Source organism: Hibiscus syriacus, unplaced genomic scaffold (assembly GCF_006381635.1).
Source record: "Hibiscus syriacus cultivar Baekdansim isolate YM2019G1 unplaced genomic scaffold, ASM638163v2 tig00110348_pilon, whole genome shotgun sequence".
In the NCBI taxonomy this organism is placed as follows: Eukaryota; Viridiplantae; Streptophyta; class Magnoliopsida; order Malvales; family Malvaceae; genus Hibiscus; species Hibiscus syriacus.
In genome coordinates this window covers 1686910-1758998 of record NW_024062699.1, presented here as the reverse complement: position 1 = coordinate 1758998, position 72089 = coordinate 1686910, and the positions used below count along the sequence as shown (strand labels likewise).

The 72089-nt window shown below is 34.7% G+C and overlaps 1 protein-coding gene, 1 long non-coding RNA gene and 2 pseudogenes across 5 annotated transcripts; 2 read left to right on the top strand and 2 right to left on the bottom strand.

Annotated features, from left to right (window-relative positions):
• Positions 1-23183: 23183 nt before the first annotated feature.
• On the bottom strand, positions 23184-44069 carry LOC120120912 (annotated as a pseudogene).
• Positions 44070-47213: 3144 nt separating this feature from the next.
• On the top strand, positions 47214-51445 carry LOC120120806 (BEL1-like homeodomain protein 6). Of its 4 annotated transcripts, none has more exons than XM_039140343.1 (6): positions 47214-47325; positions 47777-47914; positions 48395-49347; positions 49482-49861; positions 49942-50002; positions 50464-51445. In XM_039140343.1, the coding sequence occupies exons 3-6, from the start codon at positions 48460-48462 to the stop codon at positions 51151-51153; spliced, it is 2019 nt and encodes a 672-aa protein (XP_038996274.1). In that variant the 5' UTR covers positions 47214-47325; positions 47777-47914; positions 48395-48459; the 3' UTR covers positions 51154-51445. The 4 variants fall into 4 exon arrangements, with proteins under 4 accessions (XP_038996274.1, XP_038996270.1, XP_038996273.1 ...); XM_039140339.1 differs by lacking the exons at positions 47214-47325; positions 47777-47914 and adding exons at positions 47423-47428; positions 47522-47623 and having other exon boundaries at positions 48424-49347; XM_039140342.1 differs by lacking the exon at positions 47214-47325 and having other exon boundaries at positions 47435-47914; positions 48424-49347.
• A 6934-nt stretch (positions 51446-58379) lies between these two features.
• Positions 58380-63841, top strand: LOC120120872. The gene is made up of 4 exons (XR_005515944.1): positions 58380-58758; positions 58882-58958; positions 62870-63020; positions 63332-63841. It is a non-coding gene; the product is annotated as an uncharacterized LOC120120872 (long non-coding RNA).
• A 2739-nt stretch (positions 63842-66580) lies between these two features.
• LOC120120911 lies at positions 66581-68194 on the bottom strand (annotated as a pseudogene).
• Positions 68195-72089: the final 3895 nt, after the last annotated feature.

The following is a 72089-nucleotide window of genomic DNA, read 5'->3' as shown; positions in this document are numbered from 1 at the left end:
TGCATCGATGCATAAGGAGTGCATTGATGCATCCCTTTAAAATGAAAACATCGAAGGTAATTTGTGTATCGATGCATGGGTAGTGCATCGATGCACATGTTAAAGAATGCATCGATGCACTGTAGAATGCATCGATGCACTTCAAGGTGAAATTGAAATAGACATTTCTTTTGGTCTAAGAAATGATAGATTATAATATATCAATTGGATACTGATATGTGTCAATATATGATTATATAGATAATGAGCATGAACAAGTTCCGGAATGATTATCAAGTCAAGATTCGATCGAAAGAAAGGAAATCATAAAAGTGGATTGGAACTTAGTGAGACTCAGGTGAGAGCATATGATTATAGTATATGATTATATGGAAATTTGACTTGCGATGAGTCTATTTCCATGTTCTGATTTTATGAATGCATGAAAATAAGTATAGTTGGCAGCCGTTAGTATGTTAATATGTATTGTTATGTTCTTTTCTATGATATGATTTATGTGATGATGTGACTCCGTGATATAAGTTATATGAACATAAACTATGTAAATAATAATGACTTATGTAATGACAAGAGAAAGTGATATAACCTATATGGTATAGATATAAATGATTATATGAACATGTAATATAAGTTATGTGATGAGGATTTATGTTTTTATATGTCTATGAGAAGTATGTGCTATGTGATCCTATGAGAATATGAAAAGAGATATATGAACATGCGAATTATATGAAAAGTGATATGAATTACATGAAAAGAAGCTATGAGCTTATATGAACATGTGATATGAAAGTGTATATGTGAAATGATATAAATGAAAATGCCCATGTTATGTGTATTGAGAGCTAGAGGTATAGTTGACATGCCAAGAGTCGAGGGTCTACGCGGTCCTTCGGGACATAGTGGTCCTTTGGGACATATGTGTTATATGTAGTCCTTTGGGACATCTATATGGTCCTTCGGGACAAATTCTACGCGCCTCTAGTGGGAATTATACGAGCTGTGGTAACAGCATAGTGCACAACCTCAATAGACTCACATATCCACAGTTCTCAAATGTGTACATGGGTTAATAAGAGATAATATTGAATACAATGTATGTTTTGGGATATGAATTATATGACATGATATATGTGTGTTAGTGATTATTGTATATGTTATAAGATATATGATTGTACAAATGGTAATTCTAAGATCATATGATAAAAGGAATCAATGATAATGATAAGAATGAAGATGATGATACAGTTGTTTCTGTGTATGTGTTTTATAATAGGATATATGCTTTACATGACAGGATATATATATATATATGTTATATTGCATACGCGAGTACATGTTAAATTATATGTGAATGAGTATAATTGATTGACATGATGATATAATAAGTCTATCAGATATATAATATGGACATAAAAGATCATAGGAACAGGAGATAAGAGATATGAATGATAATGACATATATGTATGTATGTATTTGTTACATATAAAAGTATATGAGTTGTAAGAAATGATAATAGTAATTGTTTATGCATGATTACTAGTAAATGTTTACATTATATTTTTATTGCCTCACTAAGTCATAGACTTAGCGTGTAAGTGATTTACACGTAGGTTTCGAGAAGAGTAAAGAGCAATGTGGAGCAAGACATGTCAGTTCATCTTACCAAAGGTCAGATCAGAAGAAAGGTGAATAATATGTATTTTAATGTATGAAGTTCTAGTTGGCATATATTCAAAATGATATATTATATAAGCTCTGAATAAGTTATATGGATAAAAATTTGAAATCACTCACTATTTTATACAAGTAAATGTTTTGAAAAGGTCAATGTGACACCTCGGATCCGGGTCGTATACGGGTTGGGGTGTTACATTTAATGGTATCAGAGCTATGGTTTAGCCGTTTCTAGGCTAAAAACGAAGTCAAAAGTGTTTTAAAACGTATACATGCCAAAACAAAGTGGAAAATTTTCTGATCTGATAGGGTAAGGAGTGTGATGTCTTGTTAATAGAGTTAAATTGTTATGTTATATAAGATAAGTGGATACCTGAGAATAATTTATGAGATATATATGTTTATATGATATGATAGATGATATGTGAATATATGCAAATGACATATGTTATATGATATGAATTGGGTGATTATATGCACACGTGATATGTGATAGAAGAAATGATATGAGTACATGAATATATGAGAGCTTCTAAAGTGAAGCACAAGACAATAAACCTGAAGGTAATAGCATTTCCCTGCCCTGACCAGGCAGGGAGAAGAGCGAAAACCTCAGGAAATGCCTGTATAAGATTAGAGAATGTTTCATGATATAGAATGAATGCGTATAAATAGTTAAAAGAGTTAAGAACACCTGAGTTCAAGGGTGAATTTGAGAAAGGTTTTGTTACAGACCTTTGAATAAATGATATGAAGATAATGTTAGATGATTATTATTTCTCCAAAGTGGAGAAGTTAAATTGAGAAGTTTCGTTATTATGAGAGAAAGCTAGAGTATGGTGGACAAATGTCACCATAAGAACGTCAAAAGGTCAAATGATATGGTTAGAATTGTTGAAGAGTTCAATAATAAGTGCATCAGTGATACATTTATAAAAGGAATGAAGTCAGAGTTATGGATTTGAAACAAAAAAATAGTAGGGTGTATAAGCAAGAGTGTGGATATGATAAGGGTTTGTACTATAGAAGGAAAGAGTTAGCGTGAGCTAACAAGATGTCGTGATGAAAATGTATTAGATATAGTTGTATATTTGGATCATAGTAAAGGTGATGAAGTTGTAAAATTTGGAAAAGATATAAGGTTAAGTTAATTAAGTATGATGAATCTGGATTTGGTTGTGTATTCTGATCATATAGATATGATGTAGACAAATGAATAAGTGGTTGTATAAGATTAAGGAAGAAATTTTCAGTACAAGAGATGGTCAAGGAAGAGGATATGTAGAAATGGAATGAATTATCAAAGTTACGAAGATATGATAAAGATCGGTAATCAGATATAAGTCTAAGTGATATGAAAAGCGTATGAGAGACTGAAGAAAAGATATAATCTATATTACAAGGATATTTCGAATTGTGAAAGAGTAAAAGGAAATACAAAATTAAAGGAGAGAAAAGAGATGAATGGATTGAGGTTATTGGTTACTGTGTATATGATAAGTGGCAGTAGATGAATGTATAAAGGAAAAAGGAATTTGAAGAACTACAGGAAGGAAATATTAAGTAAAGGAGACAACATGAGAACATTAGAAGGTATGTTCTTATTGGTATGTGCAATGAAAATTCGAGGATGAATTTTCTTTAAAGGAGGGGAGATTTGTAATATCCCAAACTTGGGGTTAGTGACTAAATTGTAAAGTTTCATAATTTGGTGACTAAAGTAGAAGTATTGAATAGTTCAATGATTTATCTATAAATATTTCCTGAAATTTGCTAGTAATTATTAAAGGAATTAAAGGGCAAATGGTCATTTGACAAGGAAGATTTTTATTTATCTTTATAAGATAAGGGAACCACGTGGGAAGGAAAGATTTCTCCAGAACTCTTCTCCCTTCTTGTTCCTCCTCCACGTGAGAGCTCAAGCAAAGGTAAGATTTCTTGTTGTTGATTATTAGCTTAAATTTAAGGATGAGTTTTGATTATTAGGTGCTAATTAAGCATAAGAAGAGCTTAAATTATCTTGAAACAATAAGATGAAGAGAATAGAGGGAATTAAAGAAAAGAGAGGAATAAGTGAAATCTTGAAAGAGGGTTTTTTAATGAGGTTTTAGAGTGAATTTGACTTGTCATCAATCTAATTAACATGTATGAAGTGTTAGAATTGGATTTATAACATGTTAAAATTTGGGTATGATTCTTGAATTTCTTAAGGAGAATAAAATATAGAGGTTAAAGAAGTGATTATTGAGTAGAAATGAGTGCAAATATGTATATGTAAGTTAGGAATATGAAAGGGGATGAAATATGAAGCATTTGAGTTGAATTAAATGGATTTTCGGGCTTAAAATGCAAATGGTGCATCAATGCATAAGGAGTGCATCGATGCATCCCTTTAAAATGAAAACATCGAAGGTAATTTGTGTATCGATGCATGGGTAGTGCATCGATGCACATGTTAAAGAATGCATCGATGCACTGTAGAATGCATCGATGCACTTCAAGGGGAAATTGAAATAGACATTTCTTTTGGTCTAAGAAATGATAGATTAGAATATATCAATTGGATACTGATATGTGTCAATGTATGATTATATAGATATCGAGCACGAACAAGTTCCAGAACGATTATCAAGTCAAGATTCGATCGAAAGAAAGGAAATCATAAAAGTGGATTGGAACTTAGTGAGACTCAGGTGAGTGCATATGATAATAGTATATGATTATATGGAAATTTGACTTGCGATGAGTCTATTTCCATGTTCTGATTTTATGAATGCATGAAAATAAATATAGTTGGCAGCCGTTAGTATGTGAATATGTATTGTTATGTTCTTTTCTATGATATGATTTATGTGATGATGTGACTCCGTGATATAAGTTATATGAACATAAACTATGTAAATAATAATGACTTATGTAATGACAAGAGAAAGTGATATAAGCTATGTGGTATAGATATAAATGATTATATGAACATGTAATATAAGTTATGTGATGAGGATTTATGTTTTTATATGTCTATGAGAAGTATGTGCTATGTGATGAATATATGAGCTATGTGATCCTATGAGAATATGAAAAGAGATATGTGAACATGTGAATTATATGAAAAGTGATATGATTTACATGAAAAGAAGCTATGAGCTTATATGAACATGTGATATGAAAGTGTATATGTGAAATGATATAAATGAAAATGCCCATGTTATGTGTATTGAGAGCTAGAGGTATAGTTGGCATGCCAAGAGTCGAGGGTCTACGCGGTCCTTCGGGACATAGTGGTCATTTGGGACATATGTGTTATATGTAGTCCTTTGGGACATCTACATGGTCATTCGAGACAAATTCTACGCGCCCCTAGTGGGAATTATATGAGTTGTGGTGACAACATAGTGCACAACCTCAATAGACTCACATATCCACAGTTCTCAAATGTGTACATGGGTTAATAAGAGATAATATTGAATACAATGTATGTTTTGGGATATGAATTATATGACATGATATATGTGTGTTAGTGATTATTGTATATGTTATAAGATATATGATTGTACAAATAATAATTCTAAGATCATATGATAAAAGGAATCAATGATAATGATAAGAATGAAGATGATGATACAGTTGTTTCTGTGTATGTGTTTTATAATAGGATATATGCTTTACATGACAGGATATATATATATATATATGTGTGTGTGTGTGTGTGTGTGTGTGTGTGTGTGTGTGTTTTATATTGCATACGCGAGTATATGTTAAATTATATGTGAATGAGTATAATTGATTGACTTGATGATATAATAAATCTATCAGATATATAATATGGACATAAAAGATCATAGGAAAAGGAGATAAGAGATATGAATGATAATGACATATATGTATGTATGTATTTGTTACATATAAAAGTATATGAGTTGTAAGAAATGATAATAGTAATTGTTTACATTATATGTTTATTGCCTCACTAAGTCATAGACTTAGCGTGTAAGTGATTTACACGTAGGTTTCGAGAAGAGTAAAGAGAAATGTGGAGCAAGATATGTCAGTTCATCTTACCAATGGTCAGATCAGAAGAAAGGTGAATAATATGTATTTTAATATATGAAGTTCTAGTTGGCATGTATTCAAAATGATATATTGTATAAGCTCTGAATAAGTTATATGGATAAAATTTTTAAATCACTCATTATTTTATACAAGTTAATGTTTTGAAATGGTCAATGTGACACCTCGGACTCGGATCCGGGTCGGATACGGGTCGGATACGGGTTGGGGTGTTACAATTTTGCTTGTTTTCATCAGTTGCACTCTTTGAACCGTTATCCTTGTGCTCCATTAAATGAGAGTCATCTTGCATCTTTGGATCTTCGTGCACAATCTCTTGATTGGGTTCTCCGAGTGTCTCCCCACCAAATTTAGTATATTTTAGATCTGGATCCCACTCCTTAAGGGGAATGCACTAAATTGCTCTTTGCCATGAGCCTTAGTGACATCATTATCACTAGGTAAACTACCATATGGGCTTGTATGTAATGCTATAACAATTTGACCCACTTGATTTTCCAAGGCTCCCAAAGATGAACTATGACTTTGCAATAATGCTCCTTAACTTTATAATAATGCTCATCGGCTCTTAACAGATGTGGCATTGTATTGCAATAGAGCCTTCGTAGTGACTATAAAGTCTTGGAGAGTAGCTTCCAAATAGCTGACATTTGATGAAGATGTTGACCCCTTATTGGTATTTTGCCATGACATATTTTGTTGAAAATTTGGGGGTTCAGTCATGTTATGCGGCCGATTCGAGTTGATTGCATTGTTTGTGCATTGGTTCCTCCAAGAAAATTTGGATACTGATGTCATCCAGGGTTGTAGGTGTTCGAGTAGGGGTTGTTTTTATTCCTATTGAAGTTTCCCACATAGTTGAAAGACTCGTGGTTGTCAGGGAATTTGCTCACATTATGATTGTCATGGCATAATACACATGCTAAACTTGCCACATTTACTTTTTTCACCTCACTAGGAAGATGAATATTCTTCAACATATTTGTGATTGCTGACAATTAAGCTGACACAGAATCATTAGAATCCAACTCAAAGGTTCTTTGAGTTTTTCTCCATGTTCCTAGCCTTGAAAAAGGGAATTGATAGTAATTGTTTGCTATCCTATCTAGGATATCAAAAGTTTCTTCAAGTGACTTGTCCAACAAAGTGCCATTTACTGAAGCATCTAACATCATCCTTATAGGAGCATTTACACCATTATAGAACATCACCACTTGTGTCCCAATGTGGAATCCGTGTTTGGTACACTTGTGAATCAATCCTTTATATCAATCCCAATATTCATATATTGACTCGTCATCAGCTTGACGAAAAGATGATATGTCTTTTTTTAGTTAAGTGTTCATGTTGGGTGGATTATACCACAATAAAGTTTTTTTCATAAGTTTGTCTATGATTTTCTTGAGCTGAATGAAACTCCTATAAGACACACCATTGCTTGATTTCTCAAGGAATATGGGAATAATTTCAATTTCAGCACATCTTCATGCACACCTTGTTGTCAAAATGAATCACAAACCTCTAAAAAGGCATGAATATGATGTCTTGCATTTTCATGAAGGGAACCACTAAATTGTCCAATCAAATCCAACATGTTAAACATTATCGATTTGAGCTCGAAGTGGACTGCTTGAATCTCGAGAGTTACAATATCAGGGTTGAGATCGTCTAAGATGGGAGCTAGATAATCTCAAATAACATGTTGGCGAGATACAATTCCATCACTGATATTTGATGTAGCATTTCTATTTTTAGGATCCTCAACTTGGTTTTGAACTTTGTACATGGTTCTTTACGGGTCATGCAACAACACAACACTTGAAAAATGCCAACAAAAATAACAAGTAAAACTCTACGAAAAGAAGAAATAAAATAAAACAATGCAAAAATTAAACTTAAAATACCAATTGCAAATCCTCGACAACGTCACCAAAAACTTGTTGTATGTGTGAGGAACTATGCTATGGCACGTAAAATTGTGCAAGTATACACAATTGAACAAGTAATATAGTAGTGAGTGAGTGAGTATCCACAAATATTGGAGGGATTTAGAGTGAAGTTTATGCACTATAATTGTCACTAATAAAGTATATATGGTATGAATAGTTAATTAAATATGTTATGGCAAGATAGAAAGAATAAGGAGTATGAAAATGATGGGGAAATTGTTGAAGTGAAATGCTGAGGCAAATAAGTAAAGAATGCTAAAGCAAAATACAATTAAGTATTGGATTATGGACTAAGTTAACTTGATAACCTCACACAAACAAGCTACAAAAGGGATAAATGGCTAGGTTTACTAAGGAATCATATTCCTTGTCTCTAGAATCGTTCACTTATTCCATGCTTACACTGGTCGACATGATTTACTAAAGTGTTCCTAGGCTATCTCTAGTAATGAACCTGATATTGAAAAGGCTACAACAATACTTGTCAACACATAATATTATCGAATCAGTCGTATCCCTTTTATTCATTGAAACCCTCTCCTTATCTCTAAAGAGGATTTGAGCCTTGCTTCCCATCTTAGCTCCATTGTTCATGTTGATTTAACCTAACTCTCTCGATATTAGGTATTTAATTTAGAAAATGGGCAACTCTCAAAAGCTCTTACAATTCTAAGTAAATAAATACAATGAGCAAAGCAAGTAAAAAACATGAAAATATGAAACCATTCATTTCAACAAACACATAATCATTCAAAATAACCCACACCAAATAAGTTAGTTCATGGTAGGGTACAAGTCATCTAAAGAACAACTTGTTCCATTACAAACCCACAAAAAAGAGTAAATGAAAGCACAAGCAAAGAGGAAACTCCCGAAAACTGTGAGTCTCCGTGAACTTCCTTGAACCACTGTGAACTGCCTAATCAAGCTTATAACGCCTTATACCCAGTACAGGAGTTCGAGCCAGATACTTGAGCGTACATTAGGTTTCAATCGTGTTGGACGGATCAGGATCAACATTATGCACATTTTGCGAAAGCAAACAAATTAAAATCTCTTATAATTCTTCATACACAATGTTCAATGTAACAAACATACAATTGAATATCAATTAAACATGCAAACATTACATTTAAACGTTTAGGGGTATATTGGTCATTTCACATCATATAATAAATCCACAAGTCAAATCACTCAATTAAGGTTACCACGTGTTAAACATTGTCATAAGGAAGAAGAACGAAAAATTTCATATCAATCGGACATCAAAAATCACTTAATCGATCATACAATATTAGGGGCCTAAACATATATACGCAAAACTTATATAGCAAACAACAACATGAAATTGAGGGTTCTATTATGTAATCGATCTAGATAATTACTTTTCATGTGTGATCGATCTGGATCGATCTTTTGCAAAACATAAACTTTGGGATCGATCATTTCTCCTAAGGGATCGATCTTTTTTCTGAAAAAACTGTAGATTTATCAAGAACTTGCATATTTGGTCAACTAATCATCCATATAAAAGTAATCATGGACTAGGAACATTCTTGGACACTATTCAACCACTTCATACATGTCAAAATAAAGGTATATCATGCTTTATAACACAAGTCAACACATTAATCAAGGATTTGACACCAAAAGTCAACAATTGCGTAAAAGTTCATTTCAAGCACAAGTCACCTAATCATTTTTGGAATTTAAGGTCGTTTCATGCAACCTAAGAATCTAACTTGTTTAGTTTACTAAGTTACACTTGCTTACAGACTCCAAACATTTTTAAGGCCTAAATCAACATTTGAGTATTCAAATGCTTTAGTTAAACAAGTTCTTGCATAGCATTCTCAAACCAACACATTATACCATCATCAATATTCAAGTATAAAGCAAGTGTTACAAGTCTAGTACATACATCAAAAGTCATCAATACCACATATATGCCTAAGTCCCAAACGTCACCCACATTTTCACACTTAGCTTTCCAAAAACACATACACTTCATTGAACCTTTGCCTTGCTTGATCAATCCTGATGCCAAGCCTCTTGCCTCAACTTGATTCCTTTACTTTGAAAAGTGTTAATAATAAGTGTGACCCAATAAATCTCAGTGAATGAAAATCATTCAAAGACAATGTAGATAGTCAAGAGAACGCATGACCCTATATGATCATATTTAATATGCCCTTACCTCGTCGCACAAGTAACATCATGACATGCTTAAATGATCAATTACATAATCTAAATGCACAAAATTTCCATAATTTACCAATGTTACATAATTATTTAAGTCATGGCATTCACAACCACTCATGCACAATTACCTTCCTTGGCAAGGCATACACAAAATACACATGTTTTAATTTCAAGATTAATGGCCTTTGTTTGAAACACAACTCACTCATTGGATAAACGGACTCCATACAACTCCCATTTTGTTTACAGACTCACATAGGTCCAAAACCATGAATTACAGAGCAAAGCTCTACGCCCAACCAAACCCCATATCTTCTCGAAAAAAAGCTCAATGTACTGACAAAACCCCGTATAATCTAGAATCAAACACACTTATAAAAAACACATAGAGTACTCTTTCCTAGGAATGCCTTTCATATCCAAAGGTCCCATTAAGAAAAAAATAGCCAATTAATCCGATTCACCATGAGCGGTTGTCAATGATGCATAGTTTTCACATATTGGTTCAAATACATTTTGAAACACACTTACGGATAGTTGTCATGATCACTCACATATATGAACAACGAGAAAATTCAGCTCGTCCAATCAAATATTAATATTATACACTTTCATTTTAAACACACATCGGAATTAATGATCATGTTTAACTCACATATTCAGAATATATATAGATTTTCAGAAATCACTTTCAAAGTCCTATGCATCATTTTCAACACAACACAACACATTCACATTCACATTCCCCAATTATGATATATGGGGAATCGTATACAATTCGACATAACTTCTATTTCATATTCACATTTTCAATATACATATCATCACATACAAATCAGCATAACTCAGATCATCATCAACATCATTATCAAAATCACATAAACATAACATAATTTATCAAATGCATCAACTAGACAAACCTCAACCTTAAATCATATCCATTTCTAAGAATGAGAGTCACTCACCTTGTTGTCCGAAAATCGAAAACGCTCCCAAATGCTAACCAAACATTCACTAAACACCAAGCAAAAAATCTCCCAAACAACTAACACAATAAGGACATTAAAAAGCAAAATAACTCATTAAAATCTATTCTAAAATAGAGAAAAATTCTCTATTTCTAAAATAGAGCAAAAACATCAATATTACTGAAAATCATACCGAAACGACTCTCGACACCTCCGATTTGATTTGCATCACTTCTCATTTACACTTGATAATCAACAACTAAAACAAACATCTAATTCAATTAAAAACACATAAATCAACCTTCGTAAACCTAAATTCCTGAATTCCCCAAAACACCAAAATTCCACGCTATTTTTAAGAAATCAATATCCAAATAATTAACAATTGAAAACTGTTTTAATATGATTATAATCACTCCAAAACAACTCAATTTCATTAAGAAAACCTCAAAATGAACTCAAGTAATCAATACATTAATTAACTCTTAAAATCAATTGAAATCTTTTCAATTAAATCAATAGTTCCATAAAATCATTAACACAAAATCACTCTCCCTAGAAGCCCGAAAGAAAACAAAGGAGAATATCCTTAACTTCTTGAAAATGGATTGAAATTGAGATCAACAATGAAACTCCATTGTGATCAAGCCTTAAAACAATGAAGAGAAGAAAATATAATCTTTGAGAATTGAAAACAAGATTAAGGAGAGTGAATTTAAAAATCAATAAGAAAACAGAAAAAGAATTGATCAGCTAGGTTGAGAGAAAATGAGACAATGAAGAAAGTTAAGAAAAGTTACCAAATCGTGAAAATGAGAGAAAATTAAGAACACATGAATGAAATCAAGTAATTAAGAAAATGTAATTTGGATTAAAATGAATCTAGATGGAATTGTGGTAAAAAGGAGAAGTTAAAATACTTTAAGTTTAGGAGGGAAAACTCTAAACATAAGCCTAGTAAAATTACTTCATAGACTTTGGACATTGTGATAATTTACACAATGGTCACTAAAATTACAAATTTCCAATTCTTTCAATTTAGTCCCCAAACCAATTAATTTAACTTCCAAAATTAAAATCAAATATATAAAACCACTTAAAACTTTCCAAAACATTTATTAAACAAAAATACAAAATTTAATATTTTTCTTTATTTCTTTCTTTTTATAGTAATTCAAATATCGACCTGAAACCAACCCAAACTACCATACCTGATTTTGGGACGTTACAACTCTCACTGCCTAAAAATGATTTCGTCCTCGAAATCAAACCGGAGAATTGATGCAAATATTACGACCACCACACATGATCGGATTTACTAAGGTCTTACCCAAAGTTACGAGAACACCCTAACAACACACCAAAGAGCTTTCCAAAATCCTAGGGATTTCCCTAAGTGAACTAAACCACAACTACTTTCTAGCAACAGGAATTTTGATACAACTTACAATCACATTCACAAAAATAACCACGTAAGCAATCAAAACATTTTCCAATTAACATTGACTCATGGCAACATCACAAAAAGACTAACTCAAAAGATTGACATAACCAACAACCAACAAAACCAAAGTACGCTATAACCACACAAAATACAAAACCTCTTATCCAATCCACTTATAATGAACCACATCTCAACTTTCCTCCACAACAAAAAACCTCTCGAAAGCAACATAACCAATCCAAACAAATCCACATTACCATAACTCTATCACACCAATGCCGACACTGAACCACAACATTAACTAAAGCATCATACCTTCCACTTATCTTTACTCTCACGAACCTAAATTAGTACCAACCACACTTGAAGTAACACAACCCAAACCAAGTCTGCACCTACGTAAAAAACCTCTCCAAAATAATACTCAACCGTTGACATTACAAACTTTTACAATACGAAACAATCAGAGGTGAAATACTAATGAAACTCAAACCTCAAGACATTAACCCTAACTCACATCATCATGCTTTTGCTACGCCACTCTAATAAATCTTACAAACTCCATAATACACCTTAGCAAACAACCATAAGTACTGTAGCTCAATCTCGTATCACATAACTAAACTTTACCCACACATAAAATCCACCATAGAAGCTCAAACCACTAACAACAAATAACGTTCTCATAGACCAATCGCTCTAAAACCTCATACGGACCTATAAACCTCGGACAAAGTTTAGCTTTACATCCAAAACACATCACCTTTTTCCAATGTGAAACTTCCAAGAACACAAGATACCCACGGTAAACTTAACCTCGCAATACTTTAAATCTGCGTAAGACCTCTGCCGATCAAAAGTAACCTTCAAACGTTCTGTAACTATCTTAACCTTATCTTCGGTCTTACAAGCCAAATTTAGGCCAACAACATGCCTCTCACTCAACTATACCCAACACAAAGGAGTACGACACTTACGACCATACAATACCTCTAAAGGAGCCATCTGAATACTAGCATGATAATTGTAATAACACGCAAACTCCACCAACGAAAAATAACTTTTCCAAGAACCAACAAGTCTATAACACAAAGCATAACCTCTAAAACTTGAAGTATCTACCCGACGATCATTTATCCATGAACGATAAAAACACTAAAACTAAACCTTGACCCTGACGCTTACGCAAACCCTTCTAAAATTCTGACACAACTCGAGGATCACAACCCAAAATAATCAGCAAATGAACACTATACAATCTACCATCACCCCAAATGCAACTCAACTACCTCCTAAAACGAACCCATCACACACATAGGTGAAATGCACACTCTTAGAAAACGTTAAAAAATACCCCAAACAAAATTCCTTTCCCGACGACACCAAGAGCAACTTGTCACAATGTCTAACATAACACATTCGTACTTCCATTACTGAATACTAACCTACTAAAGAACACCAATACTCTGACTTTCATAAGATAACAAACCAACATTGTGCAACAAACTTAATAACCACACATTTCAATCTTGACTAGCACTACATCTCTCTTGCCACTCCCAATACATCCTCGTAGCTCACAAACACATCACAATAGCCTGTCGAATGCTCTTCAAGAATTTCATGCCTCAACTTAAATCCTCAACCATATACACACTAGCTTGGAATCATGAAACACCTAGCCATCTAACATCATCATGCATAAATCTGATTTTCAAAGAAAATCTTCGTCGCTAAGCTTTTTAACCCAATCAAAACAACAACAAAATTTCAATTACTTGAATCAAACATTCCAAACTACATATAACCACATCAGTACAATTAAACCAAACTACCACTATCGGTAAAATTTTAACCAAAAGAAAAACCTTGGCAGAACTTTTCGACAACCTCTAACCTACACTAGCTCATAACTCAGTTGGACCCACACAACAACTTGAATTGCAACACCACGATCAGGAATCAACACTTACAATTCACAACTTTGTTTCAAACAACTTTCAAGTCAATCATGAATAACAATCTCAGCAAAGACAACCCAAATGGACCTTAACAAAAGTACACGATTCAACAAATCCCTGAACAACATAAATGACTGTCGAGATGAACAACACCACATAAACTGCCTCATAAACCTATATCTGTCAACAACCCAACCGTAAAACAGTCTTCAATAACACCTCAAATTCCTAAACCAAATCAACTAATTCTCGACCAAGTTACCGATTCACAAACCCGACTTGCTCCGTTCACAACAATCAACACACATGTGCACCAAATTACTTCCCTCCTTAACGAGATACGACCATAATCCTCCACGCATACCAACCCAAGTGACACTTGACCTAATTCATAACCCAATGAAACTTATAACCTGAACTCAAATATTTTCAACTCAAATCTCATGTCAAAGAACAAGAGATACCAGAACCATAACATTGCTCCTTAAACGAAATTCAGCCCCTTGAGCTGAAGAAAACAAACAAACTCTTTCGGAACCATCTACTAAAATCTCTCGACAATCCGAATGCCTCGTACGCGATACTTTTTCATAATCGAACCAATAATCATGAAACCAATATTAATCAGAGACCAACATAATAACCCAAAATTTAAACGTATTAGACGATCACACCTCTGTCCACACACAAAACTATTTCATACCCCAAAAGATTATTCAAACAACCAATCAAAACTTAACACTCAAGAGCGTCTATATACACACCTTATAGTCTTTAACAACTAGAAACCGAAACCAAGACATTGACACGACCATAGTGATGCTACCAAACTCAACTGAACCATTAAAGCAAATAATTAACACTTATATACCATGAATATGGATTAACCCAAACCAATCAATTCAATCCACACATAGAACAAATCATATTAAACTACAATTGCCACCCTCAATCAGAATCTAGAAAGCAGAGAATCACACATTTCAATAGAAGTAATAAGGGATTCACCTCTCATATCACAAATCTAATAACCCATCAGTATTCAATTATAATCAAATTCAATGTACATATTTTCAAATGTGAAAATCATATCATATACATAATCAGAATCTCGAATACGAGGAATTCAGGCTCTCCACATACTAAAAATGTATAAATTCAAGGAAATACCTCAATTAACTCTTTCGAACATGTTTGAAAATGGATTCAAGGTACAATTTATCAAAATTAATAGTCGAAGTGTGCATATAACCAAACCTGGAGTGAGTGGGGCAGAGAGTAATCAAGGCAAAACTTGTAGAAATATTTCAAAATACGTGGCAATGTGGTTCATGTTTAATACCCCAAACACACAATCACATACATATCAATCATCAACACAAAATTTTCATAACTTGGCTCTGATACCAACAAATGTAATACCCCATACCCGATCTAGGAGTCCGAGCTGGATACCTGAGCGTGCATTAGGTTTCAATCGTATTGGACGGATCAAGATCCACATTACCCATATTTCACTGAAGAAAATAAATTAAAATAGTTTACTATTATTTACATAAAATGTTCAATGTAACTAACATGCAATTCAATCTTAATTAAACATGCAAACATTACATTTAAACATTTACATGTATTTTGGTAATTTTACATCATATAATAAATCCACAAGTCAAATCACCCAATTAAGGTTATCACATATTAAAAATTGTCATAAGGAAGTAGCACGCAAAATTTCATACCAATCGGACATCAGACAATCACTCAATCGATTATACAAGATTAGGGACCTAAACGTACTTACACAAAACTTATGTATCAAACAATAACATGAAATTGAGAGTTCTATTATGTAATTAAGTGTGTTTAAGAAGTGATAACTCAAATCTAATCAAATTTCCAATTTAAGAGTTTAAGTAATTAAACAAATCAATTTCTAGGTTAAATAAAAATCACATAATCATTTAGGGGTTGAATTATAATTTAAAGAACACTTCAGACCTTTAATAAATGCAAGTTCACCTTTTTTCCATCGATCAAAACAACAAATGGATCGATCCTATCTTGAAATGGATCAATTTTTTTCACGGGGGATTGATCCGGATTGATCTTTTGCAAAACAGAAACTTTGGAATCGATCATTTCTCCTAAAGGATTGATCATTTTTCTGAAAAACTTTAGATTTATCAAAACATGCATATTTGATCAATTAATCATCCACATAAAAGTAATCATGGACTATGAACACATTACAATCTATTCTAAAATAGATCAGAATTCTATATTTCTAAAATAGACTGAAAACGACAAAATTATCGAAAATCATACCTAAACGACTCTCCGACATCTCCAATCTGATTCGTATCACTTCTCCTTTACGAGAGCTGATAATCAACAACTAAAATCAACATCTAATCCAATTAAAATTCCACAAATCAACCTTCACAAACCTAAATTCCCGGATTCCCAAAAACACTGAAATTCCACAATATTTTCAAGAAATCAATATCCAAATCAATAGCAATTGAAAATTGTTTTAATATTATTATAATCACTCCAAAAATAACTCAATTACATTAAGAAAAGCTCAAAATCAACTCAAGAAATCATCACATTAATTAACTCCAAAAATCAATTGAAATCTTTGGAATCTTTTCAATTAAATCAACAACTCCACAAAATCATTAACACAAAATCACTCGCCCTCAAAGAGTGAAAGAAAACAAAGAAGAAGATCCTTACCTTGATGAAAATGAATTGAAATTGAGATGAACAATGAAACTCCATTGTGATAAAGCCTTAAAACAATGAAGAGAAGAAAAGAGAATCTTTGAGAATTGAAAACAATATTAAGATGAGTGAATTTAGAAATCAAGAAGAGAAAATAAAAGGAATTGATCAGCTAGTTTGAGAGAAAATAGAGGAAGTTAAGAAAAGTTTCCAAATTGTGAAAATGGGAGAAAATGAAAAACACGAGAATGAAAACAAGTAATTAAGAAAATGTAATTTGGATTAAAATGAATCTAGATGGAATTGTGGTAAAAAGTAGAAGTTAAAATACTTTAAGTTTAGGAGGGAAAGCTTTAAACATAAGCCTTGGTAAAATTGCTTCATAGACTTTGGACATTGTGATAATTTACAAAAATGGTCACTAAAATTACAAATTTCCAATTCTTTTTATATAGTCTCCAAACCAATTAATTTAACTTCCAAAATTAAAATCAAATATATAAAACCACTTAAAACCTTTCCAAAACATTTATTAAAAAAATACAAATTTTAATATTTTTTTCTTTCTTTTTTGGAAATCCATAATTTGACCCGAACTACCAGACCTGATTTTGGGACCTTACAAAGCTAGATTCTCTCGAAGGTGTAGCTTGTTATCCCCTTGAAGCTTAGCCATGGAGGACATCATGAAAAGGAAAATGAAATGGGAAAAATGAAAACTTTGTGTACAATCACCTTTCAATCTTGCTTAGGTCACACCTCCCAAAAGCTCCCTTTAAATGTAGGGCATCCTTATCTATTTATACTTAGGGAATTTCGTAGGGTTTTATGCCAAAATTCCCCTTGTACCCTAGGTATCATCCCTTTCATATAAAGGGTATGCTAGGTTGGCATAAGCTCCTTACAAGGACAACTAGGCAGGGCATTCACTTGCAAGCATAGACAACTGGTAGCTCTCATAAAAATATATTCTTCCATTTTGTCCTTTTCTGCCAAAAAAACGTTATCCAAAATGCTATAGCATTTTGTCAAGTATCCTTATCCAAAATGCTATGGTAAATAATTTATTTTCCTTTAGCCCTCTTTACCTACACATTATCACAAGTGTACAACCTTTCCCATCAAGTAACACTAGTTTTCAAAATAAAATGTTACAATAAAACACCACCACCATATGCAACTACATGAGCCTAAATGCACCTAAACAAAATGAAATAGGGTTTTAGATAACCAATAACCTAAGTAAAAAGGCACAAAATATAGCCTTTTTATGGGGTTATCAGTACCCTTACTGGGAGTATCGATAATCAACCATCGGTTTCGGTACTGTCATGAGTATTGATACCAAAATTGGCTACTAAAATCTAATCAAGTCCCTGAGTATCAATACTAGGCTTTCGAGTATCTATACTCCCTGAATAATATCGATACCCCTAAATATATATCGATACCCTATCACATTATCCATTCGAAAAACTCTTCCTTGACGAGGAATATCGGTATTGTTCATAGGGTACCGATACTCTCAACCTAGAAAACTTTGTTTCTCTCTTATAAAGACTCCCAAGTCACTCTCTAGGTATTCCCAAGATCCGTAAATGATGTTTAAAGCTTATTTAGTTTAAGGGTCATAAAAGGTTAATACTTTATGCATGAATAACAACAATATCCATTTTCATGCTATGACCTCAAATGCACCCCAAATGCCTCATACATGCATACAAGCATAAAAAATATACATGTTGTCCTAGAAGCAGTAAGGTAAGGTTAGGTGTGTGTTACCTTACACCTAGAAGCTGAAGAACCAAACCAAGGTTCACCCAAATACCACTTTCTATTTTCCCTTATTTTTGGAGCTTTTCCCAATTTCTTTCATAAATTACAAGCAATGAAATGAGTTACTAACTCATCTAAAGGCTTAAGAAGGTTAGAACATGATTTTAAATATCTAAAAATGGATTGGGAATACTAAAAAACCCTAAAATACACTTTAAAGCTCCACTTATGGTTTTCCATGGCCAAAGCTTACAAGAATGATTTTAAAAGGAAGACAAAATATTGAGGATTTCAATCCTTACCTTAGATTTTTGGATTGGGAAGGAAAGCTTCACAAATGATCACATTTGTTCTCTACAGGAGAGGAGATGAAGAATATAGTTTGAATAGGAATAGGAAGAAGAAAAAGAGTTGTGACAAAGAGATATGAGAAACCTTCAGATGTGACATCACCATTCTTAATTGGAATTCAGATTTGAAATATTTTATGGGTTATTTTTCTCTCCTAATCCTTAACCTTTCATGCTCAATTCAAAAATACCCCTTTTAGGCCTTGATGGGCTCAATCCCAAACTAAAAACAAGCAACTCTTAACCCAACACTTCTAGATAGTCTCTTGGTCTATCTAAAACTCACTCAGGTTTACCTGAAACTACTAACCCAGAAAATGGGGTGTTACAAGTCTCACCTCCTAAAAATAAATTTTGTCCTCAAAATTTACAAAGTAGAAAAGGTGTGGGTAGTGAAGTTGCATATATTCCTCGGTTTCCCATGTTGTCTCTTTAACACCATGGTTCATCTACAAGACCTTCACTAACGTGATTCACTTGTTTCTTAGCTCCTTAACCTCTTAGTCCAAAATCCTTATCATTTCCTATTCGTAGGTCATATCTTGACTTACTTCGATTTTCTCTAATAAAATAATATGGGAAGAGTCAGAACGGTACCTCCTAAGCATCAACACATGGAAAACATTGTCATTATACTCCATCTCTAGTAGCAAGGCTAGTCAGTATGCTACACATCCCACTATCTGAAGGATCTCATAGGGTTTAATGAAACGTGTAGTTAACTTTCCTTTGTATCCAAACCTAAGCACTCTTTTCCAAGGCGATACTTTAAGGAAAACCTTATCGCCCACCTCGAACTCTATGTCCTTATGCTTCAAGTTTGAGTACAATCTTTGCCGATCAAAAGCTTCATTCAAATGACTCTGAATCAATTGAACTTTTTCTTTGGACTCTCTAATTATGTTAGGTCTAACTAATTTCCTTTCACTAAGCTATGTCCAACACAAAAATGTCCTACACTTTCTTCTATAAAAGGCTTAATAGGGGGCATTTGGATGCTTGACTAGTAGTTATTATTGTATGCAAACTTGACTAACATAAGGTGATCCTCCTAATAACCCTCAAGGTTTATCACGTAATATCTAAGCATATCTTCCAAGATCTGAATTACACGTTCAGATTGACCATCGATCTGTGGGTGAAAGGTGGTACTGAAATGCAATCGGATACCTAAGGCCTCGTGAAGTGCTTCCTAAAACATCAACATAAAATGTGGATCCCGATCAAAGATAATTAATGTCGTTACTCTATGAAATCTCACAATCTCCTAAACGTACGGTTTAGCTAACCTCTCAAGGATGAAGTCCATACGAACCGATAGAAAATGGGAAGACTTGGTTAATTTATTGACCACTAACCAGATTACGTCATGCTTTATTTGCGTTATCGGTAACCCAGTCACAAAATCAATTCTCACCCTATCCCATTTTTAGTTTGGAATCTGTATAGGTTGAAACAACCCTGATAGAATCTGATGTTCTGCTTTAACTTGTTGACAAGCCAAGCACCTAGACACAAACTTAGATATTTCATTTTTCATACTTGACCAGCAATACAATTGAAAAAGATCTTGATGCATCTTGTTTCCTCCGGGATGGAATGAAAGCAAACGATAATACACCTTACTAAGGATCTTGATTCACAACTCTTTACTCGACAGAACACACAATTAATCGCAAAAATATAAGACATCACCATCCTTTAGCTCAAATATGGACGTCTCACCTCTACGAGTTTGTTCAGTCCTAGCATCAAGTGGTCAACAGTCATTTGAAGTTCTCTCATTTCTTTAACTAATTTGGGTTCAACTCGCAACTCAGATAACGCAAGTAAAGCTCGAAGATCAGATATTGTCTTTCAACTTAAGGCATCATCCAACACAATCACTTTACCCGTGTGGTAATTGATCACACAATTATAATCCTTAAGCAACTCCACCTAACGTCGTTTCCTTAAATTTAATTATCTTTGCGTGACCAAGTAATTTTGTGGTAAGTGAAGATGTAGTGCTTCTCTACAAAGAGGTAGTGCATCCAAATTTTCAAAGTAAAGATTACAACCACTAATTCTAAGTCATGAGTGGGGTAGTTGCACTCATATGGTTAAATTTTTCAAGATACATATGAAACCACTCAACCCTCTTGCATCAGAACACAACCCAAGACGTTTAGTGAAGCATCATTAAACACGGTATAATCCTTACCCGACTCCGACTGAGTCAATATTGGTGCTTGAGTTAACACCTCCATTAGTTTCTCAAAACTATATTAACGTTTTTCATTCGAAAAAATGGTACCCCTTTTTGCAAAAGCTTAGACATTGGAGTGATAATCATAGAAAACCCCTAAACAAAACGATGATAATATCCAGCTAGCCCTAGAAAACTACATACATCTGACATGTTCCACGGTGGTTCCTACTTAACCAGTGCCCGAATCTTTTAATGGTCAACTCAGATACCCTCTACTGACACCACAACCCAAAATAATACATTTGATAATCAAAATTCGCACTTACTAAACTTATAAATAACTAACGCTTCCTCAAGGTTTGTAGCACAATACGGAGGTGATAGTCATACTCTTTCTTTGAATGCAAATATACCAAGATGTCATCAATGAACACCAAACAAAATTATCTAAATATTGATGGAAGATCATATTCACCAAGTTAATGAATGTAATTGAGGCATTGGTAAGGTTCAAAGGCATTACTAAGAACTCATAATGACCATATCGGGTCCTAAAAGTAGTCTTTACTATGTCGTCTTCCTTAACTATTTAATTAGTATTACTGCGACCTCAAGCCAATCTTAGAGAACACCCTATCTCCCTTAAGTTGGTCAAACAAGTCATCAATTCTTACAAGCGAATATCAGTTCTTCACAGTTAACTTATTCAATTGACAGTAGTCAATACAAAACCTCAGCGATTCATCCTTCTTCTTTACAAATAAAACTGGTGCTCCCTATAGTGACATACTTAGACGGATGAACCCTCACTCTAGAAGTTCTTGAATTTATGCCTCAAGTTCCTTCAGCTCTATTGGTGTCATAGGGTAAAGGACGATGAACACCAAACCTAAACCTGACATAACCTCAATGTCAAACTCTAGTTCTCTATTGGATGGTAATCTTGGTAAATGTTTCGCAAACACATTGGAAAATTCCTTGACTACGTGAATCTCACCAAGTATCAGATTCGAAACATGAGTATCTACCAAGTGAGCTAAAAATGCCTCACAACTTGTACTTATTAACTTATGGGCCTCCAAGGATGAAACCATTCTCGAGGTGAAATTGAGCTCCTCGTTTGCCTTCACAATCTTGGTTCCATCTGGCTTACAAAGTTTGAGTTGCCTAGATCTACACCTCAGACTCGGATCATTCTTGGATAATTAACCATTCCTACAATCACATCAAACTCCCTAAATGGTAGCTCCATTAGATCAACTGGGAAGGTTTACCCTCATATCTCTATCGGGTATCTACGGTGGACCTTGTCCACTTCCACATCTAATCCTAGAGGACTTGAGATTCGAACCTTGATCTCTAAGTCTTCAGTTAGGATATCTCTCTCTTAGATAAGATTGATATAAATTTAGGAGTGGGTTAACCCCATATCTACTAAAGTAGTAACAGACATATCAAAAATTATAAAGATACTTGAGATGATATATGTGACCTTATAGTCCTCCTGAACTCTGACTACGTACTGGCGGGAGGTAACCCTAACCTCAAGATCGACTATGGATCTGGCGGTACCTCTGCTCTACTGTCCAAAAACTAAACTACCACCTCTTTAGAAAGATCCCTAACCAATATAAATAGTTTGAGCCAACCTCTGAACAACTGGCGATGCTAAGCTCTGTGCATCGGAAAAATATCTAATGAGGTTCTCTAACAATCCAAATCTATAACATGATTGAGAGTGTCGATGAAACTCCCCCGAGTGTCTCCTACCATAAAGCCTACAAGTCGGGGACTGCATGGTCCTAGTCGATCCTTCAGTTCTCACCACTGAGGCTAAAGTGAATGGTCTCCTAAGCCTTGTCCCGACCTCTAAGACTGAGAAGATGGGGGTCTCCACGACCCTTGGGAGTCTCTGGACCTCTTGACTAAAGTCTGAGATGATCCGGTGGTATCTAGAGCTCGATGGCCCTGTCCCACAGTGCCACAAGAAATATGAGCTCTCATGCTCTGGACTCGCTCAATAGCCTTAGCCTGATGGGTCAGCACGAAGAAAACTTTAGGTGGGTCAATTTTTAAGTGAGTAAGAATGTCTATATGGAGGCCCTCTTTGAACCTTATGTGACAATGGTCATCTATATCAACTAGCTTTGATACGTACCGACTAAGGCACAAAAACCTACCCTCATATTCATATATAGAGCGATCACCGTGAGTCAAATACAGAAATTGGTCTCTCATATCATTCGTATGGGCCTCAATGATGTATTTTTCTATGAACTCAGACATGAAAAGCTCCCATGTCGGTCACTCTAGCTCCAACACCATCTCTACGGTCTCCCACCAATCTATTGTGTGACCTTTCAGCAAGGCGGTAATGCACTCTAACTTACCCTCAGGGGTAAGATACAGTTTTGTAAGGTGCTTAGGGTCTCACGGAGCCAATGCTCGGTAGCTATCGAGTCGTCATCACTCGATCCAAGAAAATCAATCATGTTATAGCGATGAGGTCTCTTGACAGGGACTCTTGAGGGGTTACTAAAGGTAGAACAGGTGGAATGCGTGTCCTAGGGATAACCCTAACGATGTGCCTCATTATCTCTGTGAGGTCTCTCTAAAGAATGTCACCTCATCTATGTATGCCTCCTCCGGGATGCCCAAATCCTTAAAGTTTGGGAACAATCTCATTTCCCCTGTCCCCTGCTAGAGAGGCACAAATCTCCTCATGACCCTCCTAGCTATAGGCATGATCATCTTTCATTACCTACGAGTTCTAAGAAAAGAGAAGAGTCAACGTCGCCATTTCCAAACATTTAAGTTCATTGACACCTAACGACTCTAACCCGCAGGTCCTAGGAAAGACTGAATCTGATGCTCTGATATCACTAAATGTAACACCTTAATCTGACCTGATCCAAAATTTGGAGGATTAGAATATACACGAAACAACCTAAGTGGTTAACCATTTTATTTTTGAAATCATTTTGTCACACTCATATATTTAAGACATAATAAAATACCAAATAGAATAACTTCACAAAATATAATTTAGGTTTACAACCAGTGGAGAGCTCCTATAAGTATACTCAAAATACATAAGTTCAAATAGCGTTTACAAATCAAATAATAAACAAGGGTCTGTGAAAGTACATGCCTACAACAATGCTCGAGACGTACTCTGAATAGATCAAGTCAAGTCTGAAAATCCTGAAGTCTAGCGACAAGCTCCTCAAACTAGCACCAAAGAACCTACGCATGGAAACACATTCCATACGCTGAGCTCACAAGCTCATGCCAAACAAATAACCCTACTATACTACATGCATCCAACATATAAGCATGTAACCAGTATGTTCATGAACATTGGAATACATTCATCATAAAAACTAAAAGTAAGCATCATGGTGTAGCTCGGGGTCACATAGCATCACAAAACTCACACACCCTATTTGCTTACTACAGAATCTTAGGCTAGATCTGGGTCACATAACATCAGCATATCCCTATCACTTCAGGCTAGGTTCGAGTCACACATCATCGATACCTTTTCCAGCTAGTCTAGTCTCTAGAGTACTTAGGACATGTCCAGGTCACACAACATCGGTGCCTCATCTAACAAGCATTTTAAGTACCCAAGAACTAGATTGGATATTTTTATATAATCTTTATTCTATTACACAATCATCATACAAAGTGACTCGGGTTTCCTGTTGTTATCTAAACATCAACTAATGGTATAAGTCTAATGTAACCTTACCTCATTAAGATCTTATATTATCACACAATTATTAGGGTTTGCACTTGTAAGCTTATTGAGAAGTTTATTTTCTAACAATTCCCCCCTTTTTTGTCTCTCTCACATAAGTTATTCTTATAGCCTAAGTATTCACGATGGTATCGATACTCCGCCCTAGATATTTGTACTTCCCCCTCTTAGGGTATTGATATTTCCCCGGGTATCGGTACCAAAATTACATTCAATATTTTAGAAAATTCCTCGATATAATTACGTCTCTTGAGAGTATCGATTCTTTACCCTCAGTATCGATACTCATATGAATATCGATATCAAAATTGTATTTGATGTTTAGGAAAAAATATCTCAATATCAATACCCCTACTAGGAGTATTGATACTCCCATGAGTACCAATATCAAAATTGGCTACTAGAATTTGATCAAGTCTTCGAGTATCGATACTAAGCTTTTGAGTATCGATACTCCTCGAACAGTATCGAAACCCTCCTCACATTAGCCCTTCAAAAAGCCCTTCCTAGACGAGCAATATATGTATTATTTGTAGGATACCGATACTCTTAACCCATAAAACCCTATTTCTCTCATGTAAAGACTCCCAAATAACTCTCTAGGTATCTCCAAGGCCGCTAAATGATGTTTAAATCTTATTTAGAGTTTAAGGCTCATAAAAGGTCAATACTTTATGCATGAACAACAATAAATATCCATTTTTATGCTATGAACCCAAATGCACCCCAAATGCCTCATACACACATATAAGCATCAAAATTATAAATGCTGGCCTACAATCAGTAAGCATAGGTTAGGTGTGTGCTACCTTACACCTAGAAGCTGAAGAATCAACCCAAGGCTCACCCGAGTACCACTTTCTCTTTTCCCTTGTTTTTGGAGCTTTCCCCCATTTCTTTCACTAATCACTAGCAATGAAAGTTACTAACTCATCTAAAGTCTTAAGAAGGTTAGAAACATGATTCTAAATCTCTAAAAAATGGATTGGGAACACTAAATAATCCTAAAACCCAAAATCCACCTTAAACCCTCACTTATAGTTTTTTTATGGTCAAAGCTTAAAAGAATGAGTTTGGGAGGAAACTAGAGGATTGAGGATTTTAGTCCTTACCTTAGATTTTCGGATAGGGAAGGAAAGTTTCAAACGACGTCGTTTGGAAGGGCTATTTAATGCCCAAGACAGCCGGCCCTTCGGGCCATCTCTTCATTTTTCAATTTTCATTCTCTCTCTAACTGAGAGAGAATGAACAAGCTCTCCCCTCTCTCTAGCTTCCCTCACCGGAGGGAAGCCGGTCACGGACGGCAACCGTCTGCCGCCGTGACCGTCACCGCCGGCCACCGCATCCGGTGGCCGGAAAATTTTATTTTATACATTTGGATAGATCGGACCGTCCTAAGGACGGTCCCGGTGTTCTCTTCCCTTAAAAAGCTCTGAATCGGAGCGAATCTACAAAAATACCTTCGGCGTTTCGAAGGTTCTGGCGAGATCCGGTGGCGGTTGGGGTTCTCCGATGACAGTAAGTTTTCTCTTCTTTCTTTTTTCTTTTCTTTTCTTTTCCTGTTTCTTTTCTTTTCTTTTCTGTTTCTTTGTATCTCTCTCTCTCTGTCTCCTCTTCTTTTCTTGCAGATGGGGTGATGGCTTTATAGCCATCACCGGTGTTCGTCTCAGACCGGTCCGAAGAATCCCTTGGTGAGTCACCGGACTCCCATGGTGACTCACCATTTGGGGGAGACGTGTGCGATTACGGCCGGCCTTCTGGACTCTTTGGTAGACGTGGTGGAGGCTGGAACGTTGGTGTGGCGGTGAAGTCTTCTGGAAGCAGCGGCGGCGGTGGGACGTGGCAGGCGGCCGCGTGTCCCTAGGGTATCAGACCCTAGGGTTTCCATCTGGGGCAATCTGGACCGTTGGATCGTGCCAGATCCAACGGTTGTGAGGCGGCTGGCTAGATTAGGGTTAGGAAACCCTAACTGGAAACCCCAAATGTTTAGGGTTTCTGGTTTGATTTGGACCGGTTTTGGTTTATTTGTAACTGGGCCGGTCCAGTTGTAATTGGTCTGTAATTATTTATTTATATATTTATTTAATATGTATTTAATAATAATAATAATAAAATATAATAATAATAATAAAATAATAATAATAATATAATAATAATAATAATATGGATAAAAAAATTAGTATCTTCACTACCTACGTTGAATCGTTTTGTGGAGGATATTTTTGCAAAGAGCTCTCCGAGTCCATCACCACGCACGTAAACCTTGCTTAGCGAGATGATCTTGCCGTTAGTAGCAGTCGTCGTCTTGATGATTCAATATTCACACAATGGATATAGTTTGTTCTTTTCAGCAGAGGAGTTGTCAAGGATATTACTTGAGCATAGCTAGATCAATTGCATGCACTGCAGAAGTTAGTTACATTGAGGGTCTCAAGAAAATCATGATGCTAAGAAAAAGATAAAATATTAAAAATTGAAAATGAAAGAGATGAAGCTTTGTCAAGAAGTATCCAATGGCAGTAACCGCACTTCATCATATATAGTTATCAGATTTGATAATTTAAACTTTGTCATGGTAAGAATTAAGATGTACCTTTCTTCTTCGACATGATTGGTATGCTTTTCGGCAATGCATTACATCCAACGCCTCAGGCTGGAAATCTAATGATGTCAGCCCTAAAGCATTACACAACCAGGATAAGTACTGCTTCATGCTATTTATCAAAGAAGAATCATATGAGAGCCTGAATTGCAAAACTGTAGAAAGAGGTTAGTTCATGATTTCAGAGAGCATTGTTTATAATAATCAGAGTAATCGGTTGTCACTTAGTTCCACTTCTAATTTCATATCACATTGACGTTCAAAGAAACCTGGACACATCAGACATGAAAGGTTACAACCCCTGGATGAATGCAAATTGTTTCTACGGTTTTAAACCAACAAAAAAGGAATGGATATAACAATTCTTAACATCAAACCAAGCAAATTACTATCGATTCGGTCCTAATGTAAGCTTTATGGCCTCCAAATTTAGTCTAACCATACAAAATGAGATGTAAGAATCTGTCCACTATCAAGATGAAGTAAAATCTATTACAACCTTTACTTGTTGGTGAGAGCTTCCATAGCATCAGATACTATGAGTTCATCATCAACATCGAGCTTTTCAAATTGACTGTGATTCTACTTTCATCAAAGGAATGAATGATCTGGAATAGTGCTTTGGGATACCTGAGACTGTTTTCTTTTCCAATCAACATTTCGGTCGGCTCAGAAGTTTCTTGAATTCCATCATCCTTCTCATCCTCCAAAATCTCCTCTGTTGGCAACGCACTGGATGTACTTTCACCATTTCCGATAGGCTTATTACCGTCCTCATCACAGGAGCTTCAACCCATCCAGTGAGAAGCATTCCATCAGGTTCCTTCCCATCAAATTCCTCCCTGTGAGCATGAATATTTTTTTAAATTGGTCTTCAAATTTGAGGACGAATGTCTTCAACTCAGGAAATAATTAATGCAAATAGACAATACAATCATCATGTAAGCACTAACAAGTCAGCAATATTGCAATTACAGAAAAGAAAGTCTAAATGAAATTTGAGATCAGCATCCATCATAATTTAATAAGGTGTCTAGCCTAATCATATAGTTAGACTGAAACAGATTTAATTTATATAAATAAATGTGCAAAAATATTTTCCATGTTTTAACCATGAGTATGGCACAGATGCCAGGAGCAGAAACAATTATGCACAAAAGAATAAGAATAAATGATAATTAATTTGATGAAACATGTTCAACATTCAACACATATTCTTTAAGAGCTTTCTACAAAAATAATAGAAAAAAAGCTCTTCAAATTTTTGCATTACAGTAATCAACATAGAGACAAACCTATGATTAATATTGATACAGCATTTGAACTCCCGTTGTAGATCCTCCACGGTAAGCACAGTCCCACTGATTACAGGAGAAGGCAGCTCAGATCACATCATCTTCCATGCTAAAGGGTAAAAGAATCAACTCCTGTGAGTTTCAGACTTGAAGAAACGAATAATTAATACAGAAAGGAAAACAAATTCATATTAGAGGATATTTTGTTCAAAAGCAAGGAAAGGGAAGAATTTACTTTCTCAAGGTTTGCAGCAAAAACTGCTACCATATCCTCTTCAAGATCTTCACCAACTTAATAAAGAATAGTTGCACCTAGCTAGCATAAGTAGTGGAAATTCATGCCAAGTCTGGCATTAACAGTCTTTTCAACAAGTCTCTCAATTTAGAGCGATGAGTATTACCTCATAGCGGTGTCTGTTTCAAGATATCATCAAACGTGAGCAGTGTGAGTTGAGACGTTTAAAAATATACTCCAATCTGTTGAGAAATATGGTAAATAGAAGAATATAGACTGGTTTTATTGATACTATGAATGCATATGAGTACAAGATTAGTGCTCCTTATATACTACTGCTCTTAGCTGCTAATACAACCACCTTAACTGAACAACTAACCAAAACTAACTTGCTAACAACCTTAGCTGTTATAACAGCTTCAACTTCAGGAAGCTTCTAAGTGTATTGCTAATGTACATACTGCATTAGCTGATTTAGCACGCTAACATTCCCTCTACTTCTTTTCTCACCTTGAACACACTATTACAACAAGCTCTAAAAATTAATTACAACTAACTTCTAACATTCAACCTTCTGATGAAAATATGAACAATTGAATCGAAAGTGCTTATGCTTCCTCCCATTCACTTGAATCGAAAGTGCCAATGCTTCCTTTCGTTCTTCTTGAATCGAAAGTGCTGATGCTTCCTCCGTTCACTTGAATCAAAAGTGCTGATGCTTCATTCCATTCACTTGAAAGTGTCGATGCTTCTTTTCGTTCTTATTATTCACTTTCATTTCTTTCTTCTTCATCCTCTTATACAAGATTACTAGACATATTTGTTTTTCCCTAAAGGACTATATTATCATACTTATTACAATTTACCCCAAGTAATTATATCCATTTTGCTTTACCAAATTGAAGGGGAAAAAAGTTGATGCAGTAAACCACAAACTCCTTCAGATGAAAATAGGATCACCGCCGGTTTAACACGCCTGCTACGGCTCATCAACTGATCCTGCACATCTGAAGTCCAGAGAGTAATTATATCCCTTAGCAGTTGCATTATGAGAGTGTTGTCCTTGTATGACTCTTCTCCAAGAGTATCCAGCTCTACGATGGCTTCATCGAAAGCCTGTTTCCCAAGAGTGCAAGGACGATCCGGAGAGTTCAAGATCTCATAGTAGAAACAGAAAAGTTCAAAGCCAATCCTAATCGGATATGATGCGTTGGGGCCAGCTCAGCAGTCGCAATGTCCTGAGCAGATTTATAGGCAGTGAGCGTGTTCTCGGCAGTTGCTTTCTGGTCATCACTAGTCTTGAACTCAGCCAAGTACCTATGGTAATCTCCCTTTATCTTCAAATAAAATACCTTGGAATCACCGGCCCCAGCGGCCGGAACGAGCTTATCCTCGAGGAGCTGTAAGATTCCGGCGTAAATCTCGGACAATTCAGCCTCGATCTTAGCCCTGTACTCACGGATGACGGAGACATGGTCGATGTTTCCACCTCCTTCCTCCTTATGCTCGATGGAGAGATGATCCGCCAAGAGGCACAGCGAGCACCGATCACGTTCTTGTAGGTGACGGAGAGGAGGTTCCTTTCCTCGACAGTTAGTTTGCCGGATCCAAGCTCCTTATGGACGTTCTCTTTCATGAGGAAATCACTCTCTTCCGCAATGAAATCAAAACCTTCTCCAAGAACCCAACGGGATTCACTGGATCCAAGATGGCAGTAAACGACGGCGGTTTAGCAGTTGTTCCCGCTACTGAAGATGCCGATGGCATTTTCTCCTCCTCTTTCATGCAGCGGAAGAAAAAACAAAGTCAGGACCGTTTGGCGAATGATACCATGTTGAGAAGTGTGGTAAATAAAAGATATAGATTGGTTTTGATACTATGAATGCATATATGAGTACAAGATTAGTGCTCCTTATATACTGCTGCTCTTAGCTGTTAATACAACCACCTTAACTGAACAACTAACCAAAACTAACTTGCTAACAACCTTAGTTGTTATAACAGCTTCAACTTCAGGAAGCTTCTAAGTGTACTGCTAATGTACACACTGCATTAGCTGATTTAGCTCGCTAACACAATCAAATCGGACATGCATTTTAGATATACCTCTGAACAAACATAGCAAGACTTGTTAGGTTCATAGGGTTCTACAGGCATTAGAAGCAACTTTCTTTATGGATGTTCCAGACAATAGGTCATCCTACATATTCCAACTCAGATTAGAACCACGTAACAAAAAGCAATTTGCATTTGGAAACATGGGAAGACAACTATAATTCCTAGCAAACACAACTGACTGCCATAGATTACATTGAACTAAAACAAACGTAGTGGAAGCATGGGAAGAGACATATAATTCCTAGCAATAACGACTTCTATGGATTACATCATACTAAAATGAACATAAAAATCTGTGCACGATAGTCGATACTTAAGATAAATTGAACCACATAGTTACTTCATATTTAAATATCTAAAATGCTTAATAATGATGAATAAAAACTAAACTAAACCTGTAATTGTTGCTAGCCCTTTTAAAACTTTAATTGCTTCAATCACAATCGACCCAGCTATGATAGCATTTGTTGATGCCACAGAATGCACAATATTACCAACAATTCCTTTAGCTTCAAAAACACTATGTTAAGGAATCCCAAAAGAAGAAGCCCTAATATTTGCAGCAGCAATAACAAACTCCACAGCCAACTGATCATCTTTATCAAAGGTCAGGTTTCTAATTTCCTGTCAAATGGTAAACAATCAGTATATCTTGGTCAGAAGAAACAATAAATCAAATTTTCGAAAGCAACATCACACTGACCTTTCCTCTCTTCAAGAAAAATAATCTCAAAGACTCGAGGAAAACCCTCGAATTTTCTGCAAGGCTCCATACAACCTGAGGATTCTTCAAGCCCAGAGATAACATGGCAGATACATCATCAGTTGCACTAACTTTTTAAGTGTTTCCATTCCTTTTAGTTAGCTTCTCAGACAAGTCATCCTTACTATATATAGGCCTTGGTTTGTTACGGTTTTTCCAAGTTTCCTCATTCGACAGAGCCACTTCTATATTATGACCAAATACATTATCATATATTCCTTCCAAATTGTTCAATTTCTTCATATATTCTGCATTTAAATACATCTTCAGAATGTTCTGACGAGTTTGAAGCATCACTAGAGCTCACATTCAAATCATTTTCCTGATTCTTGTTCCCAAACAACTTTGCAAAAAGCAGGTCCTTTGCTCACATAAAACAATGAACAAACTACAATTCAAACAATATGATTAGGACCTGTCATAGCCCAACTTTTAGAAAAAAATAGAAAGAAAATAAAAGAATCAAAATGGTTGAAATTTTGGGGACTAAATTATAAAATTTAGAAACTAGTAGACCATTTAAGGAAGTCTCAGGGACTGCAAGGATTAGAACCTGAATTTACCCATTTTTAATATCCAATGATATTTTTTTTCCCCGATCGAGCTATCCCATTTCTCTAAAATTTTGAAATCCCTAACCCCTAAATTATATCTCCCCCGTCGGTCACCTTTGCCGACCAAATCCGCTGCTATTCGGCCACCCCAGCTCGAACAACCACCATCGAAATACTCACTGTCGAACGATGATCAAAACCCAACCCCAATTTCATCGAGAAACGATCGGTTTTTCCAAGTTTCCTCATTCGACAGAAGCCACTTCTATATTATGACCAAATACATGATCATATATTCTCCTCCAAATTGTTCAATTTCTCATATATTCTGCATTAAATACATCTTCAGATGTTCTGACGAGTTTGAGAATCATAGAGCTCACATTCAAATCATTTTCCTGATTCTTGTTCCCAAACAACTTGCAAAAAGCAGGTCCTTTGCTCACATAAAACAATGAACAAACTACAATTCAAACAATAGATTAGGACCTGTCATAGCCCAACTTTTAGAAAAAATAGAAAGAAAATAAAAGAATCAAAATGGTTGAAATTTTGGGACTAATTATAAAATTTAGAAATTAGTAGACCATTTAAGGAAGTCTCAGGGAATGCAAGGATTAGAACCTGAATTTACCCATTTTTAATATCCATGATATTTATTTTTTCCCCGATCGAGCTATCCCATTTCTCAAAATTTGAAATCCCTAACCCTAAATTATCTCCCAACCCCAATTTCATCGAGAAACGATGCCGTTCGCCGTGGATTGGCCATCGAAAACCATAATCGGTGAGTGTCTCTTAAATACTCACCGTCGAATGGTGATCAAAATCCAACCCCAATTTCATCAAGAAACAGTATCGTTCGTTGTGGATTGGCCATCGAAAAGCCGTCAAAAACCATCGTCGCCAAGTGTATCTTCGCTGATTCCAGCCGTGTCTGGCTTTAAATCATTTCACTGTCGTCTCCACTGCACTCACCAATGTCTTGCGAACAAAATCCAACCGGTTTTGTTCAGTGTTGACGTGTCGTCACCGATCGCCACCGTGGGTAAGTTACCAATCGATTTTTGGTAATTTTGGCTTGGTTTGAGCGTGTTATTGGATTGAAATTAGGTGTAATTGAGTTCATTGTTATATGGGAGTGATCGGCCGGTGAAATGAATCCCGGACGCCGTCGCACGCGCCGCCACGAATTGCCAGTGCGCGTGTGGGTCTTCGGTCGGTCCGAAAAATTTTGGAACCGATTCGGGCAGAATCGACCCACCTGCCTAACCCAAACCGTTTTGACACGACCTGTTGACTTTGGCACGACCTGTTGACTTTGGTAGAGTTGATCGTTAACCGGTCAGACTGTTAACTTTGACCGGTCTAATCGTTGACCGTTAACTTTGACCGAAAAAGTCAAAAATTTTAAAAGTCCTATTTTATGTTTTCGACTTCTTGAGCCCAATTTGAAGTTTGTTTCTTCAATTAAAACTCGAAAGCCTCCAAATTGACCATCAAACTCAAATATGCTTATGTAATTAAGTGTTTAATTTTGGAATAATTAAAGTAAGACTTGAGACTGATTAATTGTTGTTATTTAAAGGTACTCGAGACTTATCTGATCACTCGCCAGCTCGACCCAGCTCTTCTCGATCCGTTAGACCTCATGAGTCGATAGTCACTCGTATGAACTGTGAACTTTATGAATACCCCCGATTGAAATATTACTTCAATTAACTGAGTTTGTTATGAATTAGATTCGAGCAGTGTAGCAGAGCGTTACGAGGTTGATGCTGGTAGTTTTGGTGTGCCCCCACTTTACAAGATGTGTTCCTTATGTTATCCGATTGTTTTATCTGGATTATATATGTTTCACTGAAATTGATTTACTGGATAATGGTTTATGGACTATGACTGCATGACACTTGATATTTGAATACTGGTTTCCTCTGGAAAATATGGTATGCCAAATATGGATATGGAAATTGTTTTATTATGTGAAATGTTTTACTGAAATGTTTACTTGGGTAGGCTGGAGGCTGGAGTATGGAGGTTCCTCTAATCAAGCTGGTATGGACCTAAGGCGACTCTTGGGTAGGCTCTATGACCCTGAGATCTTTCTTGGGTAGGCCCCGTGGTCCCGAGAACTTTTTTGGGTAGGCTCTTAGACCCCAAGATGTTCCCTTAGTTGGCTCTTTATATCCAATGGGTATAAGGTAAGCCCTATGGATGAATAATGTTTTGGAAATAATTTTAAGAATCTTTAATGTAATCTGTTAGATTTAGTCGAAACGCATAGGTTGTGCTAGGGGTTACAGGACCTCAGGAATAGAAGCCCAACAGGTACTAGATGTAATCATCATAATTGTAGTCACTGTTAACTCAGATAGAAGCAAAAGAACTCCCACCCGAACCCCAACCAAAAGAACATCTGTCAGTAATTAACAATTACCTTTGAGGGAGTGCTTGTAATAGTGCAGACAGGATAGTCTTTGGAACAGGTTTGGATGACACTCATAGCACTCTGTTTTCCCCTTCAAGTGTACAGTAACCTTCACCAAGGATAGTTATACAATATGGCAATTGTCATCACCACGAGCACATACAGATTCAAACATGAAAGTGATATGAAGTCAAGCAAAGGAAAAAGAAACAAAGTCACGGAGTAAGATAGGAACATAATCTTATAGTGAGTATTGTGAGCATTGAGGAGAAATTGCTAAGCAAGAGAAACACAAAACTCAAAATTTGGTTGCCAATAATAGGCAGGACTTTGGAACATAAAGCAATCATAAGATCGTGTTACAGAACAAGTAAAAGAAAAAGGGAACAGTAAAAAAAAACACACTTTGATTTTTTTAAGAAAATTAAAGGGCTTAGTATACTTGCTTACACTAGTCAATTTCGAATGATACAGGAAAAAACAGTAATGTTTTTTGACCAAATAAAAAAAACATCTCAAATACATTGTATAGTTGCATCCTGCATTAGATAATATCACTATAGGACCCATTTGCTATAATATTCTAAATACAACTTACAAAGAAACAGACTATATCTAAACAGAAATTTAAGATGCTACTACTTATAGATAGGAAAAACAAGTCACTAGCTCTACTAGTGAGTTCCTTCAAAGTAATTATTTGCATAAAATAGCAGTTTCAGATTATAGGCTATGTAGCATGTAAAACCAAAGCACTCTGAGTGGATTTGCAGTTATACAAACTAAGAAAAGTTAGATCAAACATAACTACATATAATTTCTAGAAATCAAAAAAGTAAATTACCTGTCCCAAAAACCCTGTCGGCCCGCTTTCAACCAATGGGACATCTGCAGCCAAGAAAAGACAGTTAACATGGCGCCTTGCATCTAAGTTGTCAAGTCCATTCAAAACAACTTCAAACTCTTTAAAGAAATCAACATTGAAGCAAGACTCCTTAACATTTGCATGGTATGGTGTAATGCTTATGTTGGGCCTGAAACTTAACACCGCATCTCGAGCAACCTGACACAAACATGAATTACATCAACTTATACAACTAACACTGCATGAAATCATGCAAAATGCAGGTGAATGTGCTTGCCTTGGCCTTAGACTGCCCAACATGGGTTTATCGAAACAAAAATTGTCTATTCAGGTTGCTCACTTCTATGGTGTCCACCTCAATCTACAAGCAGATTATTTAATTGCATAAGCAAATCGTTTCCATGTCACTCAACTATTCAAACAGTTTGTTTTGATCACCCTTTTTTTTTCAAAAACCGTAGCTAATGTGATGTTTCGATTCATTTTAGTCACTTCTCATTGAAAAATTAACAAAACTCCTAGCGTTGCATTTTACAACGATCAATAACTCACTATCGGCACTTAACACCATCTAAACTCTAAAAAGCGAAAATTATATTAAAAAGTAGTTTTAACGTGAAACATAAAAAGATTTAGGGTAAACTATGTTTTGGTTACCCAACAATCACTTTAATTTGTTTTGGTCACTTAGGCTGCACCCATAACCTATATACGTTTCGTATTATGAGCTAAAGATGTCAAATCAACTTAACAGACACTTGTTGAACATAAATGCTTAAAATTTTTTCATTTAAAACAATCCTTTTACAAATTAAAACTTGTTTCCTTTAACTGCATAGTCATAATATTATACTTTATCGTTCCAAACAAAGCTGATTTTTATGCAACAATTGAGCAGTTCCATGTTATTTCATAGTTATATTAAACTGACTAATATTGCTTGATTTAAAACCCTCCATAATATTATTCTTAAATATGGTTATAACTAAAATTAACCAATATTTAAAGCATTCCTAAATTACTATTACATACCCTTTTTAGAATAAATTTGATAAAGCAACCCAATAAATATAATGTATATGTCACTAATAAGTCAAAGTTAGGATGTCTTACTGATTCTATCAGTAGGTTTGATTTCTTTATGATGTTGCCAATCTCCTCACTTTATGTTCTATATTATTCGACCCTACTCACGAAAATTTTCACGTGATGAGTAAAACTTAGTAAGGAAGTAAATAAATCAGAGTGAACTATATCGGTAGAATCATAAATAATTCAAGACATAACAATAAACGTAAATAAATCTTTAAAACTTCGAATCAAACTTTTCAAACTTATTTTTTCTCATCAACAAAACCCTATTCCCATATGCAATGGGGTAAGGGGAAGTAAGGTAGTAGGATGCCCCTGACACCAAGTAGAGAGCAGCTTCCGTGGAAGACCTCCGGCAATCAAAAAATTAAAAATAAAGATAAAATACAATGCATGTATAAATAAATAAATAAGTACATAGTTGAACAGACTTCATAAGCAGTCTTCAAATGCGCATCTGTAATGAGAAGTAATCCCTGCAAATAAATCCATGCGTAAAAATATCTGCATATAGATAGTAAAACGTAAGTCCCGACTAAATTTAAAAAGAGGAAACATGAAGAGAAGGATACCCAGTAGTCGGTGATAGCAAGCTACGAGAAGGTAAAAAGTCAAATGGGTTAAAACCTAAACTAAGGCAACACTACTCCGCTACCCTAGTTCTAAGCCTTCATAAATTCCAAGGACAGAACCGTATAAAAAGTAGAAGTCATGGAAAATTACTACAAAAGGCATTAAAAAAGAAGACATAGATGCTACACCCTATGGTTGTGGTCCGCACTACTCGACCACCCTGGTCTTAAGTCTCCATACTTTCCTGTCAGGTCATGTCCTCGGTAAGGGATAAATCCTTCAAATCAGATCTCAAACAGTCTATCCACTTCCTCCTTGGTCGTCCTCTCCTTCTGGCACTGTCGACTGTAATCGACTCTACCCTTCTGACCGCATCCGAAGGTTGACGCCTAAGAACATGCCCAAACCACCTTAGTCTTCCCTCCCTCAATTTTTCGGATACAGGACCACCCCAAGGACATCCTAATTGCAGAGTTTGGTGTCATGTCCCATAGAGTCCTACCACATACCCATTAAAGTATTCTCATTTCTACGGCCTCCATCTTCCTTACGTGATCCTTCTTGATAGCCCAACATTCTGATCCATACATTAGCGCTGGTCTTATTGCCATTCTATAAAATTTTCCCTTAAGTTTTAGAGGCACCTTCTTGTCACACAAAACTCCAGTAGCAGCCCTCCACTTTAGCCATCCCGCCTTTATACGGTGTGAAACGTCATCATCTATACCCCCATTTTTATGTATCATAGACCCTAGGTACTTGAAACAATCCTTTGAGGGGAGCACGTGTCCTTCGATGCAAACTTCTACATCTTCATCATTTTGGTTCCCACTGAAGTTTGAACATAAATACTCTGTCTTTTCAATATTGATCCTTAGACATTTTTCTTCCAAAGCAGTCTTCCAGGTAGTCAGTCTACTATTCAACTCATTTTTTATTTCAGCAACTAGGACAATGTCGTCAACGAAAAGCATACACCATGGAACACTGTCTGGTGTCGTACAATAGATGTCGTCCATAATCAAGGCAAAGATGTAAGGGCTAAGAGCCGACCCCTGGTGGAGTCCGATTTTCATCGGGAATGCCTCGGTGTCGCCAACTGTAGTCCTGACGTATGTATTAGATCTGCAGTACATATCCCGAATCGCCCGGATATAAGTAGTTTGGATCCGTCTCGATTCCAAGGTCTTCCAGATCGTATCGCGTGGTACACTATCATATGCCTTCTCAAGGTCAATAAACACCATGTGAAGATCTCTATTTTTTTCCCTATATTTCTCCATAAGCCATCGAAGTAGATGAATCGCCTCCGTAGTAGACCTGCCTGGCATAAAGCCAAATTGGTTTTCCGAAACCCTAGTAACCTGTCTCAACCTAGCCTCTATCACCCTTTCCCATAGCTTCATGGTATGACTGAGTAGTTTAATACCTCTGTAGTTACCACAACATTGAGGATCTCCTTTATTCTTATAGATTGGTATCACCGTAGACTCTCTCCATTCCTCTGGCATCTTGGCAGTCTCCAAAATAATAATAAAGATATTGGTCAACCACTTAACTCCCTCTTCTCCTAAGGTCAACCACACAGTGATAGGAATTTGATCTGGACCGACAACTTTGTCCCTCCCCATCTTTCTAAGGGCCATTTTGACTTCCTCAATCCCAATCCTACTTGCAGGGCAGTCATTGGTCATAGTATGATGGTCGGCTGACCCATCAACGTTACAATCTCTACAGGGAGAGACACCATTATTAAATAGGCCAAAGAAGTAACTACCCCAAGCCCTCTTAATATCATGATCTTTCACTAAAAGAACATCATTGTTGTCCTTAATAAACCTAATGCTACCTAGATCCTTTTTCCTATTCTCTCTGGATTTTGCAAGCCTGAAGATGTCGTTTTGTCCTTCCTTGGTGTATAATCTCTTGTACATTTCCTCGTATGCTTTATCCTTTGCTTTAGCCACTGTTTTCTTGGCTACCCGTTTTGCCTCCTTGTATATTTGTTTAGCTCTCGATATTTCTTCGTCGTCATTGCATTGTAGCAACTCCTTGAAGCAAGTTTGCTTTGTCTTAACCTTAGTTTGGACTTCGTCGTTCCACCACCACGATTCTTTATGTTCCTTAACCTTCCCTGTCGATAACCCAATGATGTTTTTGCCCACCTCTCTGATGGAATTTTCCATATTCTTCCATAACATATCTGGATTATCTGAGTTTGTAATTCCAAAACCTGTATGAGACAAAACCTTACTTCTAAAGTCATCAGCTGTCACTCCATGTAAGTTCTTCCAAAGGATCCTAGGTTTACCTAGTTTAGCCCTCCTATGAGTACTCCCCTCGTTGCATACGCGGAACACCAAAACCAACAATATGTGTTGTGATGCACATGCCTCTTCAGGGAACACCTTATAGTCAATGCAAGCCCATCGATCCCGATTTCGAGCCAGTATGTAGTCGATTTGGGTACAATGTCTCTCGCTATGGAACGTAATCAAGTTTACATCTCTCTTGTTAAGGAATGAGTTAGTGACTGCCATATCGTGTGCAGTAGCAAATTCAAGCAACGTACGCCCCTCTTCGTTCCTACTACCAAAATCGAAACCCCCATAACACCTTCATATCCGTCGATTTCGCTACCTATATGGCCATTGAAGTCTCCCCCTATGAAAACTCTTTGGTTCTCCGGAATGCTCCTAAGTACATCATCTAACGAATCCCAGAAGCAACGTTTTTCCCCCTCCCCTAGGCCAACGTGTGGGGCGTACACTGAAAGGACATTTACCACTTCCGCTTCTATAATAACCTTAATCATCATGATCCTATCACGGTATCTACAAATTTCAACTACATTTTCCTTAAGCCTAGAGGATACCAAGATACCCACCCCATTTCTAGCGTTATCTACACCTGAATACCACAACTTGTAACCGTTACACTCTCTGGTGCGAGCCCCTTTCCACCTAGTCTCTTGAATACATGCAAAATCTATTTTCCTATTACTTAGTACGTCGGTCAGCTCTAGCAGCCTAGCATTTAATGTGCCTACATTCAACGTACAAACTCTAAGTCTAGTCTCCTTGACATCACTCTGTCGAGCCCGCCCCCTATACGCCCTATGGGATCTAAAAGAAGGACATGACCTCAAGTAATCATCTATAACTGAAGCTATGAGGAACTATGAAAATAAAATAATATTGATTTTTATTCAGACACATTTCAGAACTTTCATATTCATATTCTTTTTCCTTTCAGTCACTTTCATAACTTTACTTATTTTCATTTTTTATAACCCAGTGTATATTTATGAGAATGCAAGGTACGTGAGTAGAGTGCACACTAGACACTTTAATGTCAATCATAACTTAAAATGAAACATATGATGCACTTTCCATTCAGACACTTTTTCCTTTGCCTCGCTATCGAACCTCATCCACGATAACCTTCTCGCTCCCTTACTTTTTCCTTCCCTCTCAAGTTAGTTGGATCAATAGATTTACTGTAGTATGACGAAGTCATATTTTAACATAGAATGTTCAAACTATATGTTAGTATCGAACTAACATAATCTGAGCGTAAATATAAAATTGAAAATCGATACTTAATCGATTTAACTAAATATAATCTTATCATAAACTCAAACTTCTCACAAATACTTATTAAATTCCATAAATATTAATTTTCTCATCAACCTTTCAATTTTTGCTAAATACACAATTAAAGCACTAGTTTTAAATGCTTTCTAGAATTCACCTCAATTTTTCCTTTAAATTCATAATAGTTCTTCACTATTATGATTATGTCACAATAATCACATAAAATTTCCAGTACCTTAATAAAATATTTCATTCAACACTTAAACATTCAAAAGCTTACAATTTTATCCTAAATTTTCTTAGGCTTTTCGAATTCAACCACTAACCTTATAAACTTGCAATTTAATCCCAACTTAAATAATTAAACTCAAAAATCAGCAAACTAATAAAATTTCCAGCAATATATTATTTTACCCAAATGATACTTTCTCATTTAAAAACTTGAATTTAAGTCCCTATATTTCTTGGACTTTTCGAATTCTACCCCTAAATTTTACCAAATTTGAAATTTGGTTCCAAACAACTTTACAACTTAAATTTTCAGCACTCAAATATTAAAAAATCAGCATTGAACCTCCAAATATCACATTCTTGCAATAATGTCCCAAATTCTCAAAACTTTCACATTAGCCCTTTTACTAACTAAAGCTTTCAAATTGATTCAAATCAATCTCCAAATCACATAGAACACTTCTAATATCTATTCTAGACCATAGGAATTTTTTCAATATTTCCCCTCTTAATTTTCCCTAGTGGTTGAATCTTGCTAAGGAAAAAGGGCAATAATTTCATTCAATTTCAAGCATGAATTCAAACTTCCTTACTTCAAATTTATGCTATACAAATCAACATGTCCTCAAATTGCATCAAAATCTATCAATTCTCCATAAACCCTAAAGTGACCAAACCTAATATAAGCATGTATGAATAATTTTAATCACCATACATGCTTTAGAATTAATCTCCAACATCAAAAACATAAAAATTCTTCATCAATCTTTCAAAATCCTAAAACCCTACATAAACCCTAACTTTCAATCTCAACATATAAGCATCCTCACCATGAAATATTAGTATCAAAGGATAGAGAATGTCATGTAGGTTAATTCTTTATCTAATAGCTTAGTCCAAAAATCAAGTATATAGCTTCAAAATTCAAAATAAAAATTTTACCTTTGTAGCTAGGTATGTTTCGGCCACGGGAAGAAATATGGCTGAAAATTATACTAAATTCTTGTTTATTCTAGTATTTATCCACCTTTACGCTTGTCTTAATAATAATATAATTGAATTTAAAATTCATTTAATTAGAAATTCCAAAAATACCATTAATAAAACTTGATAATTACCAAATGTCATTACATTATCCTCCATTAAAATATTCATTATTCAAATATGAATCAATTTGGCTTTGACTTTCTATTTTGACCATGTAATTTTCAAAAATTACATTTTAATCACTAAAATTCTATTGTTCAACCCAAATAGGAAAAATTACAATGTTTTGTTCTAAATTTCTCTGATCTAAAATATGGAAATAAATATTTCCAACCATTATTTAGCACTCTTCAAATTTTCGTAAAATTCCGGTTTGATCCGATTATCCGATTTCTATACCGAACTTTATTACCTTTTCTACTCATTCCAGATCAAAATCAGAATTTCATAAAAACTCCATCTTCAAAGAAAAACTATTCATTTATGAAAGAAATTTTCTTTTTGGTAAAATTACCACTTTGGTCCCTAAAAGTTTTCAAATTTATACTCTAGCCTTCAAACTTTTAAAATTTACATTTTGGTCACTTGTCAAAAATTTGGTGTATTAGAAACAAGTTTTTTTAGTTTTTCAATGATGTTATGACATTATCTAATAGTGACCAAAATAAAAACATAAATGATAGTTTGGTGACTAACTACTTAATTTACCCAAAAATTTAAAAACCAAAAACTGTAAAGGTAAACTACACCATTCCTCAATGAAATTTACTCTCTCTTCTATTTTAATGATTGTACTTTCATTTTTTCTAATTTGCTCACTTAACTTTAGAACTGCTCCTATTTTGATAACTCTAGATTATTTTATTATTATGTTTGTATGAAATTGCCTTTTTTATTATTATTTAATATAAAAACAATTTAAACTAAATAATAAAACAACATTTTATTATTATTAAATTTAAAAAGATTTAAAATAATCACCGTCGACCAACGTCAACCTTCGAAATATTAATAAAATTATTTTTATATTAAATAATAATAAAGATGTCATACTATATGAAAATAATAAAAAAAATTAGAGTGATAAAAAAAGAAACAATTTTAAAATTCAGTGAGTAAATTAAAAAATTGAAAGAATAACGAGTAAAATAGGAGAGAGATTACACATACTTTAATAGTATGCATAACACTAGTCATCACTAACAGCGAGGAAAGTGAAAACAGATAAACCAGTTGTAAGAATTAAAGAAGAAAAGTGCATTGATTTACTATATGAATATCTTGAAATCGAGAACGAGCAAGAGTCTTGAGAAGCTCGCAGCCAAACCCTCCTGCCCCCACCATAACTACTTTCGCTCCCTAGAAGTAGAATTACTGCAGAATGAAATGTTGGTGCTAATTGAAAATAAATTAATGAAAATTAAAATAAAGTTTTGTTGGTGGTAGAAAAACTAGTCTTAGAAGTAAAATCGTCTTGCTTTGGTGTGATTTTTGACATGAATAATATCCTATGAAATTTACACGATCCTTCAAAATTTATACAACCAAAAACTGAATTGGAAATCCACGATACTGCCCTTCTCGGAACTTTGAAGAAACCCCCAGCTTGGCGGTGAGGCCATAATTGTTTATCTTAGTGGCTCTCCTCTCCATTTTGTCAAAGATGAGAAAACACATTTGAATTTGGGTTTAGAGAGTGGGAACATTCAAATAGCTGTTGCATCAGCTAAGGAAATTGGGGGTGGAGGCCCTTTGCCGGGCAATGCGGGTATAGTGGAATATGCCTACCAGGACAAACAACTTTGAGAGTGCCTAACCATGTTTTGATTGATTCTTCTCAGCAGGTAAAAGGTAAGAAGTGAAGAAAAAATTATATGAGCCCAAATTGCTTACACCATCAAACTTTATGTGCTTCTTTGTTCCTATTACGAAATTAAGGTATAATAACAACAACAAAGAGGGAATTTCTTGTTAGGGTTTCATAGGCAAGAATAGTGAGGGTGCCCAGAGCAGGGAGAATGGTTTGATAGGCAAGACAACTTTATGTTCCATGCCAATGTAATTTGTGATTCTTTTGGGTTTTCCCATTGATTATAATTCCTATCCCGACAAGTATGAAGAACGCAAGTGAGATTGTTGGGAATAAATAAATACTAGTTAAATTCATATCCATTAAATTTAGAGTTAGGGATTTAGGAATTTATGTATTTAGTAATTTGGCATGATAATAAAGGTGATGGTCAATCAGCGACAGTGAGCGTGTAATGATAGAAATGATGATCACAGATGGTCGACCGAACACAATAGAAACCTATGGGACCACAATCCAAAAATCTGAAAAAAGAAATATAATTCAGACCCTAAAACTTTTAAAAAAGAAAACTTGGTGTATATAATTTTTTTTAGAAATTCATATTTAGCTTTAAAAAATTTCAATGTTGTTAATTTTTTAGAAATCCATATTAAACTTTATATTTTTTTCATGTTCTTAATTAAACATCTCTCATAATTTTTAAATATTTTCATTAAGCTTTTTAAGATTTCAAAAATTTTAGTTAAATCTCAATCTTTACAAAAAAAAATGTAAACAGAACCTTTCAAAATTTTGAAAACTTAAATTAAAATCTCTATATTAAAAAAAAGGTTTTAAGTTGGTCTGTCCAAATTCTAACACTGTGGCCCAAGATGATAGGAAATTGAGTTTGAGATTACAGATTTTTATATTTTGAACTTTTTTTATAATTATAAAAAAATTTGTGTTTTTTTTGGCAATTTTTAAGTTTTTTTAAAATAAAAATTTCAAAAAAATATAACTATTACATGTGTCAGATAACGGTCCCTTTTAACAATTGTTATGGTCGAGATATTTAAAATAATAACATCTATAACACTAGACACCTACATTAATCGGGAAAAAAAACTTAAATAAAAAAACATGTATAATTTGAGATTTTTTTTATATTAAGCCTCATATAACGAAACTATCAACAGCTGATTTGTGTGCCTCAGACATATCGACTCTAATAGTAGCTAAATCGAGGGAGTTCAATGAACTCAATAAGCCTGGTCGAAAGCAAGTTTGGCTATGGGATAGAGTGAGGTACATCTCAATATTATTCCTTGAACTGTACTAAATATGTTTAAAGCTTTACCAATGGCTGAAAAAAAAAACATGTCAATATTTCATGGTTTAATGCAACCAAGGGACTTTGTCCTCCGAAAGAAACATGAGCTATATCAATTTTGTTAAAGATTTTTCGTTAAACCTTAACGGCATATAGTTTAATTGATATCATTTAAATAATTAAGTGGTCTAATTGATAAAATTAAAAGAGTAATGGTCAAAATGAAAAGAGACTATAATTAGGTGGACATAAATACAGTTTACCCAAAAGAAAATCAAAGAATAAGCAAAAGAAAAAGCAGAGCCGCCATGGAGAGAGGAAGTTAAGAGAAGAGAAGGGTTTCGGTCCACCAACTGGTTGTTAGAGATAATACTCTTAAACCAAACATAATCCTCAACAATACCCAAAGACAAGTATAAGCTAAACTAAACGTTAGTTAGAAGAAAAAGAGAAGTTCGGTGATATGGGCACCAACTGCCACGCCTTTCCCAATTAAATCAATAAAATAAAATATTAACCAAATGAAAATAAAAGGGTAAACTATTCAAATATCCTCTAAATTCAAGGAGTAATTCCTTTTTGACCACTAAACAAAAATTTCAAATAGGCTACTCAGCAAAAAATTGTATTATTACATATTTAATCCTTATTATTTTTATCTTCTATTGTTTTGGTCCTAATTTTAATTTAATAATTTTGATTTATTGTCTATCTAAGCCTAGAGGAAAATAAATGACACAATAATAATAAGAGAGGAATCAAACTTGGGTGCACTAGGAATCTAAGCTCCACCTACCCAAGTTTGAAAGATCAAATTTATTGAATTAAATTAAAATTAAGAACAAATTAATATAATACATGATAATGATAATGAAGATTAAATTTATAGTTATATAGTTTTTTAACGACTACATCAGTAATTATGTTAAAGGCTAATGGCTTGATTGGTAATATTTTAATATTTAAATGATTTAATTGAAAATATAGTTAGGTGGATAAATAATTTAAGAATTATTTGAGTAGTTTACTCTAAAATAAAATTAGAGTAGATTATACAAATGATTTCCCGACTATAGGGTGTTACTTTATTTAGTTTTCCGACTATTAAAAGTTACAAATAATGTCCCAACTAAGTTATTTTATTAAGTCTCTAACTATTAAAAGTTATAAATGACTATCTAATTATATATGTTCAAAACTCATCATTTTATGTTAAAAATGATTACTATCAGAGCTGGACATTAACATGTTGATTGGATACGATACAATCTAATCATAGAATCATTTAAGCTGTATTTTTCGGATCAACTCTTCATTTACATTATATTACCGAAACAATGCTTAAAACATTATATCACCGAGTTAATTCTTGAAAGTAACGATAATAAAATTGTATTTTAATAATGTCTACAAACATCATTAAAATATAATTTTATTATATTTCAGTTATCAATTTAATATCGAACTCAGACAATCATCAATTTTTTAAAATAAAAAATAAATTTAAAATATATAAATATATAAATTATTATTTTATAATTTTTAATACTCGAAAAATTTAAGAAACCACTATCATATTATGTTATTGGAATATCATTTCGTAATTTTTAATAATTTAAGAATTCAACAAAGTGATATCATATTAAGCATCAGACAATCAAAGAATAAGCATAATAAGCGGTGAATATTGCAGCAAAAGAAAAACCAGAGCTGCCATGGAGAAGGATGAGACAGAGAGAGAGCAAGTTAAGAGAAGGTTTAGGTCCACCAACTGGTTGTTAGAGGTAAAACTCTTTAACCAAACATTTCCTCAACAATACCCAAAGAAGAAAAAGATGAAGAATTTGAAAGAATAAGCAAAAAAAAAATGAAATAAGAGAGAGAGAGGTCAACTAATACCAACTATTACAACCTCTTAAAGCAAAAATGTTTTCTTTTCCTCCAAAAAAGAGATAAAGTTATCATCTTTAGAAGGGAAAGGGGCATCGGGTTCATGCTTGTGTATATGAATCTCTCACGTGGGGTTTGATCATGGAAATGATGGAGGGAAAATATATGATCAGTGAAAAGAGAGCAAAAAAAGTTATAATAATTCATTCTTCACTCTTTTTTCTTTATCTTCTTGTTCCTCTCTCCTTCTGTCTTTATCTCTCGTTGAGTATGATTTTTTATTAAAAAAAATAAGCCTTTTTTCGTGGTTTACTTTGTTTTATTGTTTTAGTTTCGTATCTGCAGAATTCTCGATGAAAAGTGAAGTGTTGGCTTCTTTGTTCTGGGTTATTGGGATAACGAAGTGTTTGGTTTCTTAAAGATTTTGTTATCAATCAGTGTTTTTTAGAATTCCTGTTCCCCACAGCTGTCACTGGTTTTCAGGTATTTTTTTTATTCACAGATTATCTTTCATTTTTGTAGGAAAATTGCCTTTTTCTTCTCTTCTTTCCCTAGTTCATGTCTCCATTATCATCACAAGGAACTAATTTATTGGGATTTACAAATTCTGGGTTTGTCTTTTTTATTTGATTCTTTATTCCCTGTACGCATTACACTTGTACTTTGTTCTTCTTCATTATGTTACCCTGGCTTGAGCTTTTGTTTGTAAATTCCTGAGATTATATGTTAATTGATTGTAGATTTCACATAATTGTTCCCTTTTCACCAACTATATATGCATAGAGAATTGGCTATATCTATATATGTGTGATTCTTGTTTACTCTTTTGTTCGAAGTTCCCTTTGTTGTTTGTCTTTCCAAATTTTTCATTCTTCAGTTTTGAGTTCTATATGACTATCTTCTAAACAGGCTCTAAATTGTTTATAATGGAAGTCGTTTTGATTGCCTGCTTTTGGTTCATAGGATGAGTATATAAGGTTTGGCTTGAACAGGTGGGGCAGGAAAGTTTCGAGGTGCAGAGAAATATTATGGCTACATATTACAATGGTTCTAATAATCAAAAGGATGCTGCTCCGATGATCTATTTGAGAGAACCGGCACCTGGTTCATTTCCAGAGTCGACGAGTCTTCCTAGTAATACAATTATGCATATGAATTATGGGTCGTATTTAGAGGCATTTGCTGGGAATTCTCAGCAACAAAATGATTGCACAGGGATTCAGGCTGTGGAAAGTTCGGATTCGACTCCACAGAAGCAAGAAATCTTGTCAAGCCTGGGTGGCTTGTGTGTTGGGGAGCATGATTTTGGTGCTTGGAGGGATGGAAGAAGTGAAATATTACTTATGCATCCAATGGGCGGTACTGCTGGTGTCCTTCGCAGTGGTCAAAACTCGCAAGGTCAAGGATTATCCCTAAGCCTTGGAACCCAAATTCCCTCAGGAATTCAAATGTCTTCTGTCCCATATCGAAATCTCAATTCGGATTTTGCTTCTTTATTGAGTCCTAATCCATCTCTTACTGGAGAGGGTGACAGCAGGAACGAACAGTCGAGAAATGCAAAATATCTTCCACCTGGTTTTTCTATAGGCAACCAAGATTCAAATAAAGGGGATTTATCTGCATATGGAATGTCGAGTATTTCAAAAGGCATTCCTAATTCCAGATATCTCAAGGCAGCACAAGAATTGCTTGATGAAGTTGTTAATGTTCGAATGGCTCTAATGCAGTGCAATGGAGAGAAAAACCAAAGCTCGGAAGAAAACCGGACGAAGAGTTCCAAAGAGGATGACGGAGGATTAAAAAAAGTGCTCTCAAATCAGCAAGAATCCTCCAATAACTCTCGAAACCAGCTTTCACATGCTGAACGGCAAGAACTACAAAACAAATTAACAAAGCTGTTGTCCATGTTGGATGAGGTAAGAGTCGGGTCACATTAATGTAAGCTTTTCGTAGATACTCTGAGGAGCGATTAAATGCAAGAATAAGTATTGACAATTAAAATGTGTTCTCTCCTTGTTAATGTCTAATAGCAAATAGTTTGTTGATGCAGGTTGATAGAAGGTATAAACAGTATTATCATCAGATGCAGATTGTGGTGTCATCATTTGATGTGATAGCGGGGTGTGGAGCCTCTAAACCATACACAGCACTTGCACTTCGGACTATATCCCGCCACTTCCGGTGCTTACGAGATGCGGTTAATGGTCAAATTTGGGCAACACGTGAAAGTCTCAGGGAGCAGGATAATTCAGAAAATAGTAAAGGAGTAGGAATAACTCGTCTGCGTTATGTGGATCAGCACCTGCGGCAACAGAGAACTCTCCAGCAGCTTGGAATGATGCAACAACATGCATGGAGGCCTCAGAGAGGGCTGCCTGAAAGCTCAGTTTCAATACTTCGTGCTTGGCTTTTTGAGCATTTTCTTCATCCGTAAGTTTTACGTAACACTCCTTACTATTATCTCAAATCTTATTCCTGTTGTACTTATTTCTGTTCCTGTTGTCATCCAGCTACCCGAAGGATTCCGATAAGATCATGTTAGCCAGACAGACAGGCTTGACTAGAAGTCAGGTATTCAAAAACTAATCATCTTACTAGCATGAGATGATACAGATGTGATTAGCAGTGCTTGTTAAATTAGGATTATGTTGATTGTTTCATGCAAGGGGTGTTCACTTGAAGCTTTGCTCGGAAAGTGTTATTATTATGGTTTCAAAGTTTAAAATTAGTGGTGGAACTTGGAAGCATGGCTAAAAAAATGGTAAAACTATTTTGTATCGAGTACGAATACAACTAACTCGTATTGCAAAACATGGGATCTAATTCCTCCAAATTGACGAATAGTCAAATGGTATTTTATTAGACCTATTCTACTCACCCGAAAAACATCAAGTTATTCAGTAGCCTCCTTACATAAAACGTTATTAAATTCAGTTTTTAGTATTGATCAGTATGCTCTCCTTAGACAATATCTGTAAATGATGAAATAATTTCTATATGCTTCATTGCTTATGCCTCGATGATATATTCAGGTTGCCAATTGGTTTATAAATGCACGGGTGCGTCTCTGGAAGCCTATGGTTGAAGAGATGTACAAGGAAGAATTTGCGGATGCAGAAATGGACTCTAATTCTTCATCCGAAAATGATATCAAAGCAACACAAGGCGATACGATGGCCTCTGGGGACAGAGGTGAAGAGGTGCAACAAAGTGGAAGTTCTTCGGCCATGGAGGGAAGTAACACCAGACAGTTGGTGGATTCCAAAGCCGGTCATGTTCCTTGTGTAGTCGATATGACGGGACCAATTGTTGGAGCTGGTTTCCAAAACGTCATGCGACAAGAAGCTGAAACCATGTTACTTAAGCCAAGGGAGGAGCAGAGGCCCAATATCGATGACTCTAACCTCTTGCCTAATGCAATTTCTCATCCAGATGGCGATAGTGGCCAGTTTATAGCAGCTGCTACTGCTTACCACATGTCCGGATTTGGGAGTTTCGGGAATGGAACCGGTGTCTCCCTCACTTTGGGATTGCCGCATTGTGAGGGTGGCGATATACCGATATCAAGTGGAGGTCATCAGAATTTTGTTGCAATGAGAGGGGGTGGCATATATGATCCTGCAGCATCGAGTGCCGAAACATCAGATTTTGAATGCATAAATCCCGGAAACCGGGAACATGGGCTTATTTCCTCTCATTTAGTACATGATTTTGTAGCATGAAATGTGCTTGGCTGCTGATTTACAATGGTTAATCTTGATATTGCTCTCTTATGAAATTGAGAAACTGGAGAGCCATAGCCACGTTTGAAGCTCATCTGAACATTTCATTGTGTTGGGCAGCCAAGGTATTGGTACAGTTGTAATACATCAAAAAACAAATTGATTGTATGGATCAGTATGTTTGTAATGATACACGATTTTTGTTTAATTTGTCAAGGAAAAAATCATGTACAAGTGGTTGCATCTGAAACAAAAAAAACTGATGAAATAAAAGGTAGGAATTGGGATTGTATTTTGTAGTGTAAAAGAATCGAGCTTGAATGAATAAAGTTGTGTTATTGTGTTTGTTTGTTTATTTTTTTAAAACTTTCATATTTGATTCGTTTTTTTTCGTTATCATTTATTTATTTTTTTGAAGATATTCGAGTTTATTTATTTAACTTGTACAAACATGTTTATATTTGCTCATTTAATATTGGTTTAACACTGTTTTTGTCCTTTCATTGAACATTCCATTTATTTATGTAACACCCCAATTTAGGGGCTAAAATTAAGAAATTATAAAGTGGTGGATTTAATTGGTATTTGGAAGAAATTTGGGGATTAAATTGTCAGATTTCAAAGATGGCAGACCGTTTTAAGAAATGCATGAAGTTTAGTGGCTAAAGTCATGATTTAACCAATTTTTATATAGGTTGAATTATAAGTTTCCCCGTGCGCAGGTTCAGCGGAAAATTTTCCAGTTTTCCTCTCCCGTTCTCCCTACTTCGAACTCCGATCTACTCGCCGCCCGACCTCCGATCGACGAGCCGAAACCACCATCGTGTTCGTTGTCAACCGAGGAACAAAACCCCTCAAACCTTTCATCGTGAATCATCTCCGTTCGTCGTTAATTTCAGTCGGAAGTATCGTCGGTAATAACTCGGTTTTAGTTGGTTTTTCATCGATTCACAACGATCGGGTCATCCGTTTACGACACCTCCCGCACCATCGTGTTCCTTGTGCCGTTCCGAGTCCACCGGTGTCCTCCCTTTTCTCCGGCGGCGGCGGCGCGTGTGGAGGTGAAGCGGTTAAAGTTTCCGATTTGTTGAAATCGAGCTCTCCGCCGTTCAAAATTGTGAACCGAGCTTTGTAAGTATCTCGAAATCGCTCAAAATAATTTTTAGAAATTTTTCCGAGATTTTATCACTGTTCACGCGCCCCCACGCGCCGCCACTGCGCGTGGGGAAGACAAAAGTGACCGGTTTGACCGGTTTTAGTGGATAGTTGACCGGTTTGACCGGTCATAACCCGACCCGACCCGACCCGTTTACCCGACCCGTTTACCTGACCAGTTGACCCGACCCGACCCGACCCGTTGACCCGTTGACCCGTTGACCGTTGACCCACGTTGACCGTTGTTGACCAAAACTTTGACCGGCTTTGATCGAGCATTAAACGACCTTTGACTTCGACCGAGTATACCTATCCTGACATTTTTCGACGTTCCAAATCCGATTCCGCTGTCCGTTTTTCGAAATTCAAACCCGAAGACCTTTAAATTGCCGGTCAAACCCGTTGACTTTGATTTTGACCGAATATTCCAAATTTCCGAAAAGTCATATTTTATGCTTTCGACGTCCTGAATCCGAATCCGAAGTCCGTTTAGTCAAATTCGAACCCGGTAAGCCGTCTTTCACTGATTTATCACCCAATTCGATCCGTTTATCGTAATTAAGCTTCGTTTCTGATATAATTTATGTTGATATGTATCTGAGGAATTATTGGAAGTTGAATTGAAGATCAAAGGCGTTCGAATGGAATTTTTATGGTCGATCGGTATTGCACGGAAATCGAGGTAATACTTTACTACCTCTTTATGCTTTATGAAACATGTTGATATTGGTAAATGCATGGATAAGATAATGTTGGTCACTTTTGTGGAGTTGAATAATTTATACACTCGATATGAATGTGGTAGAAATTCAGTAACTGAATATGGATCGAATGACTAATATAAGAGATTGAAAGATTGTTAGAATTAAATTACAAGTTGTGATTTGTGATAAAGAAATTGGCCATGGATTTGTAAATTATATTTTATATCATCAAAGGTTAAATGTTAAAGGTACTTGGATGAGAAATTATGAGAATACTCCGGTAGGGTAAAATTCTGAAAATACCCTTATATTGTAAGATGACAAGAATTGTCCTTGGAAGTTGGTTAATAACTCTGAAAAGATATATTGATTCGGTAAAATTTCATATGTGCATAAGAAATGCTAGTTTTGCTTAGGAAATACGGATAACCGGTTTTTAAACCCGAGGGTTTGTGCAAGATACTAGAAGTCGGTTAAAGAATCATTTTAAGATCAAAGAATGTTTGGGAAAGCAATTAATATAGGATCTCCAAATTATATTTTTTTGTTAAGAGTTAATACCGAAATTATCTGGTTAAGAAATTACGAAAATGCCCTTGAGAGGTAAAATAGTCCAAGTTGACTCTGAATGAGAGAGTAACCTGAGAATTTGTTTTTAAATCGATAAATTACTGATTTGGTTGTTGAGATCCTACCTTTGTATGGAAAATTTTCTGAAAATTCGTTAGTAACATTTGAAAAGACATTTAACCTGGAAATTACCGAATTGAGTAAATACCTGAAGAATGATTTATCGAATGTGTTATTTGGTCAGAATTGTTTGAAAGGACTGAAGTAAGTGATAAGATTAAATTAAATAATAAGATCAGACGTAAGGAAATGATGGAAATACATTGGATCTGTAAAATGACCAAAATACCCCTGGAATGGAAATGACTCAAGAATGTCACCAAGCTCATGAATGAATGGATATACTCAAAGCTTTGTAATGAATATAAAAACGTTGAGAACCAAAATGCCCTTATGACCTAGAATAAGTAAATGTCTTGGATTAATTAAGAAATCCAAATAAACATGGATGTTGTGCTACCAGTAAAAGTTATGGAACGCAACTTAAGTGATCAACCAACGCTAGTGCTATATCATTACCTGAATGATATAATTACCACTTGAATGTTTGTTCGTCTTCTCAAATTTGGATCGATGATAATTCTGGAAGTACTTGGTTCAGCTCAACTTTAGAGTGCATACAGTACTAATAAGTGGGTATTCGTGAGATAAATCAACCACGAATACCAGAATGACTTTATTATATGACTAAATTGAATTGAAAGGGAGTGCAACATGTATTTGAGATTCAGAAATGTCTGAACTATTCTGGAAAACTCTAAAGTAATCGGGATAAACTTGCTTACTAAATGAACTAAGTAACCTCAATGACCGAGGATTAAATAGGTGATTGGATGAGTTTGGAAACATTGTATGAATTGTCCTTATGGGTTATGAACATGAATCAAGTACGTCCATATTTTCTGATATCGTTGAAACATGGAAATGTAATAAAGACCGTTGGAAGATCTATTCAGCGATAATTATGGGGATGATATATTGATATGCATTTTGGTATTAAAGAGTGAATGCATTGGAAGGATAATGAATTGATTTGTTGACATGCATCAGTCTGTGAGTTGTGTAACTTGAGTTGTTTGATAATACTATCGATAGTCATAGATCGTAAATGACTTGAATCTTCGATTACATATTTTGATCTAAAATCAATTCGGTCATGTTTGAAAACGCAAGTAACGCAGAAGGAAAATATTCTGAATACCTCATTTGGTACAATTGGGCTGAAATCCTATGAATTCAAAGTATATTCCTGAATACCCCTGATTGTTTGGGTAATGGAATCACTCGCAGTAAATCTGAATTTAGAATTATTATGTAAAAAGGTTCCTGAACGTTTTCCTGATGCACATGGAAACTTAGTGGAATTCTAAAGTATCAATCAGAAATGTCTGATTATATCGGTTAGAAATCGATTCTCTTCAATGAGATCTTATTCCTGGAATCTGATCAAATTGCACAAGTTCGTGTTATCTATATTGATAACTACAAAATGCGTCTGAAAAATATATGGATTCTCTAGTGTGTTCCTTATATTTTGAAAATAATTGTTTTATTGTTTTAACACGTGGTACACTGAAATCTATGGTTTCTGTTTTATGGATGCACCGACTTAACGGTGATGGCTTATGGATTTGTATCATTGTATAAACTGTATCTTGGAGATACATATTTGTAAAGTACAGCTCTGATCAAGCTGGAAAATTTTTATGGACCTAATGTGACACTTAGGTAGGCTCTGCGGCCCTGAGATCATTCTCGGGTAGGCCCTGCGGCCCTAAGATGTGTTCTTAGGTAGGCCCCACGGCCCCGAAATCTATCTTGGGTAGGCTCTCAGGCCCTAAGATGTTCCCTTAGGTTAATTCTTTGTAAGATGGTTTTAAAATACGAGTTTAAAAAGCTCCACTACAATATGGTTTATGGGATTTTACTGAACTATCATTTGATTAGTGTACCTATTATGATTTTATCGTATTGATGAAACACACTAGACATCCTATTTGACCTCATGAAAACGTGATTGTATGAAAGGTTTCTTATGAACTGAGATTCATGGCTTCTACTCGATGAACTTCTAAGGGAACCCCAAATTATTCTACAAGCTGGTATACATATGATTCAATAAGGAAATTATATGGCTTTCTATTTATCTACATGTCATGTAGCATCATCTGGTAGTTCTGTATTACTGAGCTTTCCAAAGCTCATTCTATTACTCACCTTTTCAGGTTAAAACAATTGTACCAGTGCATCTATCGACTTCAGTAAGGGAGTTCTTCCGGCGTGGTTGCAGAGTATGGTACTTGTGATTAGGGGGCATGTAATTGTATTTTGATTTTTATACGAGTTTGGAAATCTGTTTTATTTTTAAATAGTGATAAATGATTTTATAAGTTTACATGTTCTGATAAAAAAATTTAAAATTTCCGCTATTTTTACGGTGGGTCGCTCCGGTGACCCTAATGTGACTTCCCGGATCGGATCGGGCTACCCGCATCGGTCTGGGGGTTACAATTTACACCCTCCTGCGGTCTGCATTCTTTCCTTATTCCAGTTTAAGCTTTCAAATATCATTTAATTCGTTAAAAGAACAATATCAAATACTTAAATTTCAAATCAAGCTTTCCAAAAATATTTTTCTCAATTTAGAACAAATCTCAACCATTCCCATCATTCAAAAGGGTCAATGCCTGGTCTTATTTGAAATCCTATGCGATGCAATGGGACATCCCTAAACTGATGAAACAAGCAAACTCTTGTAAACCTCATTGTTGATGTCATAAGAGGGCGAAACAACATAGTTTCGGCCTAGATTTTTATGTGGGCTGAGAAATTAACTAAAACTTTTGAGTGTTTAAGACAGATCTGCAATGGCAGCAATTATATCATCCATTGGTTCGTCTTTCGGGTCTTTCCATGCCGTTGAACTATCAAAAGCCAATGCCATTGATTGAAAGGAAGACATTGCTTTACCAGCAATCTTGTTCAACTCTTTAAGAAGGTCACCTTCCTCGTCTGGAATGTCCAAATCTCATACCCTGAAGATATCCAGAGCCAATGAATTCATCTCCTCTGCTGATAAACTCGACTGAATTCCTAACTCAATCACATTAGCTTTTCTTTCTTCCTTCTTGTAGGTGGGCCGAAATGGATCTCCCCGGAATGTTTCAGAGGAATCTTCCTGAAGAAATTGCAGTTTAGTGCCAGACCTCTTTTTGATAGGAATATTGTTGGAGTTTGTTTCGTAGCTGCCGTCCATTGGAATGACAAGAAGATTGTCATGAGTTTTTTCCAAGTAATTGTCGGCCTCTTCCTCCTTGATGGAAGGAACTGTACTGATTTCAGTACCACCAAGATTCCAGTTGCTTCTGGTTACAGAAGGGTCAGGTGTCTCCGGTTGGTCACCGATGATCTCCAGCAAAACATATTTGAAAGAAGTCCAATCACTTTCCAAAATTTCAGTATCTGTAACCAGACAAGAACTTACCAAGCCAATTCCTCATCAGAAATCTTTTCTCCCTGCTGTGTAGATTCCAAAGATTCAAGGATAATAGAGGAAGCAGAGCCAACTATTGTATCATCTTCTACTTCCATTGCTACAAAATTAACAGTCAAGTGTCAATAATGTCAATAACAGTAATCAAAGACAGTTACATGTATCAACCTTCATAAAACCACATATACTTGCTTCAGGAGCAATGTAGAACTGTGATGCTTTCACTGATTAAATGTTGAGTTGATAATCCGCTCAAAACAACTTATTTGGTTAAGATGCTACCAGACGAATAAGTGTCGTCTTGTACAATTTATAAAATTACGAAACATTTAAAAGTGAACCAATCCACAAAACTTATTCTCAACTATCCTTCGGATAAACAATTTAAGAATAAAAAGGAATCCATTTCATCAACTAAAAAAAGATGGTAAAAACACTTCATCAATATTGCAATCTGATGTTCTAAGTTCGATTTCAAATTCCCATCTACTCGAACAAACAAATTATAGAACACTGCAGCAATCTTCTCTAAAGAATCATGGCCCAATAGTACCCAAAGCACCAAATTCAGAATGGTAAAAACACCCTCATCAAAATTTCAACATAAAAGTTTTTCTCTCTCCCTTAGAGTCCAAAAAGAAAATTGGCATGCTTCAAATAACTATAGGAGGAGAAACAACACGAACCAAGTAAATTCTCACAGCAACAATTACTATAACTAAAGTAAAACTGATATAAACACAATGTTAAAATTAAAACAAAAGGGATAAAATTGCTTTGCAAGTAAACGATCAAACAAACCATTATAACAGAGAGAACTTGCAACAAATATTTTTGTGGTTACAAAAAAGAAGGTAAAGCTATAGCGCAAAGTATAAAGATTATTGATGGGTATAAATCTGTCACGAAATTAGGATGAAATAGAGAAGAAAAGATTGAGAAGAAAGTGTTTTCATTCAAAATTCATCATAAAATTCTCAATTACGTATCAGATGCATATATATATTCTAATGCACTAACAACCACCAATTATTTGTTTACAGGTGTCAATGTTTTTTTTCTGGTAGCATAGCAGATTACTCATTGGATGGATTCCTTCCAATGGCATTTTCAATAGACTCCATAGGTGGGCTGTCCTCCTGGCCTTCAGCTGATTCATCAATCTAGACCTCTCCCTTGGGCTGATCCATAATCCCTTCCCCAACAGTTACATCAGGTAATTCCTTAACCCCAATATTCTTTTTACTGATCATTTTCCCTTTTTCCCAATTCATCTCCTTCCCAATCCCTAATGATTCCAATTTTAAATTCTGATTTCCCAAATTTCCCAAATTATTGGGCCCTAACTCCATTTCTTCCTTGAATCCTCTCTCCATTTCACCTTCATCCATGGAAATACCTCCCTCTTCAGACGATCCTTGTCCCCAAGGATCAAAATCTAGAAATTAGGCACGCAGAACAGTGTAGTCTTCCCACGTTGCATCTTTCTTCCCCAAATTTGTCCATTGAATCAGGAGTTGTGTAACTGCCTGATTATTTCGTTTCACTATCCTTTTGTTTAACACACCAGCTGGGTATACCTTCAAGTTTCCATCAACATCAATCTCAGGTGAATCGAGTGAGGTAATCGTATGTTCACCTACTTTCTTTTTTAAAAGACTGACGAGGAAAACATGGTGGATTTTTGAATGGTCAGGCAATTTTAGTTTATAAGCTACTAGTCTCACTCGTTGAATCACTGTGTAGGGACCAAAAAATCGATCAGCAAGTTTTAAGTTCTTTCGAAGTGCCAGGGACGTTTGTTGGTATGGTTATATCTTAAGGTAAACACGATCCCCCACTTGAAACTCTTTATATGTGAACTTTTTGTCTGCATAGGCTTTCATTCGCGTCTGAGCCTCCTGTAGCTAATCTTATAGAATTTTGTTCATGGCATTTCTCTTATCTAACAACTCATGTACTGTATGTAGTATAGACTGATTGCCCTAAGATAGAACTTGGGGTTTATACCCATACATAGCCTCGAAAGGGGTTATACCTAAAGTGTGAAAGTTGGTGTTGTACCACCACTCTGCTTGTGGTAACCAATCAATCCATGCAGTAGGTTTAAGAAAACACATGCTCCTTAGGTACTGTTACACACATTGATTTACTCGTTCGGTCTTAGCATCCATTTCAAGATGATATGTAGTGCTAAAGTGAGTTTTTGTGCCTACTTGCTTCATAAATTCTTTCCAAAAAATACTTGTAAATAATTTGTCCCTATCTGACACAATAGACTTGGGATGACCATGTAATTTGTATACTTGAGCCAAGTAAAGCTTGGCCAAATCAACTGTTGTATAAGGATGTTTCAAAGAAATGAAATGAGCATGTTCAATTTTAAAAGGGGTAATCCTTCAATGAAATACATGGAAATCCTTCAATGAAATACATGGAAATCATTTCCCAAGCCTAATGGGGTTTTGGTAGTGGTTGCAGGAGACTAGCCTTGTGAGAATGTTCAATTTTAGTCACCGACACACTTCACACTGACTAATAAATCCCTTGATCTGTTTTTTTAAGCCAGAGCAGTGAAAATAGAGTTGAACTCTATAAACTGTAGCCTGTATTCCATAATGCCCTCCCAAAAGGGATGCATGCAAAAGGGACAAAATTTGTTGCCTTAACCCCCTAGTACTGCCCACATAAACTTTTTTGTTGAACCTCAAAACTCCTTGAGTAAAAGTCCATTGGCTCTGTGCAGACACTCAATGCTATAATTTTTTTCTTTTGCAAAGTCATCCTTTGCATAACTCTTTTCAAGGTCTTGAACCCACTGTGGAACAATAGTTGTGACAGTCAACTGTTGTAATTCAATTTCTGATTTTCTGGACAAGGCATCAACAACCAAATTACTCATTCTTTTTCTGTAAAGGATTTTATAATTTAATCTCAGAAGTTTAGTGAGTCACTTCTTTTGAATGAAAGTAGTTAATATTTTCTCTAAGATATGTTTAAGTGCCTCATGATCAATCTTAATGACAAATGGAACCCCTTCAAAGTAGTGTCTCCATTTAGTCACTGCAATAAAAATAGTTAGGTACTCCCTTTCACACAAGACATATAAACATGTTTAGGACTTAGAGCCTTACTCAAATAAGTTATTGGGCGCTCATCTTGAGACAAAACAGCCCCTATACCCGTAGAACTCACATCTGTCTCCAAACAACATGGTTTGCTAAAATCTGGCAAAGCAAGAATATGAGCTTGGCACATGGCTGATTTAAGAGTTTCAAAAGCTTCCTTAGACTCAAGTGTCCAAGTGATATTGTTCTTTTTTAACATGTCAGTCAGTGGCCTGCTAATCATCCCATAGTTTCTTATAAACTTACTGTAATAACATGTGAGACCTGGAAATCCTCAAAGAGACTTCAAATTGGTAGGCAATTTCCAATCTCTCATAGTTGCAATCTTTGTTGAATCAGTAGCCACACCTTGAGCTGAAATTATATGGCTCAAATATTCCATCTGAGTTTGCCCAAAAAACATTTACTTCTTTTAGCAAATAACAGATGCCTCCTCAACATGTTCAAAATTTTCTTTAAATGTGTTTTGTGATCTACCATAGACCTTCTATAAATGAGAATGTCATCAAAAACACCAGAAATATTTCCTTAAATATGGTCCAAAGACTTCATTCATAAGTGTTTGAAAGGTAGCTGGAGCATTTGTCAATTTAAACGGCATGAATTTGAACTCAAAGTGGCCATGGTGAGTTCGAAAAGTAGTATTCTCAATATCACCGGTTCTTATTTGAATCTGCCAATAACCAGATCTGAGATCAATTTTAGAAAAATATTGAGAACCAGCCAATTTATCCAAAGGATCCTCTACCACTGGAATTGGAAATTTGTTTTTAATAGTAATTGAATTCAATTGTCTATAATCAACACAAAGCCTCCATGAACCATCTTTCGTTTTAACCAACAAACAAGGAGAGGCAAAATAACTCTTGCTTGTTTGTATAATGGAAGAGGCTAACATCTCCTTGATCTACCTCTCAACTTCCGCCTTTTGATGATGGGAAAATCTGTATGGGCGTAGGTTAACATGTTGAGCACATTCTTTAAGGATAATGGCATAGTCTTGGCATCTCTCACGTGGCATACCTTCAGGTTCAACAAAGACATCTACATACTTTTGTAATATTGGTTGCAAATCTGCTGGAATGAAAAATCGGTCCTCTTCAGTAATCATTAAATATAATTCACCAGCAAAAAGAACATCTTTAGCAACCATTCTATACAATCTATTCTCATAAAGTAACTTAACGGTTGACAGCCTTTTCTCTCCCAGCAATAGAATTTGTTGGCCATCCTTTTTGAAAGTCAATGTCAACTCATTAAAATCTATCAAAATAAGATTGTACTTATGCATCCAGTCAACTCCTAGAACCATGTCACTACCTCCCAGTTGTAAGACTCTGAAATCATGTTCAAAGAGGTGTTCCTGCATTTTTCATTGAAGTTGCTTACTGGTGAGAGTGATGTAAAGTTTCTCCCCATTTGCTACAGTGATGGAAAGAGGTCTAGTATAAAAAACCTCTACCCCTTCTTTAGCCCAACCAGCAGTTACAAAACTATTGGTGCTACCACTGTTAATCAAGATATTTAAGGGTCTTTCTTTTACAGTACTCTGAATGTGCAAAGTAGCAAAACTAGCCTGACTAGTTAACATTAATATAAATTTCTAAGTCCTTGTCTCCTGTAATTTGATTAGCAGATTCTGGTAATTCTGCCTGCTGATCATTCTACTCATCCACATTTTCCAAGAATTCCCTTTCTTCCATACAATTTAATTGCTTCAGTTTACATTGGAGTCCCAGAGTAAACTTCTCTCCACATTTAAAACAAAGGTTGTTAGCCCTTCTATAATCCATAAGACTGTGTTTAGTATTGGCAGGAGGAGTATTAGACTTTGGCAGATTAGGTGAAGGAAAATTCCTCGTCATGGAATTTTGGTCAGAACTGTAGAAATTCCTAACAGGAGTTCTGAACCTTTTACTCTCAATTTCAACAGCAAGTTCATGAAGTTTAGTATGTTTAAATATGGAAACCAGAGACTTAGGTTCATGTGCTCGAACTCTATTCTTCAGTTCATCCTTTAATCTGCTGATGAAGCTAGAAATGAAATACTCTTCCCTAAGGTGAGGATTTTGTCGTATGATGAAAGGTAAACAATACCTTTTAAAGTAATTTGTTGAATTCATCCACAATATCAATATATGTGCTACTGCCAAACCTGTGACACAAATCAGCCTCAAATTCACGCCAAGTGACCTAATGTTTGTGCATAAGATACCCATCAAACCATGTTTCAGCCTTCCCAATCAAATACATAGAAGATATTTCAACTTGTTGAGGTTCAGGAATAGCAAATATTCTGAAATATTTTTGACATTTCTGCAGCCAACTCCTAAGATTTGAGCCATCAAATAACTGAAGTTCAATCCTCGGTCTAGAAAACGAAATAGAAGCCCCAACATTAGCATGAATAGCACTGGAATGCTCCCCTGATTCATCTCCAGCATTACCCAATCGCAAAGATTGAATAGTTGGTAGGGTAGGTTCATATGGCTTATCAACAGGTTTAGATGTTAAAATACATGGTTCTCTAGGTTTAAAAGAATATCTTTCATGCTCATTAATCACAGTAACTTTAAAAGGTTTCTTACCTTCTGATTTTGATGCAGGTGGATCAACTCCTTTCTTGCTGCTTGTTGGAGTCAGTTGATCTCCTTCATCTGCACTTTTGGCTATCATCTGAAGAATCCTCTGTGGACTGAGATTCCAAGGTGGATAAACGTTACTCTCAATTATCTCTTTGAGCTTCCCACCACCTCGGTACCTCCTCCGGCACATCCTCATGTAAATTTTCTATTGAATCGATCGGATTGGTTTCAACCATTTTTGTAGCTTTTTTAGGCATTCCAATAAGTAAAAAATAATAATCTCGCTTTTGGATCAAATAACCTAGCTCTGGATACCAATTGTCACGAACTTATGATAAAAAATAAAATTGTTTTAGGTTTTAGAGAAGAAGAAAAGATTGAGAATAAAGTGTTTTCATTCAAAATTCATCATAAAGCTCTCAATTACATATCAGAGGCATATATATTCTAATGCACTAACAACCACCAATTATTTGTTTGCAGGTGTCAATGCTTTTGTCTGGTAGCGTAACATATTACTTCTTGGTTGGATTCCTTCCAACGGCATTTTCAATAGACTCCGTAGGTGGGTTGTCCTCCTAGCCTTCAACTAATTCATCAATCTGGACCTCTTCCTTGGGCTGATCAATAATCCCTTCCCCAACATTTACATCATGTAATTTCTTAACCCCAATATTATTTTTACTGATCACTTTCCCTTTTTCCCAATTCATCTCCTTCCCAATCCTTAACGATTCCAATCTCAAATTCTGATTTTTCAAATTATCCAAATTATTGAGCCTTAACTCCATTTTTTCCTTGAATCTTCTCTCCATTTCGCCTTCAGCCACGACAAAACCTTGCATTTGACATAAATTAAAGAACCATAACAATTAATATAAAACCCTAAACCCACGCATAAAATTTCCCAAGTTAAAAACTTGGATGAAATAGGAAAAGGGGTAGAGAGAAATACACATACCAAATTGAAACTATTTAGAAAATTCAAAATTGTAAACCTAAAGTTCCGTTGTGTAGAAGGGAAAGTGGGGATACCTGTAATTTGAGGGAAGAAGACCTGGAATTTGAGGGAAACGGCTCTCAACAAAACAAATTTCTACATTAAAACAAACAAACAAACGTATTTGGAAAGAGAAACTTATAGACATATCTCTAGAGGGTTATTCAAAAAGTTCTTTTTTTTAAGTATAAATTAATTTGAAAAAGATATAAAAGTTTTTCTTTTTGATTTTTTTATTTTCTTTTATAAATGCTACTTAAAACCACTTTAGTAATTTCTATAAAAAAATGTTATAATCGTTGGATCCTATACAAAATTAAATAATTTTTTTTGAGAAAATATTTTTGAAATACACTTGTTTATATAAACTAAACAATAATATTGATCCGTTGATAAAATTTAACGATGACGTTAAACAATCTTATTAACATAATAAATTTTCATTTTTCACTCGTATACAGAACATATTTGATCGTACATAACATTATATATTTCCATAAATCATTTGAATTATTATTGATGATGCAAATAATATATATAGTATCTAATTCAAGGATTTTTTAAAGAAATTTAATCTTCGTGTATGTACTAAATTATCATGAATTACGTAAATTTTAGTCATTAAAGTTAAATAACTAATTAAACTACATGAAAATTTTAAACATTAATTCAGCTTGATCGATTCACAATATTATACTTAACAATTGTACAATCGTGACATTTTATCATATTATTTATATTAGATTTGATCCATTAACTAAATATTTTTTCTATTTAAATAGGTTGTTATAAATATATATTATCAAATTGATAATAGAACATTTGTAATACCTTCAATCTAATTTAGTAAAAATATCGACAATGTTACATTAATTAAAAGAAACAATAACGAGGTTCGGCTCTTAGGGGATTAATTACCCTGAGTTATTACTCGGGGCCCAATTCTTTTTATTAATAGAGGGTCTTAATTTATATATTTATAATTAGGGTCTATAATTTATATGTTTATAATCGAATTCTAATTTCTATATTTATAATTGCGGATTTAGTTTTTTTCCCCTTCAATTCTGTAAGATTCTTAATTTTCGATTATCTTCTCTAATTTCAAATCAATTCATTCAATTTTAAAATAAATTAAATTATATTTTAATTTCTTTTTCAAATCTCATTTTTCAAATTTACCAAATATTCCTCAACTTTTAGTCTTATCCAATTTCAATCTAACGATAAAATAATACATCATTCTTCATAATTTTAATTTAATGCCCACGTTCAAATTTACTTTTACTTATTCTCTCATAGTTATAAGGCTGTTCATTTTCGGTTTTGATCGAATTAACCGGTTGAACCGAATTAGTTCGATTAAAATGATCGACCACTGAATCAGTTCAATCAAGGAAGGGTTACTTTTTTCTATTATTATGTTAACGTTTAATTTGGTTCGAAATTAATTAATTAATCGAATCAACAAAAATACTAAATATATCGTATATTGAATACATATTTTAAGCTCAAATCTATTAAGAATTAAGACTCAATTAATTTTTTTAACCACACTAGACCCATTAAATCATCGAAACCTAATTAAATTTTAACTCAAATAAAAACTAGCTCTATTAAATTTAAATTAATCTAAATAAGTAAAATTTTGGTTAATTCGGTCGATGACCGAACTTTGTTCGGTTTGATTAATATATTTTTTAAAAAAAAAAGTTCAATTCAATTAACGATTAAAGAAAAAATAATTTGATTAATGAAAATTCGGTTCGGTTGATGACCGAATTAACCGAACGAACAACCCTACTTAATTATATTTAAAGTGTTTTTTAACAAAACAATAAAAATAATATACTTGACAAAATCTAATTATCTTTATATGATTTATTAGCGTAATATTAAACTAATTGTTTAAAGTAGTGGAATATAATTTCATTCTATAGGGGCTTATTTTTGAATTTTTCATTTGGTACCAAAAAATGTCTGGGACGACTCTAACACTAACATAACCTTAATAATCTTAATTTAATTATGAGATAATTGATTAGTCCATCATATAGATTTATTAACTAATCTATGAACACATTAATGTTTGAGGTCCTCACCATAGATCACATATCAATTCAGAATCTTAAAGGACCGAATCACAAACAATACACGATCATGTTTTTATTTTCCTTTAGATTGCCCTTAATAATTATTATTATTTAATTTAAACCGCCTCAAGTAACCATGTTTTTGCTTTCTCTTGGATTGCCCTTAATTTTACTAAGATTTTCCTCCTTTTCTGTAGGAATTGTGATCATCTTCAGATAAAATTCAAAGATACAGTTGGAAAAAGCTTGCTAGATCAAAGACTAAATCATTCTTTTAACCCCTAAACAAAGCCATCTAATCTAAATCACTTGACAATGACGGGGGAAACCCAAACTGCATATAAAATCACACGAAAAACTCATCAAATCTTAAATATAATATCTTATAGGTAAATGCAAATTTCAGACCAGTCAAAGATCATATACAAGTAGCAGACTAGCACAGGGGAAATACCATGACAGAGGTTATGGATTTTACTCAAAATCATGTAATTTGCTGTCTTTCAATCCAAATTTATGCTGCATAATATAAACATACGATCTATGCTCATTTGTTGACCAGTTTGAAAGTTAGAAACTATATCAACTGAGAACTCAAATTGCATATCAAATCTAATTCTTGGAAGTTAGAAACTACCATTACTGAGAATCGGTATTTAAACCCCTGCTGCTTCCCCTTCTACCACGTCCGGATAAAAGTCCTCTCTTCTGCATTGCTGAGAATCCAGGTAACGTTCCTTTCTTCTGCATAAATCAAGAGGGGGATTAGAGGGGTTGTACAAGAGGATACAATAACTAACAGAGATTGTTTTCTTTTACTGTCTATAGTCTTTACCATGAATGCAGGTTTCAGATTTGATTGCCTTCTCATAAAAGCTCTTTGAAACTCTTTCTTTTTCTCTTCAGCCTTCATTTTGGTGAGACTAGGCCTGTATATGATCACAGTCGACCAATTTGACCGACGACGATCGAGCCAGTTGCTTGCTCCAGTTGGCTCACCACAACCTCTAGCTCTCCTGGACAAGTCCGGTGAATTTTGATCTGTTAATGAAGTTTTAAGTTAAAACACAGATATACCAAATATTTCTCAACTCAAAAGATGAAATATGCAAGAAACCACACTGCATCTTCACCAACAGCAGCCTCAATCTCAAACATTGGAGATCCATATAAACTTTAATTCCCAATAAACATAAAACGAAGCTGGAACGTATGTTATGTTTTCTGCTTACACATACAGATTCTCTATGCAAATGGAGATGCAATGGCCGACAAGTAGTTCTAGCTTCTAAGCTGATAATTTTAACCAACTTGAATATGTTTATATTACAAATAAGTATCCAAAGTCTTTTATGTACCTAAAGTATTTCTGATCAAAACAGGTAGCTAAAGTATTTTTTTGGTAAAAATAGGTACCTAAAATAGTCAATCTTTTTCATCTAAGTTCTAAAAAAGTTGACATTTGACATTGTTTAAAGAATACTTTAGGTACTTGCTTGAAAAAAACTGAATACTCATTTAGATGAAAAATAGATAAAAAAAAGGTATACTTTATCTACTTATTTATCATACAAGTCACTTGAATGTAATAGGAAAAATAACTTTAATAGATTACCCGTAGCTTAGAATGCATCAATTGACATGAATCAATAACTTCAAAGCAAATACAATCACACATTAAGTTGAACATCAAATTACAAAAAGAATTAGGTGAATTATTATGATAATTCAAAGAATGTCCAGTGACAAAAAGCTAAAGGCCTTAAACCCTAAACGGCATAATTAAAAAAGAATGAAAGATGGTACCTTTAGAAGCTCATTGGCTTCAAGGGTCTCAAGAAAAGAGGAGATGACATTATCTGTAACACCAGATTTGCCCACCAGTTGGCACTTCAATTTCTTCCCTAAACCATGTGCATAAGAAACCAGCTCTTTCTTTTCCTTAATCGTCAGATTCGGCAGTTTCACATTCTTAGCCTGGGTATTTCTCCCGACCACCTCCAAACCCAAATTTACAGGGCTACCCTCTTTACCATCTTCAATCCCAACGTCATATTCCTCATCATTACTATCATGCTCTTCAACTTCATATTCAAAGTCTTCTTCTTCTCTTCTTTTTCTAGCAAGGATAAAGGGTAGGTGTCGTTTTGGTTTGAATTTGAGGAATATGTGATAGAAGAAGAAGGGCGGATTTGAGGGGAAGTGAGGGAGGATAAAGAAGAAGAGGGGATGGGTTTTCGAAGAACAGGGATTTTATTGTGGATTCTTAAGATTGAAATGCAAAGGGGGTTGGGGATGAAACCGAGTGTTGCGGCCATTACTGTCACTGCAATGGGTCTTTTCGACACAAGATATTTTTTTAATAAAGTTGGATGATGATAGCATCAATCCAGAAAAAGGTAAACAAGCTAAATTTGATGTGGAAGGATAAGCCAGCCTAAGTGTTTGGTTTAATGATATGATTCTAAATTAAGATTTAGGGTAAATTACACGGGAGACCTCTAAACTATGGTCAAAATTCAATGTGACCACCGAACTTTCAATTGAATCAATCAGACCACTCAACTATTTAATTGATTCAATCAAGCCACCGAACAGTTAATTTTTAACAGAAGTGGTGATGTGTCCATTAATAAATTATCATAATTATATATTTAGTCCTTAATATTTACATATTCTATCAATTTAGTAACTATTTTAATTCAATTAAATAAATATAATTATCCAATTAGAACGTGACATGTGTCAATATATATTGAAATGTTTTATTTATGAATTTTAAATTATTTAATTAAATAATTTTTCTATCCAAGCAGGTGGTGACACGTGTCACCACTTAATTGAAATGAAAATAAATGGACAAACTTGTGCCAAAGGTGAATCAAACCCGAGACAATGGGTTAAAGCTTTTGGGCGCCAAACCATTAGGCCAAAGGTCCCAATGGTTTAAAGTTACAACAATATGTATTTGAGTTGTACGGTTTGTTAAGGATAAAAAACTAAACAAATTAAATTTTAAATTAATTGTAAACTGTTTTTTTAATTAAAAATATTTAATTTTTTTATATAAATTATAAAATTTAAAAAAAAATTCGTTAATTCAAAAATTGACCGAAATAAACGAAATTTGTTCGATTCGGTTAATAATTTTTAAACAAATTTCGGTTCGATTCATCATTAAAGAAAAAAAATCGGTTAATTCGGTTCGGTTAGTCATTTTCAAATAAATTTTGGTTCAATTAACCGAACCAAATTTTTGCTTCGATTAATTCGATTAATAATTAAAAAAAATCGGTTAATTCGGTTCAGTTAATACTTTTTAAATTAATTCGGTTCGGTTAATAATTTTCAAATAAAGTTTGGTTCAATTAACCAAACATAATTAACCAAATTTTTGCTTCGATTAATTTGATTAATAATTAAAAAAATCGGTTCATTCGGTTCGGTTAATAATTTTCAAATTAATTTGGTTCGGTTAATAATTTTCAAATTAATTTTGGTTCGATTAACCGAAACAAATTAACCGAATTTTTTCTTCAATTAATAAATTAAAAAAATTTTGGTTAATTCAGTTCGGTTAATAATTTTCAAATAAAATTTGGTTCAATTAATCGAACCGAATTATCCGAATTTTTTTCTTTAACCGTTAGTCAAACCAAAATTTATTTAAAAATTATTAGTCGTGAATAATTTATTTAATTTTTTAATAATTCGTTTAAACAAATAATTTGATTAGTTTTTTATCCTTAACAAACCCTTACAAGTCAAATACAAATTCTTGTAACTTTAAGCCATTTGGGACCTTTGGCCCAATCGTTTGGCGCCCGGAAGCTTTACCACCATTGTCTTGGGTTTGATTCACCTTGCACAAGTTTCTCCATTTATTTTCATTTCAATTGGGTGTTAACACGTGTCAGTACCTGATTGGATAGAATTTTTTTAATTAAATAATTTAAAATTCAAAAATAAAACCTTCCAATCATATATTGACACATGTCACATTCTAATAGAATAGTTAAATTTATTTAATTGAATTAAAATAGTGACTAAATTGATAGAATATAAAAATATTAAGGACCAAATATATAATTATGCCAATTTATTAATGGTCACGTCACCACTTCTGTTAAAAATTAACGGCCCAGTGGTTTGATTGAATTAATTAAATAGTTAGGTGGTCTAATTGATTCAATTGAAAGTTCAGTGGTCACATTGAATTTTGACTATAGTTTAGTGGTCTCCCATGTAATTTACCCTAATATTTATAAGCTCGTGTTTGATTCCGCAGCCTCCATGCATCAGCGAACTGTGAGGTAAACTACACATTTAGTCATTTTTGTTTCATTCTTTTAAATGTATGGTTATTAGATTTAAAAATTTTAATTCGTAGTTATTTTTGTTTTGTTCGTTTTGTTTTAATTAAAATATGATCACTTTAATTTCATTTTAATTACGATGTAGTCACTTATTTTAAATAATTTTTAAAGATTTAACGATTTGATGATTTGTCACATTGATAAAATAATTTAATTTTTATTTTAACTCTTGAAATTTAAATAAACTGTAATTATGATTTTTTCTGTAAATCTAAAAGCAGTTTAGGAATATGTTTGCAATTTATCATTTTTTTAAATACTTTTCTTCTTAATTCTCCCTTAGACCGCATCTCTCCTCCTCCGGCTATGGCAAAGCAGCCGTCAAACATCAACCTCCTGGCCATCCGATCCGAAAGCAATCACATACTCTGCGCCGACTTCCTCCACTTCAATGTTCTTCTATTCCTATTTCTCTCCCCCATCTCTTCCACCTTAACCCACTATCAAATCGACCACCCCATCAAAACTCTCATCTCTAATCTCCTTTACATCGTCACCATCTCCATCCTCTCTCTCTCTTCGCCACCAGTTCCGTCAACTACAGCGTTTTCCACCGCTTTCTCGGTCGACCTGTCAAGCTTTCTGCTCTATCAAGGCAGCTTTCACTTCCTTTTCCCCATCCTCTCAACTTGGCTATTAACTCAGCTTATCATTTCTGGGATCGGTTTAGTTCTTGGTTTGGCCATTTTCTCATTATTCCAAGCAACCCAGATTCTAGGTCTCCAAGTTGACTACTCTTCACCTTATTTCATTTCCTTAGTCTTACTTACGTGATCATCCTCGTGTTTATCGTGGTTTATTTACAAGTCGACTGGATATTGGTCACACATAACAAAATCTTCACAATTTCACCCCTTTTCTCTCTCTCTTTTTTCCTATATTCACACAGCATTTGTTGGTTTTTTATTCTTTTTTGAACTCTGGAAGCTTAGAATGACAGAACTTCCAGGGTTTTGTTTTTCTGTTTGGGTTGCTGAAATGGATTTGCTTTGTTAGAGCAGTTTTGTCTTTTGGGAACTAAAATTACAAGGAATTAGTTTGGTTTTCTTGTTTGTTGATATTTTAACTTATGTTGATTTTTGTTCTGATGCTGCTCGGAACCCGTTTACTAGATCACCAAATTCAACTTTCTACGTTTCAATTACCCATTCATGATTCAATCATACCCGGATTGTCGAAAATCTAGAGAGTAAGGGGGATGATTCGTGTGCGGTGCAATGGAGAATTAAGAAGAAAAGCCTATAAAAAATGGTAAATTGTAAACTTGTCCCTAAAAAATTAAATTTTATCTAAAATTCAAGGGTTAAAACAAAATCATTTTTTTAACATCGTGAACCTTTTAACGGCCGTTTAGGGTAAGTAACCAAATTTTAATTAAAACAAAGTAAAAGTGACCACATCTTAATTAAATGAAACGTTTAATCACCTTAATATAGTTGTTGGTACTTGAACTCATAACCTCTAGGAATAACAATAATTCTTTAACCACTGAGGTAAGTGGGTTTGTGCTTATTTAATTATCTAAATGTATTATTCAATTGATATGTCGTAATATTTAACCAATTATTAATGTGATAATTAATAAAATTAATTTAATTATATATTAAATCTTCAATATTTATATATTTTATCAATTGATCTTAATTTTAATTCAATTCAATAAATTTAAATCTAATCATACAATACATATATTACCACTAAGAGCAAATTACAAAGGAAGGGCGTTGAGACTTGGAGGAGTAACATATATATTAGGGTAAGTTATGCTTTTA

Coding starts and splice junctions, on each gene's coding strand:
- LOC120120806 (XM_039140339.1), top strand. CDS start 47,573: ATGGAAATGATGGAGGGAAAATATATGATCAGTGAAAAGAGAGCAAAA. Junction 49,862..49,941: donor TTTGAGCATTTTCTTCATCC/GTAAGTTTTACG, acceptor GTTGTCATCCAG/CTACCCGAAGGATTCCGATA. Junction 50,003..50,463: donor CAGGCTTGACTAGAAGTCAG/GTATTCAAAAAC, acceptor TGATATATTCAG/GTTGCCAATTGGTTTATAAA.